General features: G+C 35.9%; 3 protein-coding genes across 3 annotated transcripts; 2 read left to right on the top strand and 1 right to left on the bottom strand.

Moving 5' to 3' along the window:
- The first annotated feature begins 1191 nt into the window (after nt 1-1191).
- Nucleotides 1192-4473, top strand: LOC113354341 (phosphatidylinositol transfer protein 3-like). Its single transcript, XM_026597697.1, has 7 exons — nt 1192-1556; nt 1901-2018; nt 2287-2375; nt 2454-2500; nt 2584-2672; nt 3380-3516; nt 3646-4473. Exons 1-7 carry the CDS (start codon nt 1446-1448, stop codon nt 4339-4341), a joined length of 1287 nt encoding a protein of 428 aa, XP_026453482.1. The 5' UTR covers nt 1192-1445; the 3' UTR covers nt 4342-4473.
- Nucleotides 4474-58346: 53873 nt separating this feature from the next.
- On the top strand, nt 58347-60272 carry LOC113354340 (protein SRG1-like). Its single transcript, XM_026597694.1, has 4 exons — nt 58347-58847; nt 59082-59341; nt 59531-59858; nt 59932-60272. Exons 1-4 carry the CDS (start codon nt 58563-58565, stop codon nt 60172-60174), a joined length of 1116 nt encoding a protein of 371 aa, XP_026453479.1. The 5' UTR covers nt 58347-58562; the 3' UTR covers nt 60175-60272.
- Nucleotides 60273-61337: 1065 nt separating this feature from the next.
- On the bottom strand, nt 61338-62856 carry LOC113354339 (arogenate dehydrogenase 2, chloroplastic-like). Its single transcript, XM_026597693.1, has one exon. The coding sequence runs from the start codon at nt 62625-62627 to the stop codon at nt 61512-61514; it is 1116 nt and encodes a 371-aa protein (XP_026453478.1). The 5' UTR covers nt 62628-62856; the 3' UTR covers nt 61338-61511.
- Nucleotides 62857-72089: the final 9233 nt, after the last annotated feature.

Below are 72089 nucleotides of genomic sequence, written 5' to 3'. Positions count from 1 at the left end.
TGGTTTCATCCTTACTATTTTTATTTGACCATTTCACCCAAACTATTTTTTACTCGTCCATTTGAACCGTGATTTAAAAATATTTGAACAAGTGACCAATTTTCCGTTTTTAAAACTCCGCATTTATAATAGGGACGGAGGGAGTACAATTTTTTCATGGATGAAAAACTTGTTACTTCCATAACTCAATGATTTTAGCAACCCATATTCCCATGCAAAATGCAATGTAGAAAATGAAAGGTTCTACAGCTGCAAGACCTCTTTGCAAAATGTATTCCATTTGTGGTTCGAATAATTGTTGATTATGTTTCAATAATTACTGCCTTAGTGGTTCCGGGATAATGGGTCTTGCTGAAACACCAAAAATTGACGAAGGGAATTGACCTCATTATCCCGAACACCAAAAAAATCAAAAATGTTAGCAGCTAGTAATTCTTATTCTTCTCCATAACAAACATGTAGGAGTAATTAGTTAATAAAATATTCATTGAAGTTGCAACTACGGTTATATTCCACTGTCTGAATTACACATTGCGAGAAAAACACCAGTGATGTGACTCTTTCGATTCACCACAATTACCATCAACCCCCATGTCATCCGTCAGATCACAACATCATGACAGAATCTCCATTTATCCAACGGTGAATCCTGAATATTTATTCTGTACTAAACGTACACTGTGGAACATCGTATCAAATTATCAACCCTCGTAGCTACTGCTCTACTAGACAAATAGCACAGCAATCTGATAGTCCAATATACAGTGGTGACCATTTGAAATGTTCACACCAAAAGCCCTTACAAAACCACCATTGACTTATTCCATGGCACTATTTCTCGTCATAAATGCACTGAAACAGGATCAAATAGTCATTAATTACTTTGTTACCAAAGTAGAAATAATTTTCTCCCCCACAAAATTCGGTTTTTCCTTGCTACATAAATAGTTGCAACAAGGGTAAAATAGTACAACGTTGCTATCTCCAGTCACGTATACATTGACGTTGATGTTAACAGTAACGGAGTGTAACGTTACTATCTCCTGTCACATATGCATTGCCGTTGATTTTAACGGTAACGGAGTGTCTGCAACATAGTTGACTGCCTTTATTCGTTAAGTTTATAACGTGGTCCGTTCGTTAAATAAATCATTCGTTTGCTATAAATTTCGGTTCTTGTTTATTACACTTAAATTCTTTTATTTCTCTGACTATTGTTTTCAGTTTCATCACTCAGAGAAATCTCACTGTTCACTCAGTCACTCACACACACTATTCTTGCTCCATTACCATTACTTTCTCTCTCTAACCTTTGTTTGTTTCCGTATCTTGAGTTTGTGTTTGGTTTTGGGAGGGAAGATTTTAAATGGTTGAGTGAAAAACAAGTTAAGTGGTCAAATTTAAAGAGTTTTTTGTTTTTTTAAATCAAGTTAAAAGTAGTTGGAATGGGAAGAAAAGATCAGAATGTGGTTAGTGATGAGACTAAGAAATGTACGGAAAGAGTTGAAGCTGTTCTTAAACTTCTTAAGAAACAAGCTCCATTAACTGTTAAACAGGTATTGTTCGGGAATCAACTTAGTAAACTAACATTTTGATTTCCAACTTGGGATTAGTTTGATTGATTTTTCGCTGGAACATGCTGTGATGATCTGATACTATATTTCAGTTCAGTTCAACTTTTTCCTCTCTGCTTATGTTTCTCTGTTTTCATTTGAATTAATGGAGTAATTCATGGTTTTAAGCTTGATAGTGTAAGATCCTAACTGATAGTTCTATTTTTTGATGTTGATAAACTTAGTTATGGGAAGGTCTTCAAAAAAATTGTGTTTGAAATTTCTACTACCATCGTTCGTTCATTTGGTCTGTATGATTTACACTCTGTTTTGTTCTTTTGTGGCAGGAGAAATTCTGTAACACAGCTTGTGTAGAAAGATTTCTAAAATCAAAAGGCGATAATGTTAAGAAAACAGCTAAACATATACGAGCCTGTCTTTCATGGAGAGATAGCATTGGATTTGGTAAGCAATTCTTGTTCTTCACTTTTCTTTTTTGAATCTTAATTGTTATCCTTCGAATCAGGAAAAAAACCGTCTTTTAGATACCTATGAAGATATGATTACGATTTTTTCTTTTCTTTTTGCTTTAGAATCTTTCTTTAATTTTCGAATGTTTTCATTCAAAACCGTTAATAAAGAGAAAGTCATTTCAAATACTTCAATTAATTTTCGTAAGTTGGAAATTAATTAATTAAAATCTTACTTTCCTTTGTTTCTTTTTCAAAAACAGAGCATTTGATTGCAGATGAGTTTGCAGCTGAAATCTCAGATGGTGTTGCTTATGTTGCTGGTCATGACGACGAATCTCATCCTGTTCTGGTATTAATTTATCAAATCTCAGATTTCATTACTCATACTAAGTTGTAACAGAAGATTCATAATCCAATTGTTTTTCAGGTATTTCGGGTTAAACAGGATTATCAGAAATTTCATTCACAAAAGCTGTAAGTAGAACAACAAATTTGATTTTTCGATTTGATTATAATCTGCTTGATTTGATTTTCTGATTTACGTTATGTTTCTTTAGGTACATTCGATTGTTTGTATTTACACTGGAAGTTGCGATTGCTTCTATGCCTAAAGATGCAGAACAGTTCGTCCTTCTCTTTGATGCCAGTAATTTTCTGTGCTTTTCCTATCATATTGACGATATTATCCTTTTAAATCAGTCTATCTTTTCATTAATTATGTAAAGCAACGTTCACCTGTCTCTAATTAAGTCTAACCCACGCCTGTAACTTTTTCTTTATTACTACGTACTTATACGGTTTTAGACAGGGTAATTAATACTCTGCTTCTAAAGCAGTCTGAAAATTCTCTCGTGAAGACATGAACGTGATTCTCTGATGACTTAGTACTACTATCAGTAGTCATGCGTTAATTAATCCTTCATTAGTTCACTTTTTTTGTCACTAAAAATAAGAAGCTTCTTTATGGTGCATGTTAAATAAAGTAACAAAAGACAGATAATTAATTCGGCTGAACAGAAATTACTATCCTTTTAAAATGTCTTAATCTACTATTTATTCTTGGTCATTGCGTGACTTTGTTTAAATTTGGAGGGGTTAAAATGGAATTTAGTGATTCAAGAAATGTGAATTCTCTAGTTTGATTTTGATCTTGTTTTAGAGTTTTTACTTTACCTCAAAAGAGTAGTTTCCAAGGGATTTTATGCCTTTTTTCAGGAATTTGTAAAATTCAAAAGATACTTATTGAATTGATTAAGAAATTCATTAACAGGAAGTTGTTGTTTGATTAAGATTTATGAGGTGTTTGGTGGAATGATGGTCACTCATTTATTGAATTTTGTTTTAAATCAACAGGCTTTTTCAGATCAGCTTCAGCTTTCATGAACTTATTATTGTTGGCAAGTTTGAAGACATTATCTGAATATTATCCTGGACGTCTTCACAAAGCATTCGTCATCGATCCTCCTTCGCTTTTTTATTACCTCTGGAAGGTAATAATAATATTACACTTTTTTTACACCGAATTTCAAACTTTGGCTTTTTTAATGATCATGTGTTTCGCAACTCACGAAACTTTGATACAACTAATACTTTAACACCGTTGATTGTTTGCTTTACAGGGAGTTCGTCCATTTATTGAGTTATCGCCCGTTACAATGGTAGTATCATCGTTAGATTTTGAAGAATCATTAGAATATGATGATTTATCATCCTATCATCCACGTTCTTCATCTCTAAGATTTGATCCATCTGTGATCTCATCATCATCAGCTAAAGTGGGTCCATCAGCTTCATCACGGTTTGCTTTCACCGTTGGTCACAATTACGATTCCCTTAAACCTTGGTATCTTAGTCTCACTGACACGTCATCATCAAAAGTGGGTCCCAACATAGCGTCCTCTTCCCCTTCGTTGATGGGGTCAGCTTTAATCTCGCCTCTAAATGCTAGATCTTACTCGTTCGCATCAACAGCTGCTAGAACGACACGTGGAAGTTTACACTACCAGGGTGGGCTCGCCAAGAAACAGACTTTTTTCCCACTGACGCCATTACCACAGAGAGTGAGTAATCTGAACCATCCAAGAACACCAAGACCATCTTTCCTTCAATCTCCAGCGTTGTTTTTCAAGAGGGACTGTCAAGGTAGTAAAACAGAGAAAAGCAGGGAATCGTTTCTACCATTCTTGAGATTCTACAGAAGGCCGTACGATGAATTGGCTTATCGGTCAAAGATGAAACCTCCGCTAGGTGGACTCATTTCAATCATATCCCCACACATGAGACGGCGGCACGTATCTATGTCTCAAAGGTTTTAGTCCAACACAAACATGAAGAACCGATGAAGAAGAAGAAGAAAGAAATACAAGAGTTTATTTTTGGTACATATAGTTAATAACAATATCTATTTAGCTCTTTCTACTAATAACCTAATATTGATGTTTAATTAACTTTTTTTTTGTTAATTTTTTGGTTTAATGTTGTTGTTTATTGACATTCATTTGGATAAGAAAAATGAAGAAAAATATAGACGACGTAGTAAGTGGGATATGAAACATTGCGCCGTCGTGTGTATGTCTGTTTTTGATGTTTGTAGTCTACATTCTAGAAACGAGATAACGTGGTTGCAACGACGAACAATTTTATAGCAAATTAAGTTGGGGTGTCTATCAAATTGTGTTTTCTGTAGGGGAGGTCGTAATCAAGAATTTGTTCTGTTTGGTTCTTCATAATGAGAAATGTGGTTTGAACTTTTGGTCGTTGGAATAAGTTCGTAGTATGTTTTATTTTATATTCATCATTTCTTTCGAGAACATAAGTGGAGATAAAATGGCAAGAATATGAGGTTAATGCGCGATTGTATAATTAGTCTAATCCTTGTGGTAATTCTTTTATACTTGATGCATTTCGATGAGGAAACTAGTGCGGTAGGAATATGTGTCTTTGTTCCTTTGTTTGTATGTTGGAAAGTCAAAACGGTTGAAATTGAAATTTCAAAGCTTTGTTTGTTAATGGGTAGTGGTATGCATATGGTGCGATGCGGTGGTGATGGTAGTGAGTATATATTGGGAATTGGATTGGTGTCCATATATACTTGGAGTTTACTGTTTCTTTTGGGGGTTCCAAATTTCCATTTGCATTTTAGGGCAAACTTACCAACTATTTGTTATATCTTTTGGAGTAATATGGTTAGTTTCTTCTTCGATCACGTCTTTAGTCCCCATTACTAAACTGGTTAAATTTCTGTCTTCTAATTGGAAAGAAATATTGACAGGGACAAAGTTTATCTTTTCACGAAATTTAGTTTAATTGATATGTTTGGAGTAAAGTCTGTTGTCAATGTTGAGTATATGAGGTTCGTTGCTAACTTCAAAGAGTATTACGGCAATTGCATGCCTTGTCTTCTTGGAGAAAGTATTCGTGCACTAGGAAGTATTACGGCAGGTAACACTATGTTATACCCTCTATCAAGAAGTTGAGATTTTAGGGAGGGGCATGTGTTCCGCATAAACATTGACCGGTCGTCGGTTGTGTCCTGTAATTTTTCTTTTTGCCAAGCCTGATACTATCGATATTACGGTTATAATCTATTACTACCAAGTACCAAGTTCATTTTATTTATTTTTTGATGTTGAAATTACCAACTCATTTACATGTTCTCTCCAAGATATGGTATATCAAACAAACAACCGTTACATTTTTGGATTTATCATTTCAAACAACCATAACATTTTCTTTCTGGTAGGTGTGGACAGTGATGCACTGGAGTTAACTCATCCTTGCTCCAAAGAACACAAGAATTGAAATTGCCAAAAACTATAAAATAATGTTGGTGATGATGACACTCTTAAAATTTGCTATTGATAAGAAGTTGATTCCAAATAAGAAAAGTTAAAACTCCATGTATGTACACTCTTAAGATTTGTACATATCAATAATTTTTTTCTATGCAAAGACGGAACTTAAAGGAGTGACCAACTAGATTCCAAACAGAGTAATGTTACCTGGCTTGATTGGGGTATAAGCTTGATTGGGGTATATCTAAATTAATTGGGTACACCAAACGAGACAAAATAAGGTCATTTTGAATTAAAACACAAAGCCCCTTATCCATATATTTATAAAAATGGCTAATCTATCCTTAATTAATTAACATTAATAAATATGATTAGAATAATTAATTTAATTAGTTAATTAGTTGACTAAAATTTTGAAATTTGGTTTTATTTTAGATTGAACTCATGGATGTGGGTAGATTTTTGAGATTTTTGAGATTTTTTTTTTTTTTTTGAGAATTCTACTTGTAACCAAAATAAAATCGTATTAGCCAAATACTTATAAATATGAGATTGTAGAGCTATTTGGTGATTTTATACTCAAAATTATAGAAGAAATCAACATTTTCAGTTCTGAAAATATGAAAAGTCGACAAGGTACGGATGAAGAACATGCCGACAACTTATGACTGGCAAGGTCTGCGGATGAAGAACATGCCGACTATATCTGGCCGGCAAGGTCTGCAGATGAAGAACATGCCGACTATATCTGGCCGGCAAGGTCTGCGAATGAAGAACATGCCGACAACTTATGGCCGACAAGGTCGATAAAAAAATACCCCGCCGACTATAGGATTTTTGACATACAGAGAAGGTGTTACAAATGCATGATTAGTCGGCAAGGTATTAATTTCATAACCTGCCGACTAAACTATAGTCGGCAAGGTATTAATTTCATAACGTGCCGATCATGTAACTGCTGATTTCAAAGATGAAATGTCGGCACGATATTCAACCTCATACCCTGCAGACTATATATTAGTCGGCAAGGTCGACAAAAAAAACCTTGTCGACTTTAGATACTTCGTTTTTTTTTTTGGATTTCACATGTATAGTTAGAGTTTAGAGAAAAGATTTTGATTTTTTTTAATATGTTTTGGTTGGCATGGTTTTTTAGTATGAGCAATTTGGTCTTTTAACACCTTTTAGACACCCCTTAGCACACTAGTTTGGATAGGAATAAAATGGTTATACCCCAATTAATCTGGATATATCCAACCTCGCCTGGTAAAGTTAGTACCTCAAAATGCGATTTAGAATTTATATTTCTTCTTCTTTTTAAATTAGAACTGCACTTTCATCCATACACAAAGCCAAAGGCCTAATAGGAAGTACACAACCGTTTTTCATTAATCAACCTACTATGACAGCAATACGGAGATCATTCCTACAATTCTTACTAGTGTGCAAAATTATTTGTTCGCACTAGGGATGCACATGGGTCGGTTTGGTTCGGTTTTGGCCTCACCCACCACTCAACCCACAGACGGCGGGTAACAGAAGTTGTCACCCACAATTAACCCAACATTACAATGGGTCGGTTTTCACCCGACCCACATTACAACGGGTTGGATCGGGTGGGTCGTGAGTTACCCACCATAAAATACAATGAACATTACAGTTACAGACATTCAAAGTTACTTACCTATACCTTTTACCAAAAAGACATCATAAGAAGTTACTTAAAGTGTTTACAAAATAAAGAGAGGTGTAAGAAGTTGGTGCAAAGTTGCAAAGTGATAAAGCTAACAATAACAAGAAATGAGTTCAACTGTTCAAAGCTCAAAAGATAAAAGAGTGCATTACTATTGCCCGCTATACTAAAGCCTAAGATCATATAAAGCGACCAGCAACGACCCTCGAAAATATGTGGATGTTTTACCCCTAAATGCGCTGAAATCCTGAAATAAAACGAAGTATGTAAATTAGTTACAATAACAAAGATGGTACAGACAAACAATAAACTCAGAAAGATCAAGCTACTGACAATGACCCTTGGCGTCATTACCTTCTCTAAGCCAATAGGAATCAATCATCTAAGATGATGGAAGAAACAACAAGGTCACCAAATAGCTCTGCAAGCGAAATGAACAATTAGAATGAATGAAATAGAAGTACAAAGCATCCATTATACCTAACGAGTATTCTATAAGAAAAAATTGATGCAAGTAATCAAAGCATCCATTATAACTTTAAACTTCAAAAGAGCCTTAAACCCTGCAGAGATGATATATTGAGAGATGATCTCAATTCAGTTACTTAACTTACTTTACAGGTAAGTGGATTTGGATGGGTAGAACATGTACCACTGTCAGTTAAGCACTTAAGATACCAAGTTTAAATATGTTGGAATTGTACAACTCAGATCCACGTGCTGCCTATACATTTAATAAATTCGTCTACTAAGAATTTGTTGTCCTGCCAACCACTGAGAAGATATCTCTAATATTCAGCCACCTGATCATGAGTATGATTTAAATCTAAAGGAAATCAAACACTCATATAGAGTTAAAATTATGATGTGAATCAATGAGATGATTACTTAAGAGGGTAATTTCAAAGCAAATTAGCATTTCAAGTAGCATAAATCAGGAGACGACGAAGATGTAAAGCAAAGGCCAACATAATCCCTAGACATTGCAAATTTGCAATAACAACAAACATACAAATAATAAGCAGCAGAAGAGACTAGGAAAATTTAGACATATCAGACACAACAATATAAATCTCCTCCTCCTCGACTCCAAGGGTAGAAGAATCCATGTCTATTGGTGTACGTAACCAATTTTGCAACAAAATTAAGGCCTCAAGTGTCGTAGGCTTTAAAGTTTAAAGGACTTCGAAAAGGATCCAAAATTCTTTTTCCGGTACTCAATGTTGATTCTGAAGCAACGGAAGAAACAGGAATAGCAAATATATATTTAGCCATGAGTGGAAAAACTTCAAACCTCACAGCATTAACCTTCCACCACTGTAATATATATCAAAAGCAACATCTTCATTGGTGGGTGTGTATATCGGTTCATCCAAGTACTTTTCCACCTCATATCTCCCATTGTCCTCCACATTATTTAATTGATGTATGCGTCTATTTCTTCCCGCCATATACTTGGCATTGCTAGAAATATAACTTCTAGAACCCGAAGAACTTTGACTACAAGTAGAATTAGTCTCTCCCACAGATTCTGATGAAGACACGGCACATCTAACATTTACATATTCTTCTTTATAAGCTGCAAACTGCTCCACAAATTTTTCAGAACTTCTTCAATCCACTTGTCTACAATTTTTTTCTTCATCTCAGAGTCATAATGCACAACTAAATCTTCAACAGTCACAAATAATCCATGTTCTTTCTCTCGTGGATCAAGAAGTACAACCAAAAACATCAATGAATTCATTTTTCGGTATGCTCCCAAATATTTGTTGTGCTTCATCAACATTACAGCACCCATGTGGCTTAAGAAAGGGTCCTCATGTGTATTTTTCCATTCGTCTAATTCTTGACGAACAGTACCAAGTTCCAATAAGAAAGAATGGGAAGTAACATAAGTATAAGCTGAAAATGCAACAATTGCTTCATAAAATACCTTTAGAAATTTAATCAGAACTCTGGCGTTGCACCAATCATATATTTCAGGACACATGACTAAACTTCAGTTCGTTCAGCATCCCAGACTCTGTCTACCGTGATCCTTGCTGCAACCAAGCTTCTTTTAAAATATTTAAGGGATAAAGCTATTCATGCAATATAACAACCAGATAAATTTGAAGTATCAATATTAATTTTACCTGGATAATTTGGGGCCTAGGCCAATTATTTGGGTCCAGTTACTAGATGACAAAAAAGGTCGTTAGAAATAAGTTTCACACAACCCCTTATCCAACCATTATCTAACTACCTATTTTACTCCTGATTAATTAATGTTAATTAATCGTATTAGATGTGAGATCAACTGATGTTAAATCGATCTTCAAAACATCAAACAGATGAATTTTTTATTTTTTATTTCGAAAACACTACCCAGAATCGGTTTACGTTCATGCACTCGTAAACCGATTCTGGATTGTTGTTTTCGAAATTAACAGAGAACTTAGAGAACCGGTTGAAGTATGCATATATAAAATCCGATTCTAAGAATCGGTATTTTTTGGGACATATATAAACCGATTATTTCCTTTCATAAGGATTTTTCTTTTTCATTCATTTCATATCTACTCCTTTTCGTAGGAATCACGGATACACTTAGCACATGCATCAAGCCACATTTCTATGACTAGAACACCCACATTTTCTAAACTCTGAAATAACTTCCTACCGTTTAAACAGGATATTGTGGTCCTTTCATCTTGTAGAAAGATAAGTTCCACCAATATGCTCCACAACATTTTTTTTATCACCTTCAATGATAACCTGCTGGAGCTGAAGTTGAAAGATCCAGTGAAAAGATCACAACATGACCAACACTTCAGTTCGTTCAGCATCCCAGACTTTGTCTACCGTGGTCCTTGCTGTAACCAAGCTTCCTTTAAAATATTTAAGGGCTAGAGATATTCCTGCAACATGACAACCAAATAAAATTGAAGTATCAACATTAATTTTACCTGGCTAATTTGGTGCCTAGGCCAATTATTTGGGGCATGTTACTAGATGAAAAAAAAAGTCATTAGAAATAAATTTCACACAACCCCTTATCTAATTATTATCTAACTACACTCCTGATTAATTAAAATTTTAATTATGTTTTAGATGTGAGATCAACTAATTTTAAATCGATCTTTAAAACATCAAACAGTTGAATTCTTTTTTTTTTCGAAAACACTACCCAGAATATGTTTACGTTCACGCACTCATAAACCGATTCTGGGTTGGTGTTTTCGAAATTAACAGAGGACTTAGAGAATTGGTTGAAGTATGCATATATAAAATCCAATTCTAAGAATCGGTGTTTTTTGAGACATATATAAACCGATTATTGCCTTTCATAAGATTTTTTTTTTCATTCATTTCATATCTACTCATTTTCGTAGGAATCACGGATACACTTAGCACATGCATCAAGCCTTTGAACCCCTAGACGACCCTAGTGGGCGAGTTATAGCCTCGTGAGGGTTTATATAGAGATCTACCCACAAAATCTACACAAAAACTTCTAAAACCATCAATCTTCATCGGAGGAATCCGAGTCCGATTCATCCACTATAAAGTCCGGAGCATACTCCAGAATTTTGGATACCATGAAGTGATATTTTGCATCAAATGTGAATGCTTCCCCCCTTTCCTCCAAGTAGCGCGTTTTCACGACTTGGTGCTACAAAAACACGACGCGAACTTACTTTGTTAGTAGTGTTTAATTGGAAGATCAAACCACATGGATTACGTAAAATAAACCACAAAAACAGTTACAAATTGTTTAACAAACAAGCTAAAGTGTCTAGCGTTCAAAATCCGATGTTGGATAGATAAATAAGCAAGTATCGCACTTTCGATGACTTGGTACCTATCATGGATTTGTTGAAAACTTCTTCCATTAGGATTCCCAAAAGCTTATATATATTTGTTATGTACCTTTGTTCAAAATGTTTCGGCATCTATCCTTACGAAAGACTTATTTTTAATTCGAGTTTCGGCATACCCTGCTTTGGTGATTGCCAAATCTTTCGCAGAGTCAAACGATGACATTTCTTGTATGTGGAGGTATGAAATGAGTAGTTGTCGAGTATATGGACTGAGAGCGAATAAAATGTGCAATTTTTGAGCAAATGAGGTCCAAGTATGAGATCTTTATATATAGAGAAAGACCCCAACGACTAGTTTTTTTTTCGAAAAAAGTGAAATAATTTGGCACAATCGGTCTTCTCGAAGGTCTGTATAATCCGATTATTTTTTTATGCCACCAAGAAGCGGTGTTTATGTTAGCCAATATAAACCTATTAAAGAAAAGTAAAAAATTTGAATTTTCACCGACAATAATCGGTTTATATAAATTCACATGTGATCCGATTCTATCTAGAAAAAGATACAGAAAAAACCGCATAAACCAACAATAATCGGATTATAATGACCGCACACATAAACCGATATTTTAATGGACCCTCGACAATCGGATTATGTTGACATATCGAGTAGCCTGATTGTTTGCATGTGTTTGGAAAACAGAATTATTGAGCATGCATAAACTTGTTTTACGATAATTATAATTAAACCTTTAAGTGCATTAAGTTCAATACCAATATTATCCAAAATATAAACCTTAACCATCGGAAGCCTAATGTTTTAAAAACTTAAAATTTAAACAACCAAGTCTAAAGTTTTAAAAACTTAAACAACCAAGTCTAAAGTTTATAAATCATGGAGCACCAGCATCAGGAGCAGCAACACCAGAAGCATTTGCAGCAGAACAACTTCTGCTTCAGCAATGACTTGAACTTCAACTATTTCTTCAAAGATACCTTCTAAATGTCTGTCTAGATCCCTCCCAGCTGAAATAAAACACCTTCTTTTCCTCACAAACCTGATAACCTCATGGAGCTATTCCAGTGCAAGCTTGTCTACCAGTACGAGTCTCACCGTCGTAGGCGAACTTGTAGAGGATTCTTTGCGGCACGCGTTGAGGTACCCTGTGAAGTACGGGTTTATGAGAGGAAATCACAATTTAAACTCAACAAGCAGTCTTAGGGTATAAAGAGTTTCAGATAAGGAAAAAGGAATGTATGGTTACGCAACCTCTAAAAAAGGTTCGTACACGCACAACTCACCACCTTAAAAAGAGTAGAATTATCGAGAATAATCCTTCTTTATTGATTGACAGGGAATTCCAATTTTACAAAACACAACAAAACTAAGAAAAAAAAACTTTTCCTAAAGCCTGAGGTGTGCACAATCTTGTCTCTTTTGAACAGGCTCATGAGACAAGATACACTAAACAACACAATCAAGTTGTGTTGCGGTGAACAACAATCTGTCCACCATATCCCTTTTGGAAGGAATTCATAGAACCCTGTCTATCAAGACATTTAAACCATACTTTATTTTCTAATGGTCTTATCTTATCTTTGGAATATGACTTCTTCGAAGAAGACAAAATCTTACATACCTCGGCAGTTTTTTGAGAGAGTTTAAGCTTGTTTGCTAGTCGATTTGCTTTTCGTTGAAGTTTGTTAACATATCTCATCTTGTATCTGTACTTAAAACACTTTGAAAGTTCATGACCCTTGAGTGAACAATAAGAGCATGTCAACGCATATGATGATTCAGATGCATGGGATGTGCAAGCTGCAAGACACATGATGGAACCTGAAAAATCAGACAGAGAGTTTCCAACAAAAAGGTCAATTTTTTCTTCCAGATTGGTTGAGTCTTCTTCTGAAAGAATATCAAGATTGATGTATGTATTGCCACAATTATCAAAATCAATATTTTTACAAAGAAGTGCAACACTTGATTTTTCGTCTTCATTGGAATCATAGTGATCAGACATTTCATCAAGAGTTGCAGCAAGACCTTTATTTCCAGTGTATTTCCTGCGGTTAGGACACTCAAAGCGACGCCTTCAACTGATTCCGCGACCAAAAAAGATTCTTTGGCAACAATCGCGCCCGCAGCCACGGAAGCGTTTTCCGTCATCTGAAGCATAACAGCATCTTCATGATGATCGATCTCCATCTTCGGATTACTAGAAGGTACGGTTTCCATGATTGGAGACGAATATACATCTTCATCGTGACGATTCTCCATCTCAGGGTTATCTTCAAGAAGGGATTATTCCTGTGATATCACCGAGTGAGTATTTATTACGAATAAATAAATAAGCCCCCAAAAAAATATGTGGAAAACTCACCGACTCATTTGTGGGCCCACTGGAAGAAGACTCGTTGCTACATTTAGAAGTGCTCTTCTCGCCACCGGATCTCGAGCTTTCTTCCTCTTCGAATTCTTCTTCATCTTCAAGAAACTCAGTGTCGCCGACCCCTTCCTCAAGAGGTGCCATTTTCTGGACACGTGCAAGTTTGGTGAAAGCATTCGTGACGGCGAGACCCTGAGTTAAAAGAAGAAGAGATGTTTAGTGGCGACAAAAATTTGCACAAAATCGGCCAAAAAAGTAAGGAAATCATACGTACCTGCATGTTGGAAGAACTAAAGGTCACGAGAGCCGTCGAATCCGATCGGAAGCCACATGCACGACTTTTTGATCTTTGATCCCTTTTCTGGGGACTGTTCCCATTTGAACTAGGAGATTTCCGCTTAATTGGAGAAGGATCCCTCAACAAGGGGTGCTTTGCTAAATCTTAGAGGAGGGCTTGCCGCGTGGATTTTTCACAACATCCTGCACGAATTGATGAATACCGAGAAACTCATCCTTCCAAAAGACATTATATTTGGGAGTCGTCACCGGTCTTCATTTCGAGAGCAAGAGGGGAAGGATTTTATCTGGTGCAAAGATGTTGTTATCAAGAACGGCGGGTACCAATTCATATAGAGCTGTCAGTGGGCGGCCGAATGGGACTCTCTGATCAAAGCCCATATGTCGAGCATCCATGTCAATGTTGTAAGGAACTACTTCACAAGACCCTCTGAAAAAAGATGGCACATACTCAGGTATGCAGCTTCGCGAGAACACAGTTTCTCCAATGCTCATATTCTCGTCGGCAGAATGCAATGTCACATTCGAGGCGGAAGCAAAAGTGTCTGGTTGAACTATGGAGGCGTGGAGTGGAGCCCAAGGACGAAATTTAACTGCATGCGCGTTGTCAAGAAAATCAATGAGCTTTGAGCCAGGTCTTGGACGCCTCTCCAACCAACGGAGTATCCTAGAGCCGCCATATGTATCAGGAAATGAGGTTTTCAGGTTAGGAACGTAATTTTTGAAATGCTCCCACAACCATGCTTGGAGAAAGCGACATGGACATACGAGTATACTTTCATATATCCATTAGAGATATACATGTATTCTGCTAAGTGATCCAGATGGGTGTACAAAGAGCCAAGGAACAAACTGCCGATGGGAAGAGCAACGTCTTTCGCTAATTTGATGAGCTTCTGCCTTATCTCCTTCTTGCCAGAGCCATCATAAAAAATGTCTCTGGATAACCACAGAGCCAAAAATGCAGGAACATGGAGTGTATCATCCATCACCTGATCCGGCTCCGGCTCATCAAGGAACCATTCAGATACCCACCATTAATAGAAAGACTTTTCCTCATAATCCTTCCGAACATATCATGTTGTTTCATGACCAAAGTAGCATGCATTTCTTCTTCTTCCTCAGAAGATGACGTCAAAATTCCCTATTATTGGAAGACTCAACAGAACGGTTGCGCTTTCCAAAGTAATGGTCATCTCACCCCATCTACATATAGTCGTGTGAGTTTCCGGACACCATCTGGAGATGAAAGTAATCAAACCTGCGGCATCTTTTCTGATTTGAAGTGTCGTAGATTCCATGACAACATTCATGATTTGCGCCCCAGTCAGGTTAGATATTACATGGTCTTGGCTTCTCATGAATTTCATCCATTTATCATAATAGCGCAATGAACTATGACAGATTTTGAAGTCTATGGGAGAGGCCTGATACTCTTTCTTCTGAAGGCAAAACCTCATTATACGCCCTGGATAGACTGATTGGACTTCTCCTTCATTCTCTGAATCAGTCAGAAGGATTGCCACGTATTTGGGATAGGTCCTCGTAACTGTAGCATATTTTGTAAAGAACTCATCATCCGTGTTCGGCTTGAAGTTGTTAGCATTTTTCAACGCGGCGGCAGAACTGCTTTCAGGTGACATCTTAACAAAATTCCTTATGCTACTTTTACTTTCGAAGTAACTACAACGGAGCAAAACAGAAAAAGTTACTACTTTGGAGAAAACCATACATGGAGATTTTGTCAAAAATCGGGCACAATAATTAGGAGCCAACAACAAATTTTATACGGAAATTTTTCTTTGGCCATATGTCGTGGCACTTGCGACCAAGAAGAATGGGGACTGATGCTCCCTCAAATAAATACTTGCCGTGGAAAATATGCTCTTAGACAAAATCATGTCTTGTCGCGGGAATGATGCCCACGGCCAAACGCAAAAAAATAAGAAAAAACTAAACCTAGGTTTTATGAAGGAAGGATCCAACGGTGGCCGCTCGCCCATACATGCTTGCTTTGCGTAATAATCGGCTTCGTTATCGTTAATGTTGTGGCTAACGCTACTAAAATACTACCGGCAAAGAGGAATCATTCGTATTGGAGTACTTTTACAAGTTCATCGAAGACATGCCTATGGATAGGGTTTACACCAATGCAGAAGAGCAAACAAGAGGGAAGAGACGTTGGAATACATACCTGAAATATACTCGCCTGCTTTTAATGTTGTTGTTCCTTACACTGATCCACTCACGAATGATGCACCTTTGCTGCTAACACGCAGATGCGGAAACAAAGCCAACAATACAAAACTAAATAAGATGGGAAACGCCTTTTATATGCATAGCGCTTTTTGGAGTTTGAGTAGAAGAAGGTTTCCTTTTGGGCCATGCACGGAAGAAGGCAACTGGGCCCGCGGTGTCGACGTTCCATGGCGCCAATCTCCACGACCAAGCCAGCACCTCCCCAAATTCTCCATGCCATCAGCCCCTGTAGCCGAGCCGGAAGTACGCCAACATTCCAAGCCACCAGCGCAAGGATCATAGGCTACTCGTGCCTCTTGCCAAGGTCAGACGATTTTTTTTTGGAACCTCTTCATGTCTTGCCTTTTTTGATTTTTTATCCTTTCCTGTCACCATCTCATGCTTACCCCGCAACAATGCCACTGTTACGTGCTAAGCAGGGGACTTAGTGTTGATGGTGGTTTTTAGTTCAGGGTTAAAATTGTAAAACCTCGCATTTGATGTGCCGTCATTCTGCAAAGAAACGGATCCATGTAAAGTGATGAGTATTCAACCTCTTCACTGGCGTATTTATTGAGCAACTCAATATACTCACATGGAATTTATCCAGAATGGTGCATGTAGCAACAATCCCAAATATTCTGTAAATTTTGGCACCCTGCCTATATTATTCAATTAATATAAGTTTCTTTGATTGCTTTCTGTGCTATGTTCCCCAGCCGAACCCTTAAAATTGATATGGCATGACAATTTGTGTTCACTCGCAGCAGAGTACCACGAATTTCCAAGTATCAAGGTTAAGGTCCTTGCATAAAAGTACTCAATCAGAAAGCATACTGCTCTCTGAAAATAAACTTAAAGAACTCCGTGTCAACACACATAATTAAAATCAACTTTGTGATAATTCACAAGATTCAAATATTAACCTGATTTGCAAAATTTAGGGTTTTGCGCTCTGCGCAGTATATTAGACCCCGTTGGTCGAAACTAAGCTTAGGCAAACTAGGCAATTAATCCGTCATGGATTAGTAGGTGCAAAATCCTACCCAAAATCAGAAAATAAGGAATAAAAGGATCTACGTAATAGGAGCAGCAACAAAGGGAGGTGTGACCATGCCATAGGCCAGCCGGTGCCACTTGAAAGTGGACACACCCCGTGTTGCCCGACCGCCTTGTTTCCCGTCGACCAATCAGGTCGCCTTAAACCCGCCACACGCACATGAGTTGTGGTTGCGCCCATACTTGCCGACCCTATTTCCCATCGACCAATCAGGTCGCTTTCAATCCGCTATGCGTACTGGAAGTGTGGCCACGCCCATGCTTGGCCGACCCCTCCTTTTATCGACCAATCAGGTCGCTTTAAACCTGCCACATTATTAAAATAAGCAAAATTGCGCCAGATGGTCACAATGCCAAATTGCCTTTCCAAAACCGCGCCAACATGACAATGGGATGCCAAACGTGCCATCTCGCTCCACATGCTAATGGCATACCAAACCTGCCATGCCGCGTCAATGCACTAAACGTGCATGCCAAACATGCCACTTTGCCGCAGCAGCATGCCGAACGTGCCGACGTGCCATAAATAGCGCGCCTACGTGCTAACCCACCTTCTGTTTATGGCCAACGCCATAACAGTCTTTAATTAGGGTATCTTAATGAGAATCACGACCTTGCTTTAGTGACATTAGTCGAAACCCTAATTTTCAGTCTTGGCCCAAAATTACGCCACTTCGGGTCCCTACAACATGCCACGAGCCATGCGGGACCCAAGAAACCCTAAGAATGACGCCATACCATAGCCGCTCATAGCAACCCTTGCTCTTGTGACCATTTACATATTATGGCCTTGCTATAGTTCCTTTGGCATGGCTATGACACCGTTTGCACAAAAAACATAACCGTGCTGCGGCCACATGCCACACGCACTAATTAGGGTTTTGGCATGCCAAACCCTAATTTAGGTAAAGTTGTTGCGCCAACCAAGCCAGGTAATACTACCCAAAGCGTTGGGATTGATGTGGCAACTAAAACTAATGTTTCCAAGCCATATTTGGGTACAACACCAATGTGCCAAAATCTAGCGGTCATGGCTACACCAGGCGCTACTTGCACCACCGTGCCACCGACATGTGCTAACTATGCCAACCATGCCATTGTGTCACTGGCATGCGCTAAATATGTCACTACGCAATTGGCATGTGCCAATGGCGCCATTGTGCCATTATCAGGCGCCAACAGAATGTGGCCATAATCAATGGCCACCCTTTCTCATAAGTCACAATCTTAGCGTCCAAATTCGCCACAGAATTGACAGGCCTGTGGCAAGTCTTAGGCGACCAACCAAGACAAGCCTAATAGCATCACATGTTATTCTCCTGAGGCAAGTCTCCTGACTTTGACTTTCCACACATAGCAATCTGCTACACGTTTTCCATAAAAATACTCGAGACATCAAACGTGTAACAAACTGGGGGATGCTCATCGGGGTATTAATATGGCGTTTTACAGCGTGCGGCGTGCAACACGCCCATTATAAGAAAGTTTCAGAAAGCAAGGGGAGTTAGTGGCGGCAAAAAGTAGTGGGTGTAAACTAACCCGTTTCTTTCATAGTGGGAACGCGGTCTTTGGCATTTACATATTACCCCACTTCTCCATCACTCAATCATTCCCACTTTCTACGAGATCAGGGTGCGTTCAATATGACTTGTATAAATAGGTTTTACCTATTTCGACCAAACAACAACGGTTTTGGTTAACAACAACACAATATCCTGAAAACACCAAAGAACTGATAGCTTACATTCCACAAGACAGTTCCAAATTCTGATACAATTCATAAAATAGCCACACCTTCAGAATTAACCATTATGGACTCAACACCTTCTTCGCTTCCATCCCTAAGACCAACCCATCTCCTTCACTTTGTGACCGAAGTAAGACTGGAACGGCCATTTCTTGGTTTAATCCAGGATTGTACAGATTGATCTCTCGAATCTAAAATACTCCCATGAAGTTCATTTGTTTAAGGTATAGATTCATTTATCATCTTTTTTATTCTATATATCTCGATAATGTAGCTAATGAAAGAACAATAGAGGCTCCAAATTCTACTTATTATCCATTCTGTTAGGTTTGATTAATTTTTTCTATTTTTCCTAGCCTTTTTTTGAGTTGTTTCTTTTGGGTTTTGTTTTTTTTGTTTTTCCCTTTGGTTTTTCTTGTTCATCTTAGTTTGATTTGATGAACTTTTGCAGTAATTCTTGTTAGAATACGGGCATCCAACTCAAATCAAAACCAATTGGCAATGAGTGGAGAGGGCCGAGGGATTATAAACCGCAGGATCTTAGATTTCCCAGACAATATGGGGCTAATAATCTCAACGCGCCCCCTCACGTGTAGCCTCATTGGGTCTAACACGTAGACAAATTAAATCGGGTGATGCGGAGGAGTAAAGGCGCGGTCAAATGATGACTCGTCACAAATAGCCTGCTCTGATACCATGTTAGAATACGTGCATCCAACTCAAAACCAATTGGAAATGAGTGGAGAGACCCGAGGGATTATAAACCACAAGATCTTAGATTGTCAAGACAATATGGGAATAATAATCTCAACAATTGTTGTGATTTTTTTCGGCAATTAAGTTTTATGATTAAGCAGGAAAAAAATTAGATATCTTTATAGTTTTTGTGATCGGAAGTTCACTAGTAAATAAAAGTAATCGCAGTTTATCGTACTGAAGCTCCATACTAATTTCAATTTAGTTAAAAAGATGCAATGGATGGCGTCCTACATTGATAATACATCACTTTAGATTTGTCATAACATTATGGATTCACACTATTTTTAGCCAAGTCTCCGGATATTTTCGTCCAAATTTAAAGTAATCCATTGGAGTAGATACTCCTTAAATCCAATTTCCTATTTTGTCAACTCATAATCCTGCTTAGCTGCGGCTAATAAGAAAAATGAAACAAAACCAAATATATCTACTGTAATATGTTCATTGTAATCTTTAACGGGTTGACCATCGAAATCCTAAGAGTGCTTAATGAATAAAATTATACTTACTAAATACTACCTCCGTCCAAATTAGATGACCTAGTTAGTTTTAAATTTTATCCCATAAATATAGATGAGTTATTTCAATTAAACGGGACGAATTTTCAAAATTAACCTTCTCATTAAATTAACACTTGTTCTTTCCGTTTCACTCTCCATCTCCCCCTTCATTTCTTTTCTCAGTGTCACTCTCTATCTCTCTACCGTCATATCACCACCACCACCACCAAACGAAACCTCTTCTTCTCATCAACCATCGAAGAAAACTTCTTCTTCTACCACGATAACCAGCATCACCTTCATCATTTTCATCTTCTCATCTTCATCTTCTCCGTTATGAGTATTTTCTAACTTCAATTTTCAATTGAATCTGAGATTGCATTTTTGGTATAAAACTAACATATTCTTTGTGGGTTTTTGATTTTATGAATAAATCTTCCAAAATTTGAAGTTAAATCTGACATATGATTTAGATCAAAATTTCCTTTTTTGCCTCATTTTTAATTTTGAGCTGTTGAATTTTGATTTTGTTGTTTTCTTGTAAATCAAGGAGGTATATTGTTCATCAACCTTGCAACCAAGCATTAAAGTACATATGGTGAATAAATTAGATTTCGAGTACATGCTGTGCTTAGAACCTGAAATTTTGGTACAAGAAAGTGTAGATTGTATCAACGTTAATTTAACAAGAAGTTTAGAAGCCAAAAGATGAATTTTATAGATTACTTGAGTTTGAGGTCTTTGTATGTTAGGCGAACTTGTACATGCAATCCTTCAGTGTGTTATTTAACCTTTTCGGTATAAAGAGAATTTCATGCTTTCACTATGTATCACATCAGCTTTCTGGTTGGTGATAGTCATATTGTTCTATTGATGTTGTTGCATAAACATATTGGAGTGTTCAAGTAGCTGTTAGTTGGGTATTATCTGAATGCTTTGGGAGAGAGAATTTGTCAGTTATTGCCGAAGATGTTAGAGCATAGCTCGGTTGAACCTACCAAGCGTTGGTATGTCAAGTTTGTTGTCTGATTTTAGTGTGTCAAAACTCATCTAAAGTTGCCTGATTATATACTAGAGTCAACTTCGTTTAGGTTAAACTAGAAAGTCTAGGAATGTTGAGACATACAAGTATTACTCCGAAGACCCGAAGAATGTGAAGAAGAAGCGAACTACAACGACAACATCATCCTTCCTATTGAGGTTAGTAATATTGACTTGAAATGTTTCATTCCTAACGTATTTTTCAAGTCGTGCTATATTGAAAACATAACTGCGAATTTGTATATAATGTACATATTATATAATACTCTAGTAATGTGACGTGGTCATATTTGTATGATCATAATATTAGACAATTAGACTACGAAGTATAACACTTATTTTTCGAACTTCGTAGATATGGCATCGACATAATATTGTAATGTTGTTATGATTATTTGAATGGGTTATGATGAAGATTTTATCCTAGTAAACAATGTTTTACATTTGTTTAAAGGAAGTACAATCATGAACTTGTTTTATGAATCGAAAGGGAAATCGTTAGGCTTATTGGTACGGCTATTCATTGCAAATATTTGGATTACCAATATGTGTGAGATGGTAGAAACGATTGTAACTTTATTATGTATCTTGGTATTTAAAGAAAGTACAATCATGAACTTGTTTTATGAATCGAAAGGGAAATCGTTAGGCTTATTGGTACGGCTATTCATTGCAAATATTTGGATTACCAATATGTGTGAGATGGTAGAAACGATCGTAACTTTATTATGTATCTTGGTATAACTAATCACAATGCATGACTTATGATTTGGTATGACTAGTTTTTATTAATTGGTTTAACCGATCCTAAGTAATCACCATGAGATCGTATGATCGATATTTGTAATTGGTGTGACCGATCTTAGTAATTGGTTGACCGATTACAGTGTGTTGTTTAATCGATCCTTGTAATTGGTAACCGGTTCTGGTAATTGGTGTAACCGATCATGGTAATTGATATAACCAATCCTGGTAACTGGTGTGACCAATCACAAGCAATACCATGAGTATATGGTAACCGGTCCTGGTAAATGATGTAACTAATCCTGGTAATTGATGTAACCGGTCCTGGTAACTTGTGTGACCGATCACAAGTATTTTCATATTAAGGTATAACCGATCCTAGTGATTGGTAGAACCGATTGAACCCATGTATGTGATTCGATATTTGATCAATCACATAGTGATCTTGGAATACAGGTGAACCAATTCTAAACTTGTTTGGAAGTGTGGTATAACCGATTCCAAGAATGTAAATCCATGTAAATATGAATAAGGATTTACAGTGAAAAGATGTCAACATACTTTGAACACGTACAATAACTCTTATCATTTATTGTTCAAAGATATTCCTTAGTACTCAAGGAGATCTTGTGCCAAAATAAATTGAAAATCTTTTAATTAAGGTTTTTGGTTTTATATGCTTTAATTACCAGCAATTAAATGCATATCTCTAGAGAATAAATATTAGTAATGTGCATTTACTAGTTGGAGATTTTCTATTGAGAGATTTCGGAAATTTTGGACAAGCATTTATTGGAATTAGGAAAACCAAATTTTTCTATTCATTGTATATCTTAAGAATATTTTTGGTTTTGGAAATTCCTTAGCGTCCAAACATCCTTGGTCTATGAATACCTAAGTTTGCATTTCTAGCAAACTATCCTAAGAGCCAGGAAAACTTCATTCTTGTTTTTTCTGGTGGAGCCGTCTCTTCCGAGAGAAAAGTATCCTAATTAGGTGAAATCTCTTACGACCGCTCGTTTAAAGACTTCTGTGGAATCAAGAAGCTATACATATACCGTTGGTGGGAAACTAGATAATTGCAGTTTTATGAGTTTTCGATTGATTTTATTGACTAACGGTTGTTGAAACTTTGATTGCACCTCGTTTGTTTATTCTTGAGAATCTTCTCTTCTGATATAAGATTCACTCAAACTAGATCGATCTATCGACGGGATCTTTAGAACAGTTTGTAGATCTAAAGACATCTTGTGACAATCCAATGTTAACAGACTCCGTTCGGTATGTGATTGATCACAAGAGATTCAAGTGGTGTTGTGCAGGTGTTTATTGAAGATTAAATAAGATTTGAAGATAAAAAGATTTCTTATTTGGTTCTCATATCTTTGGGTATGCACAAACCTTGATCAGCTGGGATCCAACTAGAATCAGATTATTTGATTGATTAGTTGCGTGAGATCGACATCACTTTATAGTTTCTTGTTGGAATCTATATCGATTGATTACGAATATAAACTTGACTACTTTGGTAGTTATTGGATAGATTGATCTTACCAGGCAAAGGAGTTTATTAGATTAAACGGAAGAGCCTTTGCGTATGACGTGAGATTTTTTTATCTTGGAAGAATCGAAAGAGTTGTTACCAAACAGATTTGTTGTACCTTTACTGTTTGGAATACGATCCAAAGGAATTGTTCCAGTGCGTGCACTCATCGAAGTCGGAAGCGCATGGATACTGAGGAAACTAAGTGAACTAGGGGTAGTTTCTTGGTCTCAACTATACGAAGTTGGTGTAGATTTTGTATAGTGGTTTAATTCTGAGAGTATTCAATTTTGGACTAGGTCCCGGGATTTTTCTGCACTTGCAGTTTTCCTCGTTAACAAAATCTTGTTGTGTCTTTTACTTTTCTATTTTCGCAATTATAATTGTTATTATAATTAAATGTAAAATGCACAAACGTTAACTCCGCATATACTTGACAGTGATCTTATAGAGTTTGGTTAAGTCCGAACCTATTATCAAGTATCATACTTCGTTGTTGTATTGTCTCGATCTTGTATCCATAGTCAATTACACATGTTATCTTGTTGTCGTATTGTCTCGATCTCGTATTCATAGAAGATCACACGAAGTGTGAACCGATTTGTTGTATTGTGTCGACTTAATCTATAGACAATTAATTTCGATAGAGGACTTATAGGTGGATAAATAAAAGATTGTGATGTATTTGGATACCCTCGTATTTTCAATTGGTATCAGAGCAGGAAAACACGAAAAGATCTAACAATTTGTGTTTGGTGCGATCCAACCTATAAGAAATAAGTCTAAATAAGAAAGTAAAGCTAAAATTATAAAGGACTCAGTTAACGTACATCAAGATTATTAGAATAACCTCTCAACAAGGGTCAATGGAAATATGTCTCGTAATTCTTTTCTAAAATCAAGAACAAAGTATGTGACTGAAAACTTGATTGGGAATCATGTTCATGATAAGAAAAGAATGCATCCAAAACGAAAGGAACAATTACCTAGTTCAAAGATTGTTTTGGATCCGACTCCAATTACTGGTAAAAAATCTTTTGTTTCTATTCCAGAAAGAAAGAAGAACTTTGATTCACTATCCTGTTTTAATCCCGAATTAATGGCTGGATTACAAAGTTTTTAAAACAAAGTAAAAACCTTTTCAGAAACTTATTGTTCAACTAAATGTAAGAATTTGTGAAGGAAAACGTGAAACACTCAGTCTTAAAAATAATCTGGCAGATTATTTGGAACAAAAATTGGCGTTGTGTAATGAAGTTAATTAAGAAACTTCGGAGTATGAATATCTTTCACAATCACTGGAACATTCACTAATAAAGATTAAAATCCTAATAGAAGATCTTCTTACAGAATCATGTCAAGAGGTATGCTTTGGAAAATCCTTAGAAAGACATTTTCAACAAGGTATGGATACCCTAAAAAGGCATATATAAAGTCTTGAAAGAAAGATATCTGCAATCTGTTTGATGTCAGAGCAAGACTACCTGGGTTCGAATAAAAAGGATACACCGTCCTGGGCATAAAAAGTAATCAAGAATATAGCATCACGCGATATTTCTGATGAAAAGGATCTATCAAGCACATTCGAAACCCATATGAGGACACAAGATCATGTTCCTAAAGATAAGAAGGAAGATGTTGCTCCAATGGTACTTGGTGAGGAAAATTCCTCTCATCCCCAACACTTAGCAATGTTGGAAAGTGCATCCTTACAATGCCCAATCTTTGATGTAAGGAGGCACAAGAATATGGGCATCGGAATCCGGTTAATATCTCTTATTCAACATAAGAGAATACATAATCTACCTGAAAAATATTTAATAAGTTTTTGTGTGTAGAAAAGTTGTCTTACAACAACTTGTGTAAACAAGATAGGTTTTCTTGTCTAGAGTATTCTTGGATACATGATTTTTGAAGATTGACTCTTTTTGGGAAAATCTTTATGATTTGGAAACACATAAGATGCAAAAATATTTTCAAATCTGGTCAGAATTATTTATTTAAGGCTGATACCTATCTTGTTTGAGAACTTATAATAAAAGATGTATCCTCAAACCAGATTTCAAGCTAATATTTTGAAATCTTTGAGTGGAATGGCTTCTGATGAAACCATTAATCTTGTCGATTCCTTCAAGAAATATGGTTGTGAAGATAGACGAAAAGAGAATGAAGATATGTCATCTCAAGCAGGAGTTACTAATTTTCTAGTTCAAAATAGTTAGGATGCTAAGATTTATATCCTCAATCTTCGTCAAGTCCTCCTCAGTACTGTTGAAACTCATCACAGACATGCAGCATTATTAAGAATTGTTATCCGTAACCAAAGAAAGCTGATTAAACTTGGAATCGGTAATAAAGAGTATGATCAGAATATTAATCGAAAGGTTAATCCCTTATCCTATGAACATAATCAAGGTACTGTGTGTAGAATTCGGGAAATTAGTCGTGATGCAGTTGATGAAGATCCCGAGAAATTTGAGGATGTAGTAGGGTAAAAAATGATTCTGCTGAAAATGGTAAATTGGGTGTGCCGCCGAGAAACGAATCTAAACCCTAAACAAATGTACTGCACATGAGTACTTTAGATTCGAGATATCGATATGTATAATTCTGGCCTAAACCAAGAAACGACCGTTCCAGTCTTACTTCGGTCACAAAATGAAGGAGAAGGGTTAATATTAGTGAGGGAAGCAAAGAAGGTGTTGAGATCAGAATGATGAACTATGAAAGTGTGGTTGTTTTATGACTTGTATCAAAACGTAGAACCTGCTTGCAGAATGTAAGCTATATGTTCTTGGTATTTTCTGGATACTTGTATTAATGAACTCTTGTCGGTTGAAATAGATTGAAAATATATTTATATAAGTCATAGTCTAACACACACTGAACTCATAGGAAGTGGAAGTAGTTGAGTGATGGAGAAGTGGGGATCGTATAGAATGGTGAAAACTACGTCGCTACTATGAGGGGGAGCTGGTTGGTTTTACTCCCACTACTTCTATACTGCCACTTACTGTCCTCCTTTCCTGACACTTTCTCGTAATGGGCGTGTTGTACGCTGCACGCTGTAAACTGCCAGACCAATACCCTGATGAACATCCCCCAGTTTGTGACATGTTTGATGTCTTGAGTATTTTGTAGAAAATATGTAGCAAGTTACATGAGGAATGAAATAAGTCATATATGGTAGTTGCTGAGTGAGTCTTGCTTGCAAGACCTAATTATTTCGACCAATCATGCGCAAGCTAGGTGGCAGGCAGTCATATGTGATAAGTCAAGTCGCGAGACTTGTCGCAAAAAATAGCATGTGATTCTTTTAGGTCAAATAATTGAATTTATTTTTTTGGGAAATCAATATTTATAAAATATTGTTTGTAATCGTTGCTGTAAAGCATCGCTTTTAAGCAAGCAGCTCGAAATTAATCGATGCATATGAAGTGTCGATGTTAGGAGCGCGACTAACCTACTTTGAGCAGCTGCAAGGATCTATTTGAGTAGATTGAGGACAAGGCGATCGGTCCTCATAGGAGAGGAATGGTTGGGAGACATTATGACATCTCATTGGTCGTCCTAAAAGTAGATCTAAACCAGTTAAATCAGCTAGCCAAGTTGGATGGCTAAGATGATTTGCGGCAGTTTATGTTAATTCGTGAAATTTCGTAATCAGAAAATTCAGGTGTGAGACCCGTACTAAAACTTCTTTAGAATTCTCATACGAACTCGGATTTTGATGATCCTCCCCTCCATTCTTATCAGAAAAGAATTTCCTATCTTCATGTGCAGGAATATTTAGGTTTTTATCTCGTTTAAGGGGTGAAAACTGCCCGACAGTAAAAACTCAAGAAGAATTCAGGAGGAGTTCTGTCAGTTTTCAGTCATGACCTAGCTCGCCTTTTAAGCTGCTGCTTTAAAGCGATTTATTGGTTGAAAGGGAAAAGGGATCGGCAGACAACAAAATTGGGCATGGCCGGAGTGTAGGCTGCGACTTTGGAGAAATTTGATTGGCCAATGGGAAAGGGGGCGGGCAGACAACAATATGGGGCATGGCCGGTCGCTGATAGGCGACGCCAGTTAGGGAAAACCGACCGGCCAAGTGGCGCATTAGTAAGCTTTGTTATTCAAATGTCAACAACGACCAAGTTAATATAGGTAGATTTTGCTATTATCACGCATTAGTCAAAACCGTTTCAACCTTTCTCTGGTAAAGGTTGCTTTTGTTGTTCTTCTTTTGTTCTTGCGAGAGGATGACAACACGCTGGGGGAGAGTTCTTACTTGAACTTTATTTCTAGGGAGAAGAGGATGCGGAATCTGAGGTAACAAATTTGTTAGTTAATCGTTTTCCTGTTTAATAAAAGCATGTTTATATTGCATATTTTTTGCTTTTGCTTAACAAAATTTCGGTACAATTGATATTCCATTATTGTGTATGTATGTATGTGGGTATATGATTCAACTGTTTCCGGTTAAGAAAAACGGTGTCAATTTATTTGGCTTATTGTTTGGTATCTTCTTTATTGTTGGGTATCAAGTGTTTTTGCTTAATGAAACTCGGTGCAATTGCGGTGCTATAATGTCTATTTTTGTTTCAATAACTTCCGGTTAAAAAAATAATTGTTCAAGTTAATTTATTTTGGTTTGTATGTATTGTTTACGGCTTAACAAAATACGAGTTCATTTATTTAGTCCAAATCGATTCAGGATAAGAGAAACTAAGTTAATTCTGATCTTAGTTGGACTTATCAAATTGGAGGATTTGGTTGTTCAAGTCTAACCGAATGCCTTGGCAAGAAAAACTAGTCAACTAACCTAGTGTTTTTCTTGTCTAAAGAGAAAGTTCTAAGTTATTGTCTGAATAATTAGATCTTGATGAGAGAAATAAAGTTAATTCTGATCTTTATTTTGGTCTTATCGAAATAAGAGATTGTATGTTTGCAATCGGTTTAACAAGGGAATTAAGTTTCTTAGTCGATTTGTTAAACTATTAGGGAAAATTGCTTTGGGCAATTGTTTCCTTGATGACATATTAGAACTAAATTACTTGTAGTTTCAGTTTTAATATTGGTTATCTAAAGTGGTATGTGAAACCTTCGTGCTTAACTCTTATAGGTTGTTTACAAGTCTTTTAGATTTTTAAGATCCTTTCAGTTTTTCCTTTATTTGCTCGAACCTTTATCATTTTGTGACAAAAAAGGGGAGAAATATATGGAGTAAACAAGTGATTTGCAATCACTAGTGAAAGGACAATTGTGCTTAAACGTTATATCTAATGAAAGAGTAAAACATTGACTAAGTGGGAGAAACATATCATAATGTTGTGTAATAATTCTGACTACAAAAGGGGAATAACAAATATGTTCGGATTGAATATCTACCTAGCTTGCCTTTAGGGGGAGTATAAGCTTTGTTATTCAAATGTCAACAACGACATTTATTGATTGAATATATGCAGGTTATTGTGATGTTGAAACTTGGAATCAAGCGTATGTAAAATGAAATCTTGTAATTTGTTTATCCATATGTATTAAGAGTTTTGTCATTAAAATTGACAAAGGGGGAGATTGTTAGAGCATACCAAGGTTGAAGCCACCAAGCGTTGGTATGTCAAGTTTGGTTTTCACGTTTTAGTGTGTCAAAACTCATCTAAAGTCGCTTAATTATATACTAGAGTCAACTTCGTTTAGGTTAGACTAGAAAGTCTAGGAATGTCGAGACATACAAGTATTACTCCGAAGACACGAAGAATGTGAAGAAGAAGCGAACTACAGTGACAACATCATCCTTCCTCTTGAGGTTAGTAATATTGACTTGAAATATTTCATTCCTAACATATCTTTCAAGTCGTGCTATATTGAAAACATAACTGCGAACCTGTGAATGATTATACACTAGTTCGCGGGGTGTGACAAAGAGTTAGTACCTGCAAACCTGGTGGGTTGTTGATTGAAAGGTGCTTCTTGTAGTTTGAGAGATTTCTGTAGAATCTTCCTTAGTCCCTGCACCCCCATCTTGGTTTTCTTAAGTTCGACAAGATGATTTTGAAACCTTTTTTGTTTGCAGTAATCCGCTCAAGGTTTCTTCTAATTCTTCCTTTTCCTCTTAAGAGATGAGATAAAAGGAAATGACATTTCTTCTTCCTATTTGGTTGGACAAGTATCAACAACCATTGGAGCATAGGTTTTACGAGAAGATGTTGTGCTTGGAGCCTCCATGATTCGTAAGAATAAAATGGATTTGTGCAACACAAATATATGGCTCAACGAGAGAAGCTTCTTGTGAAAGAAATATGCGTCTTGAAGAAAATGATATTTACCATGCAGGATTTCGGAACCATAAAATTTCATGCACTAGAATACATAAAACCTAAAATGGAATAAAAAAGTCATTTTTATCTTTCTATAGGTTTCATGGACTAAAATTTTCAATACCATTACTTGAGACATAAGATCCAAACAATGATTTTTAAATTTTGATCCAAAGCCCCGATGTGCGCAGTTCTTATCTCTTCTAAGGGCACATGAGACAAGATGCACATTTCAACATAATTAAATTGTGTTGAGGTGAGTGATAGGTTACTCACCATTAGATTCCTGCACGGCATTAACATCCTTCAATAAAAAACGTTTAGTCCGGGCTCTTCTCTTTGACTGAGATTTTACGTTTTCCTTAAAATCAATCAATCTTTTAGAAGAAGAAGAGTTAACTTTGAGTACCTCGGGATTGGACTTTTGAACAAGTTTAAACACATTTGCCAAACGACTAGCCCTCCATTGCAGTTTATTGACATACCTTAGTTTATGTTTGTAATTGAAACATTGTGTGAGTCTGTGACCCTCACTAGTACAATAAGGACATGTCAATTTGGAGATTGATTCAAGAACAACATTAGCAACTAGAGACAAGATACCTAAAACAGTAATAAAATTTTCTTTACAAAAATCCATTAAATACTCCAGTGATTTTGATGAAGAGTCATCAATTAAACTATCACGATTGATATGAGCATTGCTACGATTATCAAAATAGACAATTTCTCCCAAGAGTGCTACACTTGAACCATCTTCTTCTTCTGAATCATAATGATTAGATGTTTCATCAAGTGTTGCAGCAAGACTCTTGTTGCCAGTATATTTCTTAATATTTTGACACTCGTTAGCAAAGTGATCGAACCCTTTACACTTGAAGCATTGTGACATATCCTCATCATCTGTATCATTGGAATCTCTGTTTTTGACTGAAATACGGTTATGTGGCTTCGCTGACGTTGGAGGTTTTTCTCTGGAGAATAGTTTACTTCTCTTCCTAAGAAGTTCTCTAAACTTTCTTGTGATCAATGATACTGAGTTGTCAATATATTCATATGAAAGATCAGGATTAACAAGATCATCTACAGAGTTGTCAACACTTTCACTTTTAAGAGTTTTTGTGTTTTTCAGTGCCTTGAATGCAATATCCTTTACGGCTTTGGTTTTCAGTTCATGATCAAAGATCTTAAACTTTCCAACAAGAGTATTTCTGGAAAGAGTTTCAAGGTTATTACCTTCCATGATGGCATGCTTCTTAGACTCGTATCTTGCTGGTAGAGATCGGAGAATTTTCATCACAATGTCCTTTTTGGGAATAGTCCTCCCTAACGCAAAACATGCATTGACAATTCTAGATACCTTTTGATTAAATACATCAAATGATTCTTCATCATCCATACGAAGATTTTCCAAACATAATTTAGGTTTTGAAGCCTAGCTTCTTTCATTGAGGTATCTCCTTCAAATACGGTTTCTAAGATATCCCAAGCATCTTTCGACTTAGTGCACGATTACATGGTGCAGAAGGTCTAGTCTTATGGCATGGCTAATAGCGTTAAACCCGTCAGAATTATGCTTTGCAGCACTTTTCTCGGTTTCACTATATTTTCCTAATAGCTTCGCAACAGTATTTCCGTCTCTGATTAATTGTCGGCATAGCGTATCCAATAACTACAAGTTTCCATGTCTCAATAAAGGAATGCATAATAATTTTCCACCATAGTAATTTGTGCCATCAAATACTGGCAGTACGTTTATCGATATTTCACTCATGTCCATAAAGTCAGACTGCTTCAAATACAGACTTATTAAGTATTAACGTGTTTTCCTGCTCTGATACCAATTGAAAATGCGGGGCTACCAAAATACACCACCATTTTTTGTTAGGAAATCTGTTTGGACAAACTCAATACAACTCCGTGTTAAACTCAATCAAGGAATAATATCTAGAGTTATATATCTTTCTCTCTTGCATTAGAACTTTTAGAGGAACAAGTCCGTGAACCTAATCACAAAGAGATTACTTGGACGGCACCAAAGAACAATTTTCCAAGTATCTATCTAGTCGTATCTAACAAACTAAGTCGGATGTATCTACTAATATTGATCAACGTACAACCTGCGATATTTCAATTATAAAGATAAACAATATAATACGGAAAAAGAAATAACAAAAACACCAGAAGTTTTGTTAACGAGGAAACCGCAAATGCAGAAAAACCCCGGGACCTAGCCCAGATTGAACACCTAAGTGTATTAATCCACTACAGACACTAGCCTACTACCAATTAACTTTGGATTCAAATGTAGTTGAGCCCTAAAAGGTATCCCACCGATTAAGGTACAGTCGTGCTCCTTATGCCTCTTGAATCCTAGCCGGACTCCGCGCAATTGATTCCCTTATATGACGTCGCACCAACTAAGAGTTGCTTCAACTCAATTGAAGACTTTAAACCAAATATGCCTCCCACAGATTAAGCCTATATAATTAATTTCCTGATTACGATTGAAACGTATGATCAAGGTGACGAAAATCGATAGCAATTTGACAAAGTCTAGATATCCTCGAAATCCGGACTTATGCAACCTGAGGTTAAACCCAGATTATTATTCATCTCACAAGTATAAAACTTGTAAAATCAACAAAGTTTGTGACCAAGAGAAATTTGATGATTTCTATCTATCTTCATTGTTGTAGCAAGATCAACAAACAATCAAGATCAGGATACTCAAGTTATCAAGGAAAGATAACTGGACCTCACTTCACGAATACCTATGAAGACTTTGTAGTCGTTAAACCCTAAAAGGATTTCTTGAGAAGAAGACTCAAGATACAACTAGGACACACCAAAAAGTAGTGTCGGGATTCTAAGATCCTAGTTGCTTGAAGTTCCTCTTTTGTAGACATTCAAAGCATAGGTTGCTTTAGGTTTAAGCTAAGATATCTTTGGAAACAAGCAAACAATATCCACCGTTAGATGAATCTTTGAATCTGATTTACATAAGAAAGATATACACTCTGTTTAGGTGAAACCGTAACCGAACCGTGTACAAAGACTATGTACAACATGGTTAGCCGAAGCTAGCCGGTTTGAACTTAAAAGCTTAATCTTCATTTTCATGAACACATAAGATATTAACTCTGAGTCACAAACATGTGATCAAATGAGTCTAGTGTTTATAGAGAATTAATCAAATGTTAATTATCTCATAGAAATAATTTAAACACACTTGAAAATATAATCGACATGTTTAGTAGGTGTACAAGGTACAAATACCATTGCCGTTCGTGAGTCGGTTCAGTCACAGTACGCATACCAGTTTGGAAACTTTAAACCAAAACCAAATTTCTGGAATTCACAGAACTTTTTAGGTTTTCATACCAGTTTGCAAACTTTCCACCAAACCAAAGTTTCGGAGTTCACAGAACTTTATAAGTTTGCGTACCGGTTTGGAAACCTGAAGACTTTCGCTGGTTCAGGAGTTCACATAACTAAATCGATTTGCGTACTGGTTTGGAAACGCTACCGAGTTCAGGAACACAAAACTGTTTTAGTTTGCGTACCGGTTTGGATACTCCCCTCGGTTCCTTAACCACAGTTCAAGAATGGTTTACAAACGAGTATGCATACCGATCTGGTTCACGAGTTAAACAGATTTCCATATGATGTACATATGAATATGCGTATCACTAATCTGTAAGTAGATATGTATAACTATTCTGCTATGTGTACGATTGCATGTAATACGGGTTCAAACATATAATAGTTTTCCCAGTTTGTAAAACTGATACCACTGTCTTGTATCCGAATCTATAATAGTTCTATATTTTTCTCTAAATCAATTCGAAACATTCCCGAATAACATCAATGACTCATATCACTGTTCCAGGCTATTTTCGAATGATAAAACTTGAATCATGATTTTGTATCCGAACAATAAATTGTCCTTAACCGAAATTCATCAAGCATGAACAAATGTTCATTAAGCTTAGTCATTATATTTCGAGAAAGTATCAAGATAAACTTGACTCAAAATTCTTGTCTATGCATACTAGTCTAATTAGTTATGCGACATCATCTCAGATGGTAGAAAAGTGAATATAACTTGAGATATAGGTGGTTCAGTCTTCACTTACCTTTTGTTGATGAAGTTCTCCAAAAGCTTCGGTTGATCTTCGCCTTCAAACGGTAGAACGCAATGATGAATGACATAATCCTATGTTTCTCAACTACATTTCTATCCTAGTCTGAGACTTAACTAATTGTAGACTAGAAATCAAGATACAGTTTTGACAACTAAATTTGACAACAAGCTTGAGATATCAAAACTTGTGAGTTCGACCGAGCAATGATCTAACAAATTTAAGGTAAAAATAAAATACTTATCCATCTACTACAAAGACTTGCAATTTTGACACTGTAACTAATATAAAAAGGTATATATATGTGATTGGCAGGGAAGCTAAGATATGGAACTGTGTGTTTGAGAAGGCAGAATAGATGGCAGGAATTGAGAGAGGAGCATCAGAGATACTGTACTGATTGAGACTTTTCCGCTGCCTTGCAAATTGATGAAATCCTCTACGAATTACGTGATCACTCAGTTGGGTTGAATTATGGTAGATGGGATTATATTTTCAGTTGCTGAAGACATTCCAAAGTGACTCATATCGTTTACTTCCTGATAGATTTCAGGCCGGCATGGCTCAACACTTCATGAGAAGTTACTCTGACCTTCTCATCCAGACATGTGATAGGCGTGGTGTTCATGCCATGGGAGGCAGGAGAATTAAGAAACTCTCTTTGTACCCTGCATAGCTATTAGAAATATGCTTAAAAGCACATCTGATATGTAAATTTGATTGTGATCAACACAAGCATGGAGGGTGAGGCATTTCGCATAAACTAATTATATGAACACCCATAATCTTGAGGTATGCAATAGTGAAAACACTGGGGTACCAAAATAGACCACCAACTTTTTCGTGGGAAATCTGTTTGGAAAAATTCAACACAACTCCGAAAGTAAAAACTCAATCAAGGAAAGTGTCTAGAGTTATATCTTTATCTCTTGTCGTTAGAATGTTTATAGAACTGAATTCGTGAACCTAACTACAAATAGAGTCCTTGGACGGTACCAAATACCAATGTCCAAGGATCAAAAAAGTCTTATCCAAAAAACAAGGTTGGACCTATCTACTGTGATTTATCAACGCACAACATGTGATATTTCAATTATAAAGATAAACAATATAATGCGGAAAAATAAATAACACATACACCAAAAGTTTTGTTAACGAGAAAACCGCAAATGCAGAAAAACCCCGAAACCTAGTCCAGATTGAACACCAAACTATATTAAGCCACTACAGACACTAGACGACTAAAAATTAACTTCGGTCTGGAATATAGTTGAGCCCGAACTCAGTCTCCCACTGATTCAGGTACAGTTGCGCTCCTTATGCTTCTTGAATCCCAGCAGGACTCTCCGCACTGATTCATGATGGCATGCTTCTTAGACTCGTATCTTGCTGGTAGAGATCGGAGAATTTTCATCAAAATGTCCTTTTTGGGAATAATCTTACCTAACGCAAACATGCATTAACAATTCTAGACACCTTTTGATTAAATTCATTAAATGATTCTTCATCATCCATACAAAGATTTTCCAGTCAGAATTTAAGTTTTGAAGCCTAGCTTATTTCTTTGAGGTATCTCCTTCAAATACGGTTTCTAAGATATCCCAAGCATCTTTAGACTTAGTGCACGATGTCACATGGTGCATAAAATCTGGGATTATGGCGTGGATAATAACGTTAAACCCATCATAATTATGCTTTTGCAGCACTTATCTCGGTTTCACTATATTTTCATAACGGCTTCGCAACAGTATTTCTGTCTCTGATTAACTGTCGACATATCATATCCAATAACTACAAGTTTTCATGTCTCAAAGTCACGGGCATGTAAAAAGGAATGTGTTAGAGCATACCTCGGTTGAACCCACCAAGTGTTGGTATGTCAAGTTTGGTTGTCATATTCTAGTGAACCAAAACTCATTTAAAGTGTCGCTTGATTATGTACTAGAGTCAACTTCGTATAGGTTAGCTTGAAAGTATTATGATATGAGACATTACAAGTATTACGAAGACTTGAAGAAGTAAGGATCTACAACGACAACATCATCCTTCCACTTGAGGTTAGTGATATTTGAATTGAACGATTTCATTCCCTAAATTATCTTTCAAGTCGTGCATATTGAAAATATAACTGCGAAGCATGAATGATTACACTCTAGTTAGACGTAGTATTAAGGAATACAATACGAAGTATAACACTTATCTTTTGAACTTCGTATATAAGACACAGACATAATCGTTTGAATGCTATTGTGATTATGTATGGGTATGAGGTGAAGATTTCATCCTAGGAAACAATGTTTTACATTCGTCTAAAGGAAGTAAATTCATGAACTTGTTTCGTGAATCGAAAGGGAAATCTCTAGGATTATTGGTATTGTTATTCATTGCATATCTTTTGAACTACCAATATGTGTGATTAGTATAACCGCTCATGACTTGTTTATGTTCTTGGTAAAACTATTCACAAGTCCCGACTTTTGTATTGGTATGCCTTTTATTAGTGAAACTGATCTTAAGTAATCACCTGAGATGGTATGATCGATTTGTTGTAATTGGTATGACCAACTCTAGGCAAAGAGAAACCAATCCTAGTAAGAGGTGCAACCAATAACAAAGGGGAATCCATCCTTGTATGGGTTGCAGCAAGTTTCTAGATATTGGGAACCGATCCTATGAACATGTGCAACACATTTTTAGATATTGGGAACCGATCCTACGGACATGTGCAACAAATACAAGGTAGATACCATATATATGTGGGAACCGATCCTAGTACCTAGTCAACCGAATTTTTGGAAATCTAGTGTGACTAAATCCAGTACTCACATGGAGGTAGAACCGAAACTTGTTTTGGTAGAACCGTGAAACCCATGTTTGGTGATTGAGTGTTCTTAATCAGTCACATAGTTCTTGAAAGTCAGATGAACCAATTCTAAACTTGTTTGTAAGTGTGGAAAATCGGTTTCAAGATTGTAAGTATGAAAGAGGACTTACAAAGTTAAGATGTCGACATACTTTGAACATGTGCAGTAACGCTTATCTTTTATTGTTCAAAGATATTCCTTAATAGCTAAAGGAAAAAATCCCGGATCGAAATAAGTTGAGAATATTTTAATTAAGGTTTTTAATTTTATTTTTGGAAAATGAGATTAGTAATGTGAATTTACTAGTTGGCGATTTTCTAAGAGATTTTTGGCCAATGTTTGGACAAAGCATTTCCAGGAATTATGGAAACCGAATTTGGAATATATTGCATATCTTGAGAATATTTTCGGTTTTGGAAATTCCTTGGTGTCCAAACTTCCTTGGTCTATAAATATCAAAGTTTGCATTTCGAGCAAACTAATCCTCAGAGCCAGCAAAACTACCTAGTACTGTTGTTACTGGTGGAGCCGCCTATTTGAAGAGGAAAGTAACCTAATTAGGAGAAATCTCTTACGGACGATCGGTTTAAAGACTTCTTTGGGATTGAGAATCTCTATTAGTACCATTGGTGGGAAACTATATAATTGCGGTTTATTATTAGTTTTCGATTGATTTGATTGACTAACGGTTGTTGAACTTTGATTTACAAGTTGGAGGCGTGGGAATACAGAAGGAACTAGGTGAACTATAGGTTTAGTTTCTTGGTCTCAACTATACGAAGTTGGTTTGATTTTGTATAGCGGCTTAATCCTGAGAGTATTCAATTCTGGACAAGGTCCCGGGGTTTTTCTGCATTTGCGGTTTCCTCGTTAACAAAATCTTGTTGTGTCTTTTACTTTTCTATTTCCGCAATTATAATTGTTTTTATTATAATTAGAAGTAAAATACACAAACGTTAATTCCTATTTACTTGATAGTAATCCTATTGTGTTTGGTTAAGTCTGAACCATTTATTAAGTAAACATAGTTCGTTGTTGTATTTTCTCGATCTCGTATCCATAGATGATTTCACAATGTGTGAACCTATTAGTTGTATTGGCTCGACTCAGTCCATAATCACTTTAGGAGAAAAGACTTATAGGTGGAAATTTTTTAGATTGAGGTATATTTGGGTACCCTCGTCTTTTCAATTGGTATCAGAGCAGGCAAACACGAAAAGATCTAACAATCTGTGTTTGGTGCGATTCAACCTATAATGTACGGGCCAAAGCAAAGCCAAGCGAGAGCGAAAACTAAAGAAAGGCTTAATTAACGTATCACAAGATATGTGCTCAAAAGGAGATTGTCCTTCAATCTCAGATTGCTCAATTGATGAGATCTCTAACGAGACATTTTTGAGTTCTATTCTTGAGATCTCTAATGAAAGATCAAGTGTGAAAACTTCTGAACTAAAGGAATTGAGTAAACAATTTCTTTTCTTCTCTAATGAACTTCTTTCAACACTTGAAAGAGAACGAGATTTAACATTAAAGTTTGAAAATCTCTATAAAGAGCATAAATTATTATAAGAAGAATTCATACAACAAGTTTGGGAGTACGAAAAAAGGATGAATATTGAATGTCATCATGTAGAAACTTGTGAAAAAGATCTGGAAACATCTCAAGAAAAAATCTGTCTTCTGGAAAAGGAGCTTGATGACTCTAAAGTAAAATTGAACTCCCAACAAGAGTACTTCAAAGAAAAAGAAAAAGGTCTTATTTTCAACATAAATTGTTTAGAGGAAACTCTTAACTCTACTCTTGATGAAAATAATTCATTAAAATAGGAAATCTTTATAATGAGAAAAATGAATGCGAATTCAAACAACTTATCTTCTTTATTGGAGTCAGGAAGAAGCCATGGAGACACACGCGGTTTAGGATATGAAGGAAATAATATTGTAGTTCCTAATAATGAAACTAAGTTTGTTAAATCTGTGTGTACTCAAACAAATGATTCTCCAAAAGAAAATGCTCAACGCAACTGTAAAGAATCTTGTAGGGAAAAAAAAAACAGTTGATGATCAATCATTCCAGAAGAAAAAAAGTGATGAAGAAGAAAAAGGATCGAAGCTAAGAAGAGTAAATAAAGATAAAGGAACTTTCAACAACCTTGCACAAACAGGTAACTACAAACATTACAACTCTCATAATATCAAATGTTGTTATTCTTGTGGTAGTAAAAATCATGTTCAGAAGATGTGAAAGATTCGTAAAATGTAAAATGCCCTTCGATTTGTTTCAAAGGAATTGGGAAAAATAAACTTTGATCCTCGCCTCTTAACAAACAAAGTAAAGGACTATTATGCTAATTCATGGTCTACCCAGTATATACCAAAATCATTTAAAAAAGGGCATAAGAAAAATGATTTTAAACGAGCAAGATTTGTCTCTCGTCCTTTAAAAGGATCAGTCTCTGAACCATTCTTAGATTATGATGACATATCATATCTCAAGAGATGGAAGAGGAAGAACAGTAAAAAATGATGCATTGTTGCATAAGAACAAATTTTTCTGTACCCAAGCACTCCTGTGTTATAGAAATTTGTTTAAAATGGGTAATTCCAGTTATTTCCTTTTGAGAAAGATTACCGAAAATCTTTATACATAAAGGTTTCTTTTTATAAGTGGTTAAAATCTTATAAGAACCCACTTCTCATTCGAATTCTTCATGGTTTTCAACAATCAAAGATCTAAAGAATGATATATCTGATTTGATATACTCCTGTAGATTTCATTATCTATTAACTAGAAAAAATTCATATAATACTTTTCACTGAGAATAAAAGGTCATACAACGAATTTGTGGGAGAATATTGTATCCGGGAAGTGGAAAGTGTTTTGGATTCCTCTAATAAAGGAAGATTTGAAATTTGTTCTAATTTGTGCTCATATCAGATCATGCCCTCTCTTAGTGAAGTAAGGGCTACAATCTTATGTGAAGGAGTTCTTGAACTGATATGAAGAAAAGAACTTCTGAAGGAATTATCCTCTGTTGCTCGAAAGAAAATTAGTTTTCATGTTGTTTGATGGGCATCTTATAGAGACTTTCGTGATCTTCAAATGATTAGTTTTCACTCCACCAATCTTGAAATGTTTGAAGATAACCTTGATGAAATCATGGAAACATAGGATAACAAGGATGAATAAGTTTAAACTCGTGTTAAAAAAAATAGACATCAATTTTTGATTTCTTTCAATGATTGTATTAGGTCTATTATGAATAAAACTATCATTTAATAAATAAAATTATTTGGTTTATAATTTCTTTTATTTTCTTGTGATAGTTTATGATTACATAGCCTGTGCTTGAATGTTTTATCTTATTGCTATGCATGTTTATGGGATGTTTGATTTCGGTTTTCTGACCTTAATATTCAATCTCATATGTTGTGAACCCTTATGGCTTGGGTGACTTTTTGGTTTAGCAGGATTAAGTTCTAGCCCATGTTGGTAGGCTTTATCAAAGGATCATGAAGGGTTCTGATTGAAACAATATGTGAAAAAGTCACAATATGTTGAATCGTTTGGTTTAGCATAAAAACATATGTGTTTCGGGGTTTTCAACTTTTGCTTGCAATAGTTAAAAACCGGTTTTCAACCTTTCTCTGGTAACGGTTGGTTGTTGTTATTCTTTTGTTTTGCATAAGGATGACAACATAATGATATTTCTGAAAAAGCGGGGGTACAACAAGCACACCCAATATTTCGATTAGCAATCTGTATGGACTAGCTCCAATATACCTTCAAGAGAATCAACTAGAATCAATCTTAATAAAGTATATCAAAGAGTTATAATATCTCGATCTCTCGATTTAATCCTTACTCAAGTAAATAGAAATCTGCGAGTCTGATTAAATATAAGAGAGATAACTTGGATGGTACCAAAGACCAATATCCAAGTGTCACTCAATGTAAATCAACGACCAGAGGTCGGATATTCTAATTGATTGAACTAACGCACAATCTGCGATATTTTAATTATAAAACAAAATATAATACGGAAAAGAAATAACACAGACACCAGAATTTTGTTAACGAGGAAACCGCAAATGCAGAAAAACCCCGAGACCTAGTCCAGATTGAACACACACTGTATTAATCCCCCACAGACACTAGCCTACTATAAACTAACTTCGGTCTGGACTATAGTTGAACCCCGATCAATCTCACACTGATCCAAGGTACATTTGTGCTCCCTACGTCTCTAATCCCAGCAGGATACTACGCACTTGAATCCCTTAGCTGATCTCACCCACAACTAAGAGTTGCTACGACCAAAAGTCGAAGACTTTAATAATCAAATCTTTATCACACAGAAAATTCTACGATAATAGATAAATCTATCTCCCACAGAAATACCTACAAGTTTTGTTCCGTCTTTTGATAAATCAAGGTGAACAGGAACCAATTGATAACTCGGACTTATATTCCCGAAGAACATCCTAGTATTATCAATCACCTCACAATAATCTTAATCGACGCGGCGAAAGAAGATATTGTGGAATCACAAACGATGAGATGAAGATGTTTGTGACTACTTTTATATCTTGCCTATAGGAGATAACAATCCCAAGCCAACTGTTACGATTGTACTCAACACGATAGAATCAACAAGATCATATCACACAACTACAAGAAAGTAGTATCGGTCTGGCTTCACAATCCCAATGAAGTCTTCAAGTCGTTAACCTACAGGGTCTCGAGAAGAAACCTAAGGTTAAATGAGAATCGACTCTAGCTTATACAACTAGTATCACACATAAGGTGTGGGGATTAGGTTTCCCAGTTGCTAAAGTTCTCCCTTATATAGTCTTTCAAATCAGGGTTTGCAATCAATGTTAGCTTAGTAACAAAGCATTCAATATTCATCGTTAGATGAAAACTTGATTAGATTCAAGCTAATATCTTTCAACCGTTGTATCGAAAACTTATCTTGGTACACACAAATGAAATGCACAATTTTAGGTTGGTGTAACCGTACCCAAACATGTACATTTGTTGGTTCAACAGTTTTTAACGATATGGTTAGCCATTTGAGCACTTTCATATCAACCATATTCTTCTTCACCATAACTAGTTCAAATGACTCAAATGAACTAGTTAGAGAGTTGTTAAATTGTATAAATCTTATATAACTATACAAGACACAATCGAAGCAAAAACGATTTGATTCACTCGAATCGATTCATGAACTTTATAGCCACGGTTTGCAATTTGCATTCCTTAGTTAATATAAATATAAGTTCACAAATAATCGTCTTTAGATATAACCAACTCAAGTACGCGGACTTAGTTCGCGGACTTAAGTTCCCGGAAGGAGTTTACAAACTCCAACAGATATTCTCGGGATGAGAACCTCCGCCAGTTCGCGGACTGAGTTCACAGCTCTTGTTCCGGTTTTCCTGACCAACAAAGTACGCATACTTTGGTTCAAGAAATAAGGACTTATACATATATGTGTTGCCACACAATGCTTATATCCAACATTGGTTATATAATCTAAACTCTAATTTCAATCATTGAAACATTCTTAGAGGACGTTATATAGTTGTTATTCACAAACCATTTTTCGTCAAAGCCATTTTCAAAGGGATTGAAACATAACATGACTTTCGTCACTAGGTAAAGATGAAGTTGGCCAAGGCAAAAGCTTACCAACACATATTTAGAGAAATAGATAAGCGAGATAAACTCGGCTCGAAATAGAAAATGTGTATAATCAAAGTCTATATAGCAAAACGACTTTTGTCTCAAGATAGGAGATAGAGTAGATAGACTTTTGAGTGATAGATAAGTTCAAGTCTCCACATACCTTTTAGTCGATGAAGTTCCACCAGTTCCTTGAGTAGTTCTTCGTCTTGTATGATAATCTCCATGGAGTTCTTGAGCTCAACTACACTTTCTATCCTAGTCCGAGACCTTAGCTATAGTAGACTAGAAATCAAGACTTATACTTTTGATCACCAGTATTGACAAACATGCTTGAGATAGCAACGCATGCGAGTTCGACCGAGCAGTGCTCTAATAATTTCAATATCAATTCACCCTGGAAGAAGATGCAAACATATTGGAGAAGAGGATGCTAAATTTGAGGTAACGACTTTGTTAGTTAATCGTTTTCCTGTTTAAGAAAAGCCTGAGTTTATTGCGTATATTTATTGCTTTTTCTTAACAAAATTTTGGTACAATTGATGTTTTATTCCATTATTTGTATGGATGTGTGTGTGATTCAATTGTTTCTGGTTAAGAAAAACTATTGTTATCTTGTTTTATTTTTTGGTATCAATCGTTTAGGCTTACAAAATTTCGGTGCAATTGTGGTGCTTTAATGTCTATGTTGTTTCAATTGCTTCCGGTTGAGGTAAATAATTATGCAAAGTTGATTCACTTGATTTGTATGAATTGTTTATGGCTTAACGAAAGAAAAGGTTTTTGGGATGAATTGTTTAGTCCAATTCGATTCTGAATAAGGGAAACTAAGTTAATTCTGATCTTAGTTAGACTTATCAAAGTGGAGGTTTCGATTATTCAAGTCTAATCGAATGTCTTAACAAGAAGCGCTAGTTAACTAACCTAGTACTTGTCTTGTTTAAAAATGAAAGGTCTAAGTTATATGGATAATTAGAACCTGATGAGAAAAATAGAGTTATCTTTATTTTGGTCTTATCGAACAAGCGATTGTATTTGTACAATCAGTTTAGCAAAGGAACTAAGATGCTTAGTCGATTTTTGGTTTGCTAAACTATTAGGGAAAATTGTTTCGGGCAATTGTTTCCTTGGTAACATATAAAATCAAAATTACTTTGTAGTTTCGATTTTGATATTGGTTATCAAAAATAGTGGGTGGAACCCTCATGCTTAACTCTATAGGTTGCATTTCTTGTGAGATTTGTAAGATCCTCTCGGTTTGTCCTTTATTTGCTCGTACCTTTGTCATTTTGTGACAAAAAAGGGCAGAAATATATGGAGTAAACAAGTGATACTGGTCTTGATTATATTGATTGGTATCACTAAGGTAAAGGACATTGGTGCTTAAACGTTTATCTAACGAAAGAGTAAAGCATAGACTAAGGGGGAGTAGCATATCATATTGATACTTGTAGTTATATGGACTACAAAGGAATAACAAAGACGTGCGGATTGATAAAATCTACCTATCTTAACTTTAGGGGGAGTATTAGCTTTGTTATTATAATGTCAACAACGACATTTATGGATTGAATGTATACATGTTATTATGCTGTTGAATTCGGGAACCAAGTGTATGTGTAATGAATTCTTGTAATTTGTTTATCCGTATGATGTAAGAGTTTTGTCACTAAAATTGACAAAGGTGGAAATTGTTAGAGCATAGCTCGGTTGAACCCACCAAGCGTTGGTATGTCTAGTTTGGTTGTCATATTTTAGTGAACCAAAACTCATTTAAAAAGTCGCTTGATTATGTACTAGAGTCAACTTCGTATAGGTTAGCTTGAAAGTATTAGGATATGAGACATTACAAGTATTACGAATACTTGAAGAAGTGAAGAAGTAAGGAGCTACAACAACAACATCATCCTTCCACTTGAGGTTAGTGATATTTGACTTGAACTGTTTCTTTCCCTAACGTATTTTTCAAGTCGTGCATATTGAAAACATAACTGCGAAGCATGAATGATTACACTCTAGTTAGACGTTGTATTAAGGAATACAATACGAAGTATAACGCTTATCTTTTGAACTTCGCATATAAGACATCGACATAATCGTTTGAATGCATCATAGGAAACAATGTTTGCATTCGTTTAAAGGAAGTAAATTCATGAACTTGTTTCGTGAATCGAAAGGGAAATCGCTAGGCTTATTGGTATTTGAAAATGCGAGGGTCTAACAACCACATCCAACAATTCGTTTGGCAATCTGAGAAGACTTACTCCAATACACTTTCTAAAGAATCAACTAGACAGTCAGACTTAATCTAGAATAAAGTATATCAAAGAGTTTAATATCTCTAACTCTTAATTCAATCCGCAATCAGCAAATAGAAATCTGCAAGCCCGATTGAATATAAGAGTAATTACTTGAACGGTACCAAAGACCAATGTTCAAGTGTCAATCAATGTAAATCAACAACCAAAGGTTGGATATTCTAATTGATTGATCTTAACGCACAACCTGTGATATTTCAATTATATAACAAAATATAATGCAGAAAAGAAATAACATAGACACCAGAATTTTGTTAACGAGAAAACCGCAAATGCAGGAAAACCTCGGGACCTAGTCCAGATTGAACACCATACTATATTAAGCCGCTACAGACACTAGCCTACTACCAATTAACTTCGGCTGGAATGTAGTTGAACCCTAATCAATCTTACACTGATTCAAGGTACAGTTGATTCCCTTAGTTGATCTCACCCAAAACTAAGAGTTGCTACGACCCAAAGTCGAAGACTTGATAAACAAATCTGTCTCACACAGAAAAGTCTATGTGATTGAATAAATCTGTCTTCCACAAAAATACCCAAGAGTTTTGTACTATTCTTAGTACGAATTAGGATTAAACGTCACTGAATTTAAATGGAATTAGATCGGAAAAATAAGTAACTCTGCCGTAGCAGCCAAGAACACATCAATAAATCATTTTCTACCTCAAAACAAGTTTTTCCTACAGCTTTAATGTAACAAGGAAGAAAGATAAATCCCTAAACTAATCACCCAATCGGGTACCGACAGGTGGCACACTAACGCTGGCTCTCTACTAACCACTCATTCACGACCGACAAGAGATGTATACACCCGCAGTAATGGATAAGGGCAGCCCTTCAGAGTAATGGTAACTAGCATATGGAAATGCATATGACAATGCCCCCTCCATCAGAGAATCCTTGTCCTCAGGGATTGAATTTAGGAAAATGGTGGGCAATATGAGCTGCATCTTCCCAGGTAGCATCCTCCGCAGAAGCATTAGTCCACCTGATGAGTAATTGAGGAATAGTAATGCCATTGCGAAAAATGGTTCTAGTGTCCAAGACAGCTGCAGGAATGACCAAGATGGAGCCATCAGTATCCAGCAGGTAGAGAATGAGAAGGATTGTGGATGGTGCCAATGTGTTTCTTTAGATGGGATACATGGAAACCTAGATGAATCCTGGCCTCCGCTGGTAATTGAAGTTTGTAACCAGCTGCACCAATCTTCTGGATAATAGTGAAAGGGCCATAGTATTTTGCTGCTAGTTTGAGATTTCTTCTTAAGGCTACAGAAGTTTGTCTATAAGGTTGCAACTTGAGATAAAGTTTTTCACCCACTTCAAACACTCTATCAGTTCTGGTCTTGTCATCAAAGAACTTCATTCTCTCTTGTGATTTGTGTAAAGTTTCCTTCAAAATATCAGTAACAGATGTTGTGGCAGAAGAAGAAAAAGCTAAGTGTGGAGGCAGATATCCATAGAGTGCTTGGAAGGGACTCATTTTCAAGATAATATGGTAGTTGGTATTGTACCACCACTCATCCAAAGAAAGCCACAAATGCCATTTCTTTTGTTGATGACTACACATATATCTCAGATAGCTTTCAAGGCAAGAATTTACCCTTTCAGTTTGGCCATCAAAGTGGATGGTATCTTGTACTTAAATTCAGTTGAGTACCCAAAGCCTTGAATAAGTCTTGCCAAAAATGACTTGTGAAAATTTTGTCTCTGTCAGAAACTATGGAAGCAGGTAGCCCATGAAGCATGAACACATGAGAGATAAATTCTCTAGCAACAGAGGCAGCTGTGTAAGGATGGTGCAATCCAATAAAGTGGTTGTACTTAGTGAGTGTGTCCACCACAACCAGAATGACTGACTTTCTTTCACTCATTGGCAATCCTTCAATAAAGTTCATTGAGATTTGTTTTCATGCATGGTCTGGAATGGGCAATGGCTGAAGTAAGCCAGCAGGAAAAGTATGCTCTCCTCTGTGCCTTTGGCAAACATCACAAGTGGAGACAAATATTAGGATATCCTTCTTCATTGCAGGACAGAATAAGTAAGATTTGGCTCTAATATAAGTGGCTTGCATTCTAGAATGTCCCCCTACTGCTGAAGAGTGGATGGATTCCAAAATCTTGGTTCTAGTAGTGGCTGAACTGCCAATGTAGAGTTTTCCCTTGTATCTTAAAATGTCATTGAAGTAAGTGTACTTAAGATTAGAGATGAGAGTGATAGTAAGTCGAGCAATTAAACTCTGAACTGTGGAGTCATCAGCATAACTGTCAATAATGTCTTGAGTCCAAGCTGGACTTGAAATAGAGGTAAAGTGACAGGAAGCACTTGCATGAGGTCTTCTAGAAAGAGCATCTGCTACTTTATTATCAGAGCCCTTCTTGTACACAATTTCATAGTCATAACTCAAGAGCTTCATAAGCCATTTTTGTTGCAAAACAGTGGAAATATTTTGTTCCAAAAAATAGTGAATGCTTTGATGATCTGTCTTTATAATGAATTTGGTACATTGTAAGTAATGCTTTCATATAGTGACATCTTGAACAATGGATAGCAACTCCTTCTCATAAGTAGACATAGCAGCAACCCTTGGTCCCAGTGGTTTGCTGTAAAAAGCAATGGCTCTGTTATCTTGCATGAGGACAACACCAATTCCCACATCATAAGCATCTATTTCCAACACAAATTGCTTTGTAAAAGTCAGGCAATGCAATCACAGATGTAGTTGTCATGGAACTCTTGAGCTGAATGAAGGCAGCAGTGGCAACATGAGACCATTGAAAATAATCCTTTTTTAAGTAAATCAGTCAATGGTATACAAAGAAGTCCATAATCCTTAACAAACTTCCTGTAATAACTAGTGAGACCCAAAAATCCTCTTAAAGCTTTAATAGTGGTAGGTATAGGCCAATCCAACATTGCTGAGATTTTAGCAGGATCAGATTTAACCCCATTGGCAGTGACAATATGTCCCAAATATTCCAGTTCAGACTGCCCAAAACAACACTTGGAGAAGTTTGCAAATAACTGATTCTCTCTGGGGATTTGTAAAGTAGTTTGCAAATGCAGAACATGATCCTCCAAGGAAGGACTGTAGATAAGTATGTCATCAAAGAATACCAGAATAAACTTTCTAAGATGAGGTTGAAAAACCTTATTCATGAGTGCTTGAAATGTTGCTGGAGCATTTGTAAGGCCAAATCGTCACCTTGAACTCAAAATGACCATGATAGGTTCTGAATGCAGTTTTGTGTATATCAGAATGGTACACTCTTATCTGGTGATATCCAGACTTCAGATCACTCTTCGTGAAGAATTTGGAGCCATGTAATTCATCCAAGAGTTCATCAATCACTGGAATTGGAAATTTGTCCTTGATAGTAATGTTGTTCCGCTTTCTATAATAAACACAGAACCTCCAAGAGTTGTCTTTCTTCTTAACAAGTAGAATTGGAGAGGAAAATGGGCTGTTACTAGGTTGAATAATTCCAGAAAGTAGCATGTCTTGTACCAGTTTCTCCACCATAGACTTTTGAATATAAGGACATTTATAGGGTCTCAAGTTGACAGGCACTGAACTGGGCTGTAAAGGGATTTTATGGTCCAGATCTCTCTGTGGTGGAAAGGAATTTGGCTCAGAGAATACATCATGAAACTGATCAAGCATACAGGAAATTTGTGGAGGTGGTTGAGATGGACCATAGGTGGTAGAAATAGAGAATAGCTGACCAATCACTCCATGAGAGTATTTTTGAAAGAACTTTTTTACTGCAAAGCCACTCATCATGTGTAATGATGGTTTTGTTGTTGTTCCCTATAATGTGATCTTCTTACCCTTATGTTTGAAGGTAATGCAAAGCTTGGCAAGGTTGAATAAGACATCTCCCAAATTCGTCAGCCAATCAGCACCCAATACAATGTCACAGCCCCCTAAGGGTAGAAGTCTTAAATCTCCACAAAACTTGTGTCCTTGCATGGACCACTCCAATATAGAACAAATACCAGAGGTTACAGTTTTATCCCCATTTGACACAATAACTAGGAGACTAGAAGTTTTTTCAATGGAACATTGTAAGCTTTTGGCTAAGCTAGAGTCAATGAAGCTATGTGTGCTGCCTGTATCAATCAAAATAGAAATGCTCTTCTTCTTGACAAAACCAGGAATCCTTATAGTATCAGCTGAGGTGGTGCCTGTAAGTTCATTTAGTGATATTTCCATGTTACTCTTCACCAGGGGTTCCTCATCAGTCTCATGTTATGTGTCTATTCCAGAATCATATATTTCCTCAGCTTCTTCTCCAATTAACACATATAACTACTATTTTTTACACACATGACCCCTTCTGTATGTTTCATCATAATTGAAACATAGGCCTTGTGCCTTTCTTGCTTGCACCTGCTCAGGAGTGAGTTTTTTAATGGTGGAGAAGGTTTAGGTATGGATTGTGTAGTATATGAAGTGGGAGGTATATAAGTAGGTTTAGGAGGAAATGTTGGTGGTGGGAAGAGTCTTGAAGTATTGAAAGATGTATAAAAATTTATTGTTGTGGGTTTAGGAGTTTTATGTTGTAGGAGTAATGTTTGCTCTTGCATTCTTGCAAGAGAAAAAGCATTCATTAGTGTTTTAGGCTCAAACATTAAAATGGAATTTCCGAGTTCCTGTTTCAATACACCAATAAAACTAGCAATGAAATAAGACTCAGGAAAATCCTTATGATTACTTAGCAGTAAAGCCTTGTAATACTCAAATTCTTCAAAATATGCTTCAACAGTGGTCAGTTGAGCTAATTTATTAAAGATACCAACTATATTATCATGAGCAGGGTTTTCAAAACGAGAGCAAATATTCTCAGATAACTCTGGCCAGGAGATGTGATGTTTATTCAATCTGAAATTCTCAAACCATTTACCTACCTTACCATCAAGGTGTATGGCTGCCATTCCATCCTTGTTGAACTCTGGTACCTCTTGCATCTGGAAATAATATTCACATTTATGAATCCAGCTCTTGGGGTTGTCACCATCAAAACGTGGAAAATCCATTCTCAGTGGACGGTGGTGAAAATCACGGCCACAAGAGTAAGATTGGACACGATGTCCACCACCAGCATTAGCAAAACCAGTTTGATTACCCACAGATTCACTATTTTCACCTTCTTCAAAAATTTTGTTTGAATGAAGATTTTCCATCCCAGATTGAATTCTTTTTGTCAAAATTGATGTATGAGCTTCAAAATTAGCTTGCATCCTTTTTTCTAAATCGCCTTTGGTCAGCATCGAATCAAGTTGAAGTTGAATTTTGTCGATCTGAAGCTGTTGTCTATTAGTTGTATCAGTTAGCTATTTACAAGTTTGAGCAACCATGGTGAGAAAAAAAATCTCAAATTTGAGGCTTGGACGGGAAAGAACAACTCTGAATACCAATTGTACTATTCTTAGTACGAATTAGGATTAAACGTGACTGAATTTAAATGGAATTAGATCGGAAAAATAAGTAACTCTGCCGTAGCATCCAAGAACACATCAACAAATCATTTTCTACCTCAAAACAAGTTTTTCCTATAACTTTAATGCAACAAGGAAGAAAGAGAAAGTCCTAAACTAATCACTCAATCGGGTACCGACAGGTGGCACACTAACGCTGACTCTCTACTAACCACTCATTCACGGCCGACAAGAGATGCATACACCCGCAGTAATGGATAAGGGCAACCCTTCAGAGTAATGGTAACTAGCATATGGAAATGCATATGACAAGTTTTTGTTCCGTCTTTTGATAAATCAAGGTGAACAGGAACCAATTGATAAACCAGACTTATATTCCCGAAGAAAAGCCTAATATTATCAGTCACCTCACAATAAACTTAATAGACTAGTGAAACAAGTTATTGTGGAATCACAAACGATGAGACGAAGGTGTTTGTGATTACTTTTCTATCTTTCCTATCAGAGATATAAATCTCAAGCCAATTTTACAATTGTACTCAATCACGATTGAAATAGAAAGATCAGATCACGCAACAACAAAGAGAATAGTTGGGTCTGGCTTCACAATCCCAATGAAGTCCTAAAGTCATTAACCTACAGGATATCTAGAAGAAACCTAAGGTTAAAGGATAATCGACTCTATTTATGTAACTAGTAACACACAGGAGGTGTGGGGATTAGGTTTCCAAGTTGTTAGAGTTCTTCTTTATATAGTTTTCAAATCAGGGTTTGCAATCCAAGTTACCTTGGTAACAAAGCATTCAATATTAATTGTTAGATGAAAAACCTGATTCAACCAAGCTAGTATCTTTCAACCGTTAGATCGAACTTAGATTGTTACACACAAATGAAATTTACCCTCATTTAGGTTTATGTAACCGTCGTGTACACCATGTTGGTTCACAAATAGTTAACCGAGGTTAGCCAAATGATTACTCTCATATCAACCTTATTCATCTTAACCATAACTAGTTCAAATGACTCAAATGAACTAGTTAAAGAGATGTTCAATTGCTATATTCTCATGGATTTATACAAGAACACAATTGAAGCAAAATCGGTTTGATTCACTCAAATAAATACATGAACATTATAGCCACGGTTTGCAAAGATTGCATTGCTTATTGATAAATGTTTTAGGTTCATGTACAACCGATCTTAGAAAGTAACCAATTATGTATGCGTACGGGTATGCGTATTTAAGTAACCGGATTAAGTTTGTTTTAGTTTTCAAACTCAACAGAAATTCACGGACGTGAACTTTCCACCAGTATGTGTACGGGTCTGCGTACTTTAGGTAACCGGATGAGTTTGGTTTTGGTTTTCAAACTCAGCGGAAATTCACGGACGTGAACTTCCGCCAATATGTGTATGGGTACGTATACTTACCTAGTCTCCTACAACCTTTTTGTATATATAGAAGTATGCATACTTTAGGCTCCCGGTTTTGGACTTATACACTAATGTGCAAACACACCATGCTTATATCCAAAGATGGTTACAAGATTCTAAACTCTTTATTTCCATCATTGAAACATTCTTCGATAATGACAATAGCCGTTTTCACACACTATTAGCATCAAAGCAATTTTCAAGATATTGAAATAATTATTATCGAAACATTCCAAGTCTTACACCAAATGATTGTATCACACAAACCATGTAAGATGTTACTCGGTAATTTTCTCATGATATAAGATAAACTTGGTCGAAGCGAAAGCTTACCAACACATATTTCGAGAAATATGTAAGCGAGATATACTCAGCTCGAAATCTCAAATGTGGATAGAGAAAACTATATCATAACACGACTTATATCTCAACATAGGAGATAGAGTAGAAATAGACTTTCCAAGTGATAGATGAGTTTAAGTCTCCACATAGCTTTTGTCGATGAAGTTACACAATCGCTCCTTAGTGGTTATTCGTATTCAAGTGATAAGCGTCGTGAAGTCTAAGCTCAACTATACAAACTATATCCTAGTCCGAGACATCTATAAATAGGCTAGAAATCAAGACTTATAGTTTTGATCACTAACATTGAAAAACATGCTTGAGATAGCAATGCATGCGAGTTCGACTGAGAAATTCTCTAACAGTATTGTTATCATTGCATATCTTTTGAACTACCAATATGTGTGATTAGTATAACCGCTCATGACTTATTTATGTTCATGGTAAAACTATTCATAAGGCCTGACTTTTGTATTGGTATGACTTTTATTAGTGAAACCGATCTTAAGTAATCACCTGAGATGGTATGATCAATTTGTTGTAATTGGTATGACCAACTCTAGGGAAAGGGGAACTGATCCTAATAAGAGGTGCAACCGATCACAGAGGGGAATCGATTCTCGTATGAGGTGCAACAGGTTTCTAGATATTGGGAACCAATCCTACGAACATGTGCAACACGTTTTTAGATATTGGGAACCGATCCTATGAACATGTGCAACAAATACAATTTAGATACCATATATATGTGGGAACCGATCCTAGTACCTAGTCAACCGAATATTTGGAAAGCTAGTTTGGCTAAATCCAGTTCTCACATGGAGGTAGAACCGAAACTTGTTTTGGTAGAACCGTGAAACCCATGTTTGGTGAGTGAGTGTTCTTAATCAATCACATAGTTCTTGAAAGTCAGATGAACCAATTCTAAACTTGTTTGGAAGTATGGAAAATCGGTTTCAAGATTGTAAGTATGAAAGAGGACTTACAAAGTTAAGATGTCGACATATTTTGAACATGTGCAATAACGCTTATCTTTTATTGTTCAAAGATATTCCTTAATAGCTAAAGGAAAAAAATCCCGGATCGAAAAATAAGTTGAGAATCTTTTAATTAAGGTTTTTAATTTTATTTTTGGAAAATGAAAATTAGTAATGTGCATTTACTAGTTGGCGATTTTCTAAGAGATTTTCGGTCATTGTTTGGACAAAGCATTTCCAGGAATCATGGAAACTGAATTTGGAATATATTGCATCTCTTGAGAATATTTTCAGTTCTGTAAATTCCTTGGTTTCCAAACTACCTTGGTCTATAAATATCAATGTTTGCATTTCGAGAAAACTAATTCTCACAGCTAGCAAAACTACCTAGTTGTGTTGTTACTGGTGGAGCCGCCTATTCGGAGAGGAAAGTCACCTAATTAGGCGAAATCTCTTACGAACGCCCGGTTTAAAGACTTCTTTGGGATTGAGAATCTCTATTAATACCATTGGTGGAAAACTAGATAATTGTGGTTTATTATTAGTTTTCCATTGATTTAATTGACTAACAATTGTTGAATTTTGATTTCACTTGGTTTGTTTATGCTTGAGAATCTTCTCTTCTGATATAAGATTCACTCAAACTAGATCGAAGTTTCGACGAGGATCTTTAGACTGTTTGTGGATCTAAAGACGTCTTGTGATAATCCATTATTAACAGACTCCGTTCTGCGCGTGACTGATCACAAGAGATTCAAGTTGATTGTGTGCAGGTGTTTATTGAAGATCTAAGAATATTTGAAGACGAAGAAGATTTCCGATTTGGGTTCATAATCTTTGGTGTGCACAATAATTGTTTCGGTTAAAAAGGATCCAACAATAATTGGTTTATCCTTATGGTAGATTGGATTGATTAGTTGAGTAGATCGGCATCAATACAATTCTTTGTGAATCAAAGTATTGATTGCAAAATCTTGACAATTACTTTGGTAGTTGTTATTAGATAGATCTAAGGACCTGACAAAGGAGTTTATTGGGATAAACGGAAGAGACTTTTGTCGAACTCACATCACATGGTTGAAAAGAGTTGTTACCAAACAGATTTGTTGTTCCTTTACTGTTTGGAATACGAACCAAAGGAATTGTTCCAAGTACGTGAATTATTACAAGTTGGAGGCGTGTGAATACAGACATAACTAGGTGAACTATATGTTTAGTTGCTTGGTATCAACTATACGAAGTTGGTTTGATTTTATGAGAAACCCCGGAACCTAGTCCAGATTGAACAGCAAACTATATTAAGCCGATACAGACACTAGAAGACTAATAATTAACTTCGGTATAGAATGTAGTTGATCCCGAACTCAGTCTCCCACTGATTCAGGTACATTCGCGCTCCTTAAGCCTCTTGAATTCCAGCAGGACTTCGCGCAATTGATTCCCTTAGAAGGAGTCCCACCAACTAAGATTTTCTTCAACTCAATTGAAGACTTTGAACCAAATTTGTCTCCCATAGATTAAGCCTATTATTGATTTCCTTATTTACGATCTAAACGGATGATCAGATCAAATGAATGATCCAGGTGATGAAAATCGATATCAACTTAGACAAAAGTCTGGCTATCCTCAAAATCCAGACTTATGCAACCCGAAATGCAGTCTAGATTATTATTCACCTCACAAGTATAAAACTTGTGGAATCACAAAGTCTAAGACGATAGAGAACTTTGTGATTACTATCTATTTTGATTGATGGCTTAATCCTGAGAGTATTCGATTCTGTACAAGGTCCCGGTGTTTTTCTGCATTTGCGGTTTCCTCGTTAACAAAATCTTGATGTGTCTTTTACTTTTCTATTTCCGCAATTATAATTGTTTTTATTATAATTAGAAGTAAAATACACAAACGTTAATTCCTATTTACTTGATAGTAATCCTATTGTGTTTGATTAAGTCCGAACCATTTATCAAGTAAACATACTTCGTTGTTGTATTGTCTCGATTTCGTATCCATAGACGATCACACGAAGTGTGAACCGATTAGTTGTATTGTCTCGACTCAGTCCATAGACAATCACTTTCGGAGAAAGGACTTATAGGTGGAAAAGTTTTAGATTGAGGTATATTTGGGTACCCTCGTCTTTTCAGAATGCATAGAAATTTTCCACCATAAGTAATTTATGGCATCAAATATTGGCGGTATGTTTATCGATATTTCACTCCTGTCCGTAAAGTCATACTGCTTCAAACACAAACTTATTAGGTCTTAGCGTGTTTGCCTGCTCTGATACCAATTGAAAACACGGGGGGTACCAAAATACACCACCGCTTTTTTCTTAGTAAATATGTATAGACAAACTCAATACAACTCCGAGAGTTAAACTCAATCAAGGAATAATATCTATATTTATATCTCTTTCTCTCTTGTTATTAGAACGTTTATAGAAATAAGCCTGTGAACCTAATCACAAAGAGGTTACTTGGACGGTACCAAAGAATAATTTTCCAAGTATCAATCTAGTCGTATCCAACAAACTAGGTCGGATATATCTACTAAGATTGATCAACGCAAAACCTGTGATATTTCAATTATAAAGATAAACAATATAATGCGGAAAAATAAATAACACAGACACCATTAATTTTGTTAACGAGGAAACCGCAAATGCAGCAAGGCCTTACAAACGGTCAAGATCAGAATACTCAAGTTATCAAGATAAAAGATAACTGGACCTGGCTTCACGAATCCCAATAAAGTATTTGTAGTCGCTAAACCCTAAAAGGGTTTATGGAGAGAACGACTCTAGATACAACTAGCACACACCAAAAAGTAGTGTCAGGATTCAAAGATCCCAGTTGCCAAGAGTTCCCCTTATATAGACTTCAAGGCCTAGGTTTGTTTAGGTTTAAGCTAAGATAGCTTTGGAACCAAGCAAACAATATTCACCGTTAGATGAAAGCTTTGAATCTTATTCAATATACAAGATATACACAATGTTTAGGTAAACCGTAACCGAACCGTGTGTAAAGACTATATTCAACATGGTTAGCCGAAACTAGCCGATTTGAACTTAAAAGATTAACACTCATTTTCATGTTCACAAAGACATTAATCTTGAGTCACAATTATGTGATCAAATTAATCTAGTGCTAATTAGAGAATTGATCAAATGCAAATCATCTCATAGAAATAAAGTAATAGCAATTGAATCAAAATCGACATAGTTTTTTAATGTACAAGGTACAAATACTTGAACCGTTCGTGAGTCGTCTAAGTCATAGTATATGGACCGGTTTGCAAATTTATAGCAATTACCGAGTTCCGGAGTCTACAAAACTTCTCATTTCACGTACATGTTTGCAAACTTTGATTCAACTCAAAGTTCCGGAGTCTACAGAACTTTTCTGTTCACGTACCGGTTTTCAAACGAAAGACTTTTACCGGTTCCGAAGTTCACAAAACATTTCAGTTTGCATACCGGTTTGGGTACTAAACTGGTTCCAGAACATAAAACTGTATTGGCTCGCATACCAGTTTAATCTTTCGCCAGGTTTCCTTACCACAGTTCCAAAATGGTTTGTATACGAATATACATACCTATCTGGATCATGAAACAATTAGATTTTCCCATGATATGCATACGAGTATGCTTATCACACAAATCTGAAAGTCGATATATGGATACTCCGTTACGTGTACGAATACATGTATTACGGCTTCAGACAAATAAAAGTTTTCTCAGTTTGTAAGACTGATAACACTGTCTTGTATTCCGAATAGTAGTTCTATATTTCTATAAATCAATTCAAAACATTCCTGAATAATAACAATGACACATATCACTGTTCCATGCTATTTTTGAATGATAAACTTGAATTATGATTTGGTTCCGGATAATAAATTGTTCTTCACCGAAATTGGTGAAGTATGAACAAATGTTCATTAATCTTAGTCATTATATTTTGAGAAATTCGTAAACTAAATAATTTGTTCTTGACTCGAAAGTCTTGTCTATACAACCTATTCTAATTAGTTAAGCGAAAATCGTCTCAAGGATAGAAAAGTGAATATAACTTTAGATATAGGTGGTTTAGTCTTCACTTACCTTTTGTTGATGAAGTTCTCCAAAAGCTTCGATTGATCTTCGCCTTCCAACGGTAAAACGCAAATGGTGACTGGCTCATTTCTCAACTCCACTATCCTAGACTGAGACTTTACTAATTGTAGACTAGAAATCAAGATGTAGTTTCGACAACTAAATTTGACAACAAGCTTGATATAGCTACACTTGTGAGTTCGACCGAGCAATGCTCTAACAAATAGTTTGTGTTATTACTAGTAGTATTTCGTTCTTCTCTCACTCATTCTATCAATTGATAAAGCTAATATTGTGTTTCAGTGGTAATCATGATGTGGACAGTAAAATAGGACGAGTCCTCTATCCAATGAAAGCTAGCTACAACTTAATTGCTAGAAGATTTCATCACTTCGTTACAGTTTTCAGATCTGCAATTAAAATTAAGTGATTGAACTTCAGATGATTGCAAAATGAGGTAATAAGTTAGAGATTTACCTTAGAAGTTCTGTTTATCCTGAAACTCAAATTGATTTTCCTGCTTTACAGTATCCCTGATTTGAGAATTTGATTTGAGTATCTTTTTTCAGGTTTGAAATTTATCTTATTTCAGGCGGAGATATGATACCTGGAGTGAACAGAGACCCGAAATTGATTTTGGAACTCTGTTTTTTTAGTTGATTGATATCTCAAATAAATTTGAGTGTAAATTTGCTTTCGATTTTTCGGAAAGAAATCAAACTGAGTTGTAGGTATTTTTAAATTTCGACGAGTGAATGTCGAGAAAATCGACCAAATGGATATGCTAGGTTTGTGTAATGAGAACGAGATTTGAATTTGTCGATTTGAAAAATCATTGATTGCAAGAAATGCGTATCTGATATTAGGATTTTTGTTAAGGGTGATTATGGAAAAAACGATAAGAAATTACTCTCTCTCTATTCCTTACTTTAAGAATTACTAGGTCATCTAATCCGGGACGGAATGAATATAATAAAATACTTTAATACCAAAATCGTACGGATCCAACGGCTGTAAGCAGCCGCTTCATTTTTGCTGTCACGGCTCACGCACACATCACGACTCTTCCTCTTTTGATTAGCTCAAAACCAGAAACCAAATCAGTCGAACAAGGATTTACATTTTAACGATACCAAGCTGAACAGGTATCACAGAGATCAACTCGTTATTTTGTACTGTCTGAACTGCAGACCTCCCCAAATCCATCAATCCTAAAATATATGTCCTAGAGTCGAATGAGTATTAATCCAAAAAACAAAGAGAACCTACTCAATCTCAGTCTTCCATTTTTTAATCGCAAAAACTAAAAACCATGGATGTAAACCACTTGACCACCGAGGAAATACCGTCATCTTCTTCCCCAGGCTTGTTGAAGAAGAAGAATGTCCAAGAACTAGCAATCGACGGTGAAGAACCACCGCCAAGATATATTCGTAAAGATAGCGACCACAAAGAGAAGAAGCAGGTACCTGCACATGAATCTCTATCAGTTCCAATAATTGATGTTAGTCGCTTATTGCCTACTTCATCCGGCAGAGAGAAGGAAGATGAGATGGAGAAGCTTAAATCTGCACTCAATTCATGGGGCTTGTTTCAGGTATAATTTTGTATCAACCCATCTTTTCTCTTTCACTGAAGTCTAGGAAATTCTACTGTTTTCTAAATCTCCAAAGTGATATTAGTAATAGATGCTTCAATTCAGAAATGTGAATCTTATTTGCCTTTTTCTGAATTTGATTACAATAATAAGGCAATAAAAATCAACAAATTTCTGTCACATTAGAAGCAATCAATTTACCTATACTCTGCTTTCTTCTTTCGACGGTTTCAGGCAATTGGACATAGTATCCCGAAAAGCTTACTCGATGATATAAATGATGTGTCAAAGCAGTTCTTTGATCTTCCTATAGAAGAAAAGCAAAGGTACACTAGATCAGAAGAAGATGAAATAGTTGACTTAGAAGGATATGGGAGTGATACCATTGTTTCAGATGATCAGGTGCTAGACTGGTCTGACCGCCTATACCTCTTAATACAACCACAAGAACAGCAAAAGCTTCGACTCTGGCCTGATCCACCAACTCATTTTAGGTACTACTACAAATTTTACGTTAACCAGAATGGAAATGAAAAGATAAAGAGAACAAACTTGCTAAAACTGCGCATGAGATTTATACTGTCACCCTTCTAAGTATAATCGAACAAGAAATCATCTGGAGTAAATAAAGTTTAAATCGACAACTTCAAATCATGGTCACACAATAACAATTGCTAATGCAGGAGAACACTGAATGAATATAGTGTTAAGGCTGGATCAGTAGCCGAGGTCATTCTGAAGGCCACGGCAAGATCAATAGGATTGGAAGAGTATAGCTTCATCAACCAGCTGGGGGGACAACCAATGGTGTATGCAAGGTTTAACTACTACCCTCCTTGTTCAAGACCTGATCTTGTTTACGGCATAAAAGCTCATGCAGATGGAGGAGCGATCACCATTCTCTTGCAAGACCCTGAAGTAGAAGGTCTACAAGTTCTTAAAGATGATCAATGGATTAGCGTTCCTTGCATGCCGGGCGCTCTACTCATTAACGTTGCGGATCAAGTCCAGGTACATAGTCATAAAATAAAAAATCTGTAGAAAGATAAGGAGCTTACGAAATTCACTAAATGTTTTTTGACAGATAATGAGCAACGGAATTTTCAAAAGCCCAATACACAGGGTGGTAACAAATAAAGAATGGGAGAGGCTATCTATGGCTATGTTTTACGGAGCAAAGTTCGACAAGGAAATTGAACCAACAGCTGGGTTGATCAATGAGAGTAATCCTAGAATGTTCAGGAAGGTAAAAGTGAAAGACTATCTTGAAGTCTTCTTCCCAAAATACTTGCAAGGAGAGCGAGCCATAGACTGGGCTAAAGTTTAATTCTCTTAATCTCATGTGTATCCCATGTTTTGCTCGAAAACGATTGTACTTGAGTTCAGGGGTTTGAGTTGACTAATATAAAGAGGTATGTTCAAAAATGATGCGACTCCTGATATATTGTGCAAAATTAATCTAAAGTTCAAATGTGAGGCATCAATAAAGTTTGCATGATTTACAAGGCAAATGCAAGTTAGAGCAGAACAACCAAGAAACATAATCCAAGCAAAGATATATATTAACGAATGAGAAGGTGACAAGCAAAGAACACCAATCTCTAACGAAACACCTTCAAGCCCAATGATTTATGTGTGCACACATATATTTCTTAGGTGATTATGCCTAGCCTCTACCATGCCACAAAGCTCATTTTTTTCCTGAGGTCCTGGTTCTATCATATTACCAGAACAGATTTCAAGAATTAGTTCCATGTCTTTCCAGTAAATGAAAAACTTTTCTTCACAACTTCGCTCCATTTAACTTCAACCACGAAAAATCTCAAAACTAACGAAAATGATTAGATACTCAGCATATGTAAACTCAGTGGTGACATGGTTATTTGGTTTCCTTCTAACTTTAACTTGACTTGTCCTAGTTTTGAACTGAGCGGTCCTTGACAATTGCACGGAGAACTTTCAAGCTCCGAAACAAGACATATATTGGCATCATGTTGCACTACAACTTATCGTGCTAGCCTAACCAGACATACACAGAGATGTGGAACTGCAAATTTATGTTTATCCTCTGCAAGTTTGATCAAATTTCAAGTAGAATCTATTCCAACGGGTGCAGACTTCTCCGATGTTGCACAACGATTTTCTAATTTCAAATTGAGAATGAAATGGAAAGGTGCTTCTGTAGGAACAGACGGAAGTTATCAATTAAAACATCAAGATCATCTAGTTCACCTTCCATGAGAATTATTTCTAGTGAATAAGGTTGAACTAAGAATCTTCTAACTAAGCTATGCTTTAAAATATTTACTGACGATACAATATCAGATAATAATTGGTGGATCAATAATCAAGAATAACTAAAACAAAACAACAAAAGAAAAACTTCTCTAAACTGCCCAATGAAACAAGTAATACGTACTTTACTAGCAGGACGTCTCAGTTATGACTTCACGGGTATTTGTATCAACAAACATTGGCTAGCAATTTAAGAGAGGAAGATAGGATGTCAATTATAAGAACTTTTCACCCAATAAATGTATTTATCTGTTAAGTTCTGTTTCACACGGAAGAAAATGGCCAATAAGCCGACAAGAATAAACAAACAACAAACAGATGACACATAAATACCCATTGTGAACGCATTGCGATGGATTGCACACGACTTCATCCCGTATTCTCTGAAGGTGGTTCAACTGCAATGCCATTTTGAAGCAGTTTAGGGAACGCTGATTTCAGCTTAGACTCTTCAAAGGCCTCAGCATTCTCGAAAAGTTGTTTCCTAAGAACGTCATGCAAATGCCCAAAAAGTTGTTTCTTTAGTGACTCAAAAGCCATATCTAATCTCTCTAACTGCTCCATTGCATTTTTATTATACATAAACAAACCATAGTAAAGATCAAAACTATCCCCAGATGTATTATCGACCAAATTCAGCAAAGTTTCATATCCTTTAGTATTTATCGACGTCGACTCTAACCCAAATTTCTCCAAAACTCTCCCCATCGTGTGTGTAATAAACTGCGACTCCGCAGCATCTCTATCATGCTCAGCACAAGACATTTCCACCATCCTACATTCTTCCTGAACAAATATATTTAGAAATTTTTTGCAGCGACTAATTCTAGATTCCTCATTCCCAACTCTAACTTTATCATAAACAAAAGGAAGATTTTTCCAACTATCTTTACCACTTTCTGGTCCGAACATCGGATGAGTACATAAAACATCAAATTCTTGCGGTAAAATCTGAAGAAATAGATTCCTCGGAAACTCTTTAACAGAGAGAACATCAACAAATAATGTACTTCTTTTCAATCTCTGCAGCGGTAATGACCTAAGAACTGATTCAGTAGAAATAATAGAAGTACAAAGAAGTATTACCTCGGGATGTTCTTCACATAAATCATCAGCATCACTGAAAAATAAAACCCCTAATTTTCGAGCTATATCAGAATAATCCGACCGAGAATGAGCTAATACATTGTGTCCTTGACGGACTAGGGTTTTTGCAAGAAACTGACCGAAATTACCAAACCCAACAATGCCAATCTTTAGCTTCGTACTTTTTTCGAAACGATCATTGATTAAAGCTTCGTAATCGTAAGGTTGAGCTGCATCTAGAGCTCTGATACGAAGAGCACTTTGATGCTTTAAAGTTTGTTTTTGGCGTTTTAAAATGAGAATTGAAGAATGGTGATGAAAAGAATGAAGGATTGAAGATGGATTCGGATGAGGAGGTAATCTGATTTTAGAAGATTGAAGAGATGAAAATGAGAGCATTTCGAATCAGGGTCTTTGTTTGAAAAATTAGATGAAAACAGATGTTCAAAACATAAACCCCTTGGAATAAAACGAATCCAAGGAAGAGACTACAAGGGTTTTAAGGAGAGGAGAGGAGTGGGGGTAACGTCTTTAGACAAATTAACTTGTGCAACCGATTCTTTTCAATATGACATTAAAACTTGCAAATCTAAAGATAACGTCTTTTTTCTCGAAGTTCCAACATAAAAACTGAAGTCTCTCTTGGACGACAAATATTAGCTAACATATATATACTTTACTAATATAACAACTAGAAATATGCTTATCCCGTGGGATATATAATCCATATAATTCCAAATGTCTAAAAGATATTATAATATTTCGATTTTGGAATCTCGTCTTGAATATATAAGGAAAATACTTGAAATTAAACAATAAGAATTTAACACTTGTTCAGGACACTATATCGACATCTTGTAAACTTCCCTTTTTAACCAATACATTTTCGGTAGCTATGCGAACCCTGAAATAATAGACAACCCGGAAACGCAATAGGTTAACTAAGGATCGGTTCTGCTAGAGATCTTTATGATCGGTCCTATTAAAGATCTTTGTTTAAGGGATTGGTCCTAGAATAGATCCATTGATTCATTTTCAACTATGAAACGAGTTTCGGAAGTCCGCTTCTTTAAACCATGAAAATATTGTTTTCGAGGCATGGAATCAACCCAAAAGTTCAAAACACTAGCTAAATAAGTAATAGTGTTATGTCGAATCTACGAAGTCCAATAGATTAATTGTACTTCGTAACTTCATATACCAAAGTTATATGAACCAACTAGTATATCATTCCTTGACACTTTGATCATAATAAAATGATCAAGTAACAATTTTAGAGACACGTGAAACGACGAGGGTACCTAGTATACCACAATCTTTTTGTTATCAACCTACATGACAGATACCTTGCGCGATATAATATAGACAGATACTGTCAAGAAGATAACAACCACAAGGTATACACTTGGTATATATAATAGGTATCGAAACCATACCTAACTATAGGGATCAACCCAAGTATTTTGATTAGGTACAAGTGCAATTACTTTATTATAACTAAAAAAATAATTATAATGCGGAAAGTAAAGTAAAAGCATACAACAAGATTTTGTTAACGAGGAATCCGCAAATGCATAAAATTCCCGGGACCTAGTCAAGTTTTGAATACTCTCATAATTAAGCCGATATACAAAGACTACTACCAACTTCGTACAACTGAGACCAAGTAAACTAACCCTAGTTACATAGTTTCCTCAGTATCACTACGCCTACAACCAATCTGGCCAACGTACGTGATTCCTAAGATAGAGCCCATTGTTTTAAGTTGCTTCACCAGTCGTGAAGACTTCTTGCACTCATCTCCTTTGGATCATCTTCCGAAACAGTAAAGGACTATTTTGTATTCGATAACTGCTCTATCAATCTCAAGAAGTAAATTAGGATATGTGTTAAGTCAAACAAAGGCTCGTCCGTTTAATCTAGTAAACTTCTGTCAGAAGAGAAGGCTTTCAAGAATAATCAAACTAGGTGCAGTCAAGGTTTACCATCGCTAGTCAATCAAATCAATAATCGAAATCTAAAAGCAATGCAAATTCTAGTTCCCCACCGAAGGTACTATCTAGATGCTTTTTGATCCAACAAAAGTCTTTAAACTAGCGGACGTAAAAAAATTCGCCTGATTAGGTTACTCTCCTCTCCAAGGTAGTGTTACAAGTCGGCTACCATAGTGACTACAAAATGAATTGCATTTGTCGGGATGAGTTTGTAATAAGAAAAAACTTCACTATTTATTGACCAAGGTAGTTAAGATTTCAACACATGTTCAAATTACTCACTATGTTGACATCTTGAACTTTCCTTAATAGCAAATCATATTCCGTTATTCACAAAATCCTAAAATATATGTAAAACCGGAAATATAAGATTTGTTATTAGGACTGGTCCTACAAGAGATCCTCGATAGGGATCTGTCCTGCTATAGATACCTAATAGGGATCGGTCCTGTTATAGATCCCCAGTAGGAATCAGACCACCAATCCTATTGATTTCTTCAATTATGAAACAAGTTTCACAAGCCTACTTCCTTAAACTCATTTAGTTAGACATAGTTTTCTAGATTTGGAATCAATCTTAAGTTCATTACACAATCTAGTAACAATTTACAAAGACAGTGTTTATGTCGTAATTACGAAGTTCAAAAGATAAACGTTATAATTCGTAACTCAATATACATAAGTTGTGATGCAACTTGTATATTCTTCGTTGACACTTTGATCATAATAAAATGATCAAGTCTCTAATACTAGAGTTGTATATATATCACTTTGCATGTTATGTTTTCTATCTAAACGACGTGAAAGTAACGTAGATAAAAATGAAAACAAATCAAGTCTTGTATCACTAACCTCGAACAGAAGGATGATGTGATCGTCGATGTCGATAAGTCTTCAGATTCTCTAGGTTCTTCGGAGTAATACTTGTATGTCTCAACATTTGGATCGTATACCACTTTTGAACATAAAAGTGAAATCTCCGTAGAACCAAAATATGCTATAAAATCTTTTATCAAAATGTTCAGAGTAATTTTAAGCCCTTAAAGTTAATTCAGTTAGACCTAGTTGACATGAATTCAACCAAACTAAGGCGGTAAAAAGTGGTTCATAATTTCCGTAGATGATTGTACGAGGTATTATCTTATATACTTGCTTAGGGGTAAGGATGATCCTTAGAAGCCTTAAGATGTATAAACTTGAAATTGAAAGCCAAGTATATCTTGCCACTAAAAGGTTCAGGTCTGAACGTGATGGCAAGTATGAAATTCATATAGGAGAATTTTACTTTTAAAATGAAATAATTCGTGAGATCGTACCTCCTTATTCACCATAGTCTAATGGTACAGTTGAATGTAAGAAGGGAACCATTAAGGAGATCATATATGCCATGTTGATTAAAGTATTAGTCGTCAACTTGTGGGGGAGGTCATCCTCTAAATTTGTTACATCCTGAATAGAGGAACCTTTAAAGGATCAGATAAAACTCCATATGAGTATGGAAATATTGACAACATTTTTATGCATACGTCAAAGTGTAGGGGTGTTTAGATAAGGTAGTCATTCCTCCTCTTAAGAGAACTATGATAATACCCAAAACTGTTGTCTGTGTCTTCATAGGGTATCCTGAGTATACTGGTGCACATAGTTTTTTGGTTGAGAGTTCTTTTTTTTTCTGACATTGGTATGAATACTGATATGGAATCTAGGGATGTTGAGTTCTTTAAACATGTTTATTTTTAAACCAGTCCCTCATTAGATATGTGTTGTTGATCCCCTAGATTTCTTTTCAACTAGTCAAAACTTACCTTTAAGGAAGATGAAGTTGAGGTTGAGCCTATGAGAAGGTAAAGAATTAGAATTGAGACTTCTTATGAACCTGATTTCATAACGTGCCTAGGTTAGTCTATGCCCCAGACTTGTAAAGAAGCCTTGACATCTATTGAAACCCCATTCTAGTGAGGAGCTTTATTTAGTGAAATGGACTAAATATGTCAGAATCTGACTTGGGAGCTTGCTAGTTTACCTCCAGGGAATAAGACCATAGGATGTGAATAAGTCTTTAAGAGGAAACATAAGGTAAATGGAACTGTAGAAAAATATAAGGCTAGGTTGGTAGCTAAAAAGGATATAAACTAAAACAAGGTGTAGATTTCTTTGATTCTTATTCACCTGTGACGATAATTACTTTTGTTAGGATGTTAATTGCTATACATCAGATGGATGTTAAGACAGCTTTTCTAAACCGTGAATTAGATAAAGAAATCTACTTAGACCAACCTGTGGACTTTATGGTGAAAGGTTATGAAGACAAAGTTTGTAAACTTAACAAATTTTTGTATGGTTTGAAATAATTAAGAAAATAAACAGTGACATGGAAAATTTGATCATGTGATAATAAGTAGTGGATTTAAGTTAATGAATATGACAAATGTATTTACAACAAACTTGTTAAGGATGGCTGTGTGATTGTATGCTTGTATGTTGATGATAGGCTTATACTTGATACAAACATAGATGTGATTAATTCCGCAAAAAGCATGCGCTGAATGAGAACGTTGACATAAAAGACTTAGGACCTGTTGATGTGATCTTAGGGATGAGGATTAGAAGATATTCTAATGGTTATAGTCTTAGTCATTCTCATTGTGTTGATTCTGTGCTTAAGAAATACAATCAGTTTGATTGTAAGCCTGCTTGTATTCCGTATGATCCTTCTTGTAGACTCAAGAAGAATAAGGGCGATTGGTTATCACAACTTTAATACTCAAGAGTTATAGGAAGTATGATGAATTTAATGAACTGTAAGAGTCCAGACATTGCCTATATTGTGAGTAAGTTACGTAGATATACTTGTAAATCCAGAATAAGAGCATTGGGATGAACTTAGTAGAGTACGGTACCTAAAATACTCTATTACCTTTTGTTTGATTTATGAAAGGTATCTTGGTGTCCTTGAGGGATTTCTTGATGCAAACTGGATAGCGGACCCAGAGGAGTCTAAGTCTACGAGTGAATATGCTTTCACTCAAGCATGAGGGTTTGTTTTTTGGATGATTTCCAAACAGACACATATTTCTCAATTCAGTATGGAATCTAAGAGTATTGCGGATAAAGCATGAGAGAGGGTTGAGTGCCTAAGATGCTTTTTAAAAGACATTCATATTTGACATAGGACTGTGCCATCTATATCTATATATTATGTTATCTATAATAGCTAAAGTTAAAAACAACTAATCTCAATTGACGTTATTTCCATTGATTGGATAAACTCCAAGGAGAATATCATGTAATCTTTGACAAAAGGTTTGTTCAAATAGATAGTTAAAAATACATCGAGGAGGATGGGGCTTAAGCTCATAAATTAAACTTTCCATGAAGGATACCCAACCTTGCTGACTGGAGATCCCAAGATCAAGGTTTAGAATGAGACAAATAATTTGTGGTGGCTAAAGGTAAACACTATTAGAGAATTTCATTAATTGCCCTTTCCTTATGGTGTAGACATGATAGTGCGACTGCATGTGAATGATGACTTTTAAACAAGTCTTAATGAGTTTTACAGTTTAAATTTAAGATTGAAGTAGGGTGTAGCATATTACACTCTTGATGGAACTCACCTATATGAATGAGGAAGTAGGGCCGCTTCATATGAGAATATAAGTTGATTCTCTAAAGCATTTTGAGATACGGGATATGTCCAGGGCCAAATTGGACACAACGACATGATCTTGGCAACAACCTTGGAAATATCATGCGCGGTTGTTATCGCGAATCACATCAAATGCTAACAGTTCAAGATATCGCGTTCATTGTCTCTAGCAAGTAGTTCCGGTAATATCTCATTAAGAAAAGGTTCAATGCCTCATGGACACCTCTGCCTAAAATGGTATTTCCTATGTTTTTATGTGATTTTCGTTTTTTTATCGAAATTTAATTCATTTTGAGAAAATGAGTTTCATTTTGTTTTGATGGTTTTGGCATTACTGGAACTTAGCACCTAAGGTTCACTAGTTCATCCATTTTCACTTTGGTGAAAGAAACCTTTAGTCTCACCTGTGAGAAGCTAAAGATGAAAGCTCTCTATACTATTATGATTGGTGCAATCCATAGTATGACCATGCGGTCAAAACACTGTTGTGTGAGGGAGAGGACGTTGGAATGGCTAGTATGAATTCAAAATGCATGGTTCGTATGTCTGTTCAGTCAGTTTGGGTCGTGAGATTGGGTTATTGGTTTACCAAGATCTATCTGTGTTTTTCATGTTTTATCGAGGCTTTCATTCATGTGGGGGATTGTTGGAAAACAATTAATAAAATAAATTATTTTTAAAGTTTTTAAGAAAACTAATAACTTATTGTTTTCTTTTGTGAATGGAACTTTTTAGTCCTACATTGGGGAGTTCCTCTTCTTAAGTTGTATAATTCCATTATATAAACAAATTTCTCTACTTTTGTAAAATCCATGGAAAAAAGGTTTCTCTATATCTTCGAGAGACCCAAAGAAAGAAAAAAAAATTATATTTTTTTCTTAAGCTGTAGTTGCATAATTTCTGCATACCACACCCATGAAGATCTAATGAATAATAAAGAGTACATTCAAGATCAAAGTAAATGCAAGAAGTAAAGAACATAAAAGTAAACAAGATCACAATCATATAATGTGGTTCGGCCTTGTAGACCTACATCCACGGTGGGAAAGTATTATCTTTATTGATATTTCAAGGTCTTACCTTTTTTCTCAATATTACAAGTATTTATCTTACTCAAGCTTCTAAGCTCTAACACTATTTCACTATCTGAGGAGTTACAAATAAAGAACATGCACATCTCCCTCAACACGGACTGATATTTATAAGCAAAGTAAACTCCTTCATACATGATATGGTGCTCCTGGGTGTATAATGATACTGAAAAAGCGGGAGTGTAATAACCACACCCAATAATCGTTCGGCAATCTGTATGGACTAAACTCCAATATAATTCCGAGAGCACCAACTTAAAAGTGAGACTCAATCAAGAAATATATCAAAGAGTTTTATCTCTATTTCTCAACACAATCAGCAAATCAAACATATAGAAATCTATGAGCCTGATTGATATGAGAAATACTTGGACGGTACCAAAAACCAATGCCCAAGTGTCAATCAAGTTTTATCCAACAACCAAGGTCGGATTTATCAACTGATTGAACTAAGCCCAATCTGTGATATTTCAAATATATAAACAAATATAATGCGGAAAAGAAATAACACAGACACCAGAAATTTTGTTAACAACGAAACTGCAAATGTTAAAAAACTCAGGGACCTAGTCCATCTTTGAACACCACACTTTATTAAGCCGCTACAGATAGTAACCTACTACAAGTTAACTTCGGACTGGAATGTAGTTGAGCCCTAACCAAGTCTCACACTGATTAAGGTACAGTCGCGTTCCTTACGCTTCTAGAACCACGCCGGATTCTGCGCACTTGATTCTGTTAGTTGATCTCACCCATAACTAAGAGTTACTACGACCCAAAGTCGAAGACTTATAAACAAATATGTCTCCCACATATATGTCTATTCTTTGTTCGGTTTTTGTTCCGTCTTTTGATACAAAAATCAAGGTGAACATGAACTAATAATCCGGTCTTATACTCCCGAAGAGCATCCTAGAAATATCAGTCACCTCACAATAACCTAACTGATTAATAGAAGAAGTTATTGCGGAATCACAAGAGTCTGAGACGAAGAACTGTTGTGATTACTTTTTATATCCTACCAATCGGAGATAAATCTCGAGTAAATCTTAGAGAAGATAAAACTCAATACAATAGAACAAGTAAGATCATAATATGCAACTACAGAGAAAATGGTTGGATCTAGCTTCACGAATCCCAAATGAATTCTTCAAGTCGTTAACCTACAATGGTTTTGGGAAAACCTAAGTTAAAGGATAATCGACTCTAGCTTGCAACTAGGACACATGGAAGTGTCGGGATTAGGTTTTCCAGTTGCTAAAGTTCTCCCTTATATAGCCTATTAAATCAGGGTTGCTTACAATCAAATCTAAGATAGATTAGTAACAAAGCATTCAATATTCACCGTTAGATGAACTCCTGATTTAAGATTCAAGTTAAGTCTGTTTAGAAATTAAGCAATCAATCTATACCGTTAGATGGTCTTAGCTTGTTACGCCTAAATGAAATATACTTATATTTAGATATGAATAACGTACTTAAATGTGTATATTGGGTTGGCTCAATAACAGTTAACCGAAGTTAGCCATATGAACACTTTTAACTTAACCACATTCATCTAACACTTCTAGATCAAATATTATGATCAATCAATCATGAAATATAATCAAATGAATCTAATTGTGTTTCGAATAGATTTTTTCAATTGTTCACTAATTCATAGAAATATATATGAACAAATTGAAACAAAAACGGATTGATTCTTAATCGTACAAAGTACTTATACAAGAATCAATTCATGAACATTGAGACACGGTTTTCAAAGTTAATTTGCATTCCTTAAATCATAAATATTTTAGTATGAGTATGAGAATCAGACATAACCAATTTTAGAACTTAACCAATGTGTTCGCAAACTGGGTACGCGAACAGCAGCTCTGGACCTTGGCCTAGTCAAGCCGTTCGCAAACCCGGTTCGCGGACAACTATCCCGGACCCAACTCAGGTAACCCTTTCGCATACTAGGTACGCAAACAAGAGTTCCATACCTTCTCAGGTAAATCCGTTCGCATACTAGGTACACAAACAGGAGCTCCGTACCAGAATCATCACAATACAGTTTGCATACTAGGTATGCATACCGTGTTGTATCCAGACATGTGTAATTGTTCTAAACTCTCATTTCAATCATTGAAACATCCTTGGAAGACGACAATGGTAATCTCACACATACCGTTAGCTTCAAGTAATTTTCAATTGATCGAGTGGTCAATACGAAACTTCTCAAGTTAACATCAAATGACCGTCTTACACAAATCATGTAAGATGTTCAAGGTAATTTTCACATGATCATGTTTTGACTTAACATTTAGTTTCCAACAAATAAATTGTCTCAAACTAATCTCATCAAGAATATGATGAACATAACTAAACAAAAAATCTTTCAATACATATTTCGAGAAATAGATAAACGAGATAAACTCGGCTCGAAATATAAAATGTGTATAATGTAAAAAGTCTATATAGCTATACGACTTAGTCTCGTTAGAAGATAAAATAAAATAGACTTTTGAGTGATAGATAAGTTTTAGTCTCAACATACCTCTTGTTGATGAAGTTCCTCCAAGCTCCTCAGTAGATCTTCATCTTCAATTGGTGAATGTCGTGAAGTCTAAAGCTCAACTACACATTCTATCTTAATCCGATACATAGATACATAGCTATAAGTAGACTAGAAATCAGGTATATAGTTTTGATCAACTAAACTTGACAAACAAGCTTGAGATAGCAACACTTGCGAGTTCGACCGAGCAGTGCTCTAACAGATACGATATGCCTTCTCGCTCGGACTGGCTCATCACTATTCCATTCGAGTTATATCGTGTGTCACCTTCTTCGGGTAGCATTATATATCGCCCTTCGTCTGAGTCTATGAAACGATGTACCTTCGTATACAGTTGCATCGCACCTCTTCTAATTCTCATTAAATACATTGTTTTCCTTTTATAATTGACCATCATCATGATTTGACTAGAGCTTAAACGCGTCCTTCATGAGGAGAAGCGGTAGATATCTTGGTTCTAGTGTAATCACGTTTTAAACCATTATTCAGAGTATATATCTCACCCTTTTATCATATGATCACCTCTTGTGATGCTTACACGTGGCAACCGGGTATTTTACCCTC

The sequence above is a fragment of the Papaver somniferum genome, chromosome 2 (assembly GCF_003573695.1).
Source record: "Papaver somniferum cultivar HN1 chromosome 2, ASM357369v1, whole genome shotgun sequence".
NCBI classification, from domain to species: domain Eukaryota; kingdom Viridiplantae; phylum Streptophyta; class Magnoliopsida; order Ranunculales; family Papaveraceae; genus Papaver; species Papaver somniferum.
This window is presented reverse-complemented; position numbering and strand designations above follow the sequence as displayed.

Coding starts and splice junctions, on each gene's coding strand:
- LOC113354339 (XM_026597693.1), bottom strand. CDS start 62,627: ATGCTCTCATTTTCATCTCTTCAATCTTCTAAAATCAGATTACCTCCT.
- LOC113354340 (XM_026597694.1), top strand. CDS start 58,563: ATGGATGTAAACCACTTGACCACCGAGGAAATACCGTCATCTTCTTCC. Junction 58,848..59,081: donor ATTCATGGGGCTTGTTTCAG/GTATAATTTTGT, acceptor CGACGGTTTCAG/GCAATTGGACATAGTATCCC. Junction 59,859..59,931: donor ACGTTGCGGATCAAGTCCAG/GTACATAGTCAT, acceptor GTTTTTTGACAG/ATAATGAGCAACGGAATTTT.
- LOC113354341 (XM_026597697.1), top strand. CDS start 1,446: ATGGGAAGAAAAGATCAGAATGTGGTTAGTGATGAGACTAAGAAATGT. Junction 1,557..1,900: donor CTCCATTAACTGTTAAACAG/GTATTGTTCGGG, acceptor CTTTTGTGGCAG/GAGAAATTCTGTAACACAGC. Junction 2,673..3,379: donor CGTCCTTCTCTTTGATGCCA/GTAATTTTCTGT, acceptor TTAAATCAACAG/GCTTTTTCAGATCAGCTTCA.